Source organism: Camelus dromedarius, chromosome 36, assembly GCF_036321535.1.
Source record: "Camelus dromedarius isolate mCamDro1 chromosome 36, mCamDro1.pat, whole genome shotgun sequence".
Lineage (NCBI taxonomy): Eukaryota > Metazoa > Chordata > Mammalia > Artiodactyla > Camelidae > Camelus > Camelus dromedarius.
In genome coordinates, this window is record NC_087471.1 from 6786666 (window position 1) to 6858754 (window position 72089).

General features: G+C 38.5%; 1 long non-coding RNA gene and 1 other non-coding gene across 2 annotated transcripts; one reads left to right on the top strand and one right to left on the bottom strand.

Annotated features, from left to right (window-relative positions):
• Positions 1-9483: 9483 nt before the first annotated feature.
• LOC135320073 (uncharacterized) lies at positions 9484-54860 on the bottom strand. Its single transcript, XR_010379229.1, has 3 exons — positions 54702-54860; positions 20271-20349; positions 9484-9581 (listed from the first exon to the last, which is right to left on the bottom strand). It is a non-coding gene; the product is annotated as an uncharacterized LOC135320073 (long non-coding RNA).
• Positions 22701-22807, top strand: LOC116149920 (U6 spliceosomal RNA). Its single transcript, XR_004133540.1, has one exon. It is a non-coding gene; the product is annotated as a U6 spliceosomal RNA (small nuclear RNA).
• Positions 54861-72089: the final 17229 nt, after the last annotated feature.

Genomic DNA, 72089 nt, shown 5'->3' on the forward strand with positions numbered 1-72089 from the left:
CTCGATCAAAGAACTGGTTTAACAACTTCGGAAGTTACTGGGATGAAAGGGTTTGTTCAGCTATATTTTGAGTCCACTTTAAACCTCTGTGTCCTATCACAGAGGCACGGCAATGCCTGTGAGTGTAAATTCAAAGGGCAAAAGTCTTGGGAGACCGAAAATAAAGTGACTGTTGGCATGCATAGTACAGATGAAGTCGTCCTGGCTAAGAGACCAGAGCGCTGCAAAGGGAGGAGGGCCAGAAAGGCAATTATCACAGCAGTGGATATGAATTTCTTGCACAGAGCAACTGTGATCAAAACCAAAGGCAGATGAATCCCAAAGCCCATTATCCATTTGTTATTCAGTGTTTGCAGGTAGGAGTGGCCCCTTTGGCTGTAGCCCATCGACTACATCTCTGGGCAAATCAGAGGAATTTCCCAGGGTTGCAGAGAGTGATGGCCATCCTGGAACAGATCCTGGGTATCACCCTTATTCTGACAGGTCAGGTAAATAAGGTGACTATTTTCAAACATGTGATTTTATGTAGAGGGCAAACGAGGGTGAATTGATTTTATTATTGTTCCAAATATTTCCTCCCCTCTGGGAGAATTATACTTCCCCGTCATTTTGGTATCAGATTTGGCCACATGACTTGTTTGGGCCAATACAATATGAGTATAGGTAATGTATGCCACTTTTGAGTAGAACCTTCAACAGTTATCCTCTGACTTTGCTATTTTTAACTTGCCTCAGCCACAGGACAGGAAATGTTCCAGATAGGAGCTGCTCTTTCAAACTTGTCCCAGAATGAAGATAAGACAGAGGTATACCAGAACCAACCCCCTGATGAACAGGAATGTGAATGGGGGTTACAACTTTGTTGTTTAAAGCCAATAAAATTTGGGGAGTTGTTTGTTACACAGCTTAAAGAAATCCATTTTTCCTACCAGGTATAGAATTCACACTTAAGTAGTAACTATTTGCATCAGAATCAAGAATTTCAAAATCTCTCTATGAACACATTGGTAGAATCATCTTTTTAGATTAAAGAAAAAAAAAAAAAAAAGATATACAGCTAGACACCCTGAGTTGGAAAAGGTGCTTCAGTCCTAAGAACTGCCAAACATTTAAGTTCAATAAATCCAATAACTGCCTACTTCCAGCTTAAAGATATTCTATAAAACTGCTGAATCCTGCCAGGGTAGATGTACAAATGTTGGGATTATATCTCAAAATAGAAGAAGAAAACCAGGCCTGGAACAAGTTACATATTAATAGCAGTGACAGTGTTCCTACTCTCAACACCAACTGTAGTAAAGGTTTACATTGCATATAAGTATTTTGGCCTTAGTTGTTTGTAAAACTATTTTTAACGAACATATTTGGCAAAATAAATGTTGTATTTCCTAGATTATGACAGGACATCCAAAACTAAACTATCCCCTCTGATGACCCCAAAGCACAGGGACAGGCAGTTCTCTATTTCTTCTTTTAGCAGGCAGCACAATCACATTAAAAAAAAAAAAAACTCTACAAAATTAATTTAGTTTGTGTCTTTCTCACTTTCAGAGAACAAACGGCAGACTGGGTTTACTTAAAGCCATCATCACTGTGGTTTTAACTTTTTAAAAAAATCACTTGGGGATGGGAAACAATAAATAAATTAATATACACAGTATAATCAACTAGATTCAGACTTAGCTTCACTTAGGAAAATATTAACACAATAATTACTTGTGCTTGCTAAATACGAGCCTGTAGGTAATATTCTCCACAAGACATTAATGGGAAAAATTATTCACATAATGATTATCTGAAATATAATATTTAATAGCTGATCCAACTTAAGCATAATACATCCATAGACACTCTCTGTAAAGGATGCTGTGATGAACAGTGCAGAGTTGGACTAGCTTGTCATTATTAACTTTTTTTTATTATTTACCTATAGAGAAATTTACTGGGATAATAATAAATCAAGGCATAAATAACAAATCTACTTTAAAGAAATACCATTGAGCAAATATGTTAAATAACACTCAAAGGTTATGTTTTATTGTTAGAATTATACAGCTTGAGAGACATAAAATTCCTAGAAATAAATTTAAAGATCTTGGCTTACCAATTACATTTAAATTTGACCTGGTGGTATGATAAAGCTTTTATACTTTCCTGAAAATAGAATGGGTTGGTGAACAGCTTTAGGTGATGTTTTATAAACATAGGTATATAGTTCGATACATCTAGTCATTGGTTCTTTTTTTTTTTTTTTGCATTTCTCTATTATATGTATTTATTTTTTTATTGACGTGAACTTGATTTACAATGTTGTGTTAGTTTCTGGTGTACAGAATAGTGATTCAGCTATACATATGTATTCTTTTTCATATTCTTTTTCATTATAGGTTATTACAAGATATTGAATATGGTTCCCTGGGCTATATAGTAACACCTGCTATTAATCTATTTTATACATAGTAGTTTGTATCTGCTCATCCTGAACTCCTAATTTCTATTATATTTAGAATTAGCCTGTCAAGTTCTACCCAGAAAATCATGTTGTAATTTTAAAAGAAGTTGCATTGCATCTATAGATCAATTGTAAGAGAACTGACCTCTTAAAAATATTAATTCTTCCAATGTATGAACACTGAATGTCTCCACTTTAGATCGTCAAGTTTTATGAGCAACTTTTTGTAGAGTCCCTGCTCATCGCTTCTTGAATGCTTCTGCACAGACCTGAGACAGCTGAGCTTAAGAAGATCCATCAGTGTACACCCTTCCAGTACGTGCTCTGCAAACCTGCTTGCCTCAGCTGCCCAGGACAGTGCAGGCAGCTTCCGATCGCAGGCACTGCTGTTGGGGGCTTTATAGCAAGCCCTGACCTTTGGCAGCTGTTAACCCAGTGCCCCAATAACTCATAAGCTTTCCTGTCATTTGAAACGAATGAGCAGACAACAACAAACAACAAAGAAACAAAAATGTCTTGGGTTTTTTTTTTTTTTTTCCTGCTATACTATAAAATACGCCCTCTTCGCCTTGCGTCTGACAAAGCGGAGCACCCTGGCATGACTTCCTGTTTCATCATCCCTTGAGCATCAACGCCCAGACACATGAAAGAGTAGCAGTGCACGCTGTGGTCAGGAAAGGACGAGACATTCATGACGTGTGGTTAAAGTGAGAAACGTTCTTAGTGGCAGGAAAGTGGGTACAAGGCAGTAAAGACAAGGCGTAGCTAGACTGTAAAGAATACTGCCGTTAGGCTAAGAAGGTTGGACTTCATTTTGCAGTAGATGACGGATTTTAAGTGAGGAGTAAATGGATCAGATGTGTACTTTTATTTATAAAGATCACTCTTAATGACAGAGTCATCTGTAGATACACACGCCTTTAGGAGGATTTTTGCAGTAATCCAAGTGAAAGTTGACAAAAATCTGTTCTAAAGCAATGGCCATGGAAAAATGGAGACATGAATGAAATGGGAAATATTAGGGAGGTAGAAGAAATGGCATTTGTTCATCGACTGGGATCCTGGAAGAGGATGCTTTAGAGAGTCAGGCAGACATGGGTGGAGATACTGGCTCCACCATCTATGAGTGACCTGTGACTACTTGGCACTTAAACTCTGTGGGTTCAGTTCCCTCATTTGTAAAATAGAGAAAATAACAATGCATAGCTCATAAGGTTGTTATGAAGACAAAATTAATAACATACAAAAACACAATGCGCTGGCAAGTACAGAATTAAAAATCCATACATTTAGCTTCAAATAGGATGGGTCCAAAATTTAAGGATGCCTCTGCAATTTCTGGCTGGGAATTCAGATGAGGAATACCGCAGAGGAGATTAGCACACTGGGCTTGATGAGAATCTGTGATTCAATGAGTGGAAGAAAATATAATTCCTATGACACAGATCAAACGTATTTCACAAAGCACAGTCTTTATTGCCTGTAGAATCAATTAACTGTAGCAGAATCTCTGGTTGCTGATCTCACCCTGGGCGACCTGTCCTGCTTCCTTTGATTAATCGATCCTTGCAGAATTCTAGGAGACAGCATTTGACTCCGCAGCTTTATAGGCAATCCCTTATTTGGGGACAAGCTGATCCCTTTAGGCTCCGTTTCCAGCCACAGGTCATGCCCTTGTCAGAGCATCCCAGCTGCTCCACAGCAGGAGGTCCTCGGCTTTCCATTAAATGCATCATATGAAGCCCCAGTAACCATGGCAATAATCCTCAGAAGACACAGCGCCATCACCATCCTGACCTTTTGACCAACCAGAGTGCAAACCACAGTTCCTCTCTGAATATTTTAAAATGGACACTCATCCGGTCTGCTTTCGGTCAGCGGAAAATACCACGTGCCCCTGTTGACAGCCTTAATATCAATCAAAGCCAGATGCCAATGATAAAACGCCGCTCTAACATAATCTGAGGCAAAATGTAATCAGTCATTTATCTCTGAAGGGCAGCCAACGTTTTTCAATTCTTGGTTACTCTGAAGTTTGAGATGTCTGCTTACTGTTTTAAATCCTTTTCTGCATAAAAAAATTATTTTCAGTGTTTCTCTAGGAGGAATATTGGGAGCGAAGAAAATGTTAAGAGTGTTATAATTAAAATGAAACCTAGTGGAGCTTCTGGTTCTCTACCTAGTTCTGAAAAGAAGGAAACTGAAGCATAAAAATAAGATAAAAGGGCTTGTCCAAAAAGCAAGCCATGAGGGAGTCACTGAGACGTTAAATCTCTCTTTTTCCTATTGCATTCTGCTTCTTGCTGGGTTCCAGGACAGAGATAAAGCTGATTATGCTGTCATTTTTACAACTAGGTTTTGATATTTTAAAGATTAACAGCAGCAAATACACCACTGTCATGGGAAGAATAGTCTTTAAAGAGAGACATACTTGAGCTCAAATCCAGCTTCTCCCACTGTCTTGGAGCCACCTCATTTACAAAAGGTGACAATAGTTACCTGCCCACAGGGTAAATGTGAGAATTAACTCAGGCCACCTAAATAAAATGTTTGGCATTAACATCAATACACAATAAATATTCATTTCTCTCTTTCTTAGAGTCTATGCTCAAATTACATAAATAAATGAAGAGCCGATTTCTAAGGTTAATACGGATGAAAAGAGCACAGAGATGGGTTCCCTTTGTTTTCTTTCTTCCCTTCAAAGAATAAAAAGATCTTGTCATCACACATACATGGGTGGCATAAGAAGCTAAAAGATACTTAAAACAGGCCTTTTAATTCGCTGAGTAGATAGCAGACAGCATCCTCTGAGCATGAGATCATCAAAGTTCACTGAGAACTGGGACCCGCAAGAAGTTGACCCAACAATGGCTGTGAATGGACAAGTCAGATGGCTCATGGGGAAACCACTGAGGTGAGGGAGAGTAGAGAACAACTGATTTTCCTTGGAAACAACTGTTGCCAATAAGAGAGTGCTTACGGACACTTCTCACATGCAAAAGGGAACGACACTTACAATTCAAAACTGTAAGTAAAACAGATAAATATTAACAAGACCAAAAGCCAGGATTAAGATATAAGTTCATACCAGGGTCAAGATGAAATTCCAATTATTAACCAACAGAACAGATCAAATTAGATTTAGAAGAACTCCAACTTAGGACTGATTTAAAACCAATACATAAAAAGGAGATATAATGGGAAAAAAGTAATATGTAAGAAGGCACTTGTCTCCACAGTCAGAGCACCAACACTGCAGGTGCATGAGGCAGAGTACCACTGTGAGGGCCTGCCCTTCCCCACAACCCTCACTCCCTGTCATTCCAACATCTCTCCATTCTTAGTAGAGATACGTTCTCTATGAAGACCGGAGACATGCCGAAGAGTAAGTCAGCGACATAGTCTTTCATAAATTTGCTGAGTTTCTCCTGTGAGCAGTGATACGTTGATAAATATTTCACCATCAACTCTATGAAAGTAAGGTATGGATCTATGTATACAAATACCAGTTTTTAAATCAATTTAACGAATTTGAAGGCACGAGACCAATTTACAAATGATAATATAATATGTACTGTTCTTTATTACAGAGTCCATATTGCCAATAAATCATCACAGAATGTATTTCCTTGACTTTGGCTGAACTTTCATATCCATAGTCAACCTCCATTTGCAACTGACAAATAGGTGTTGTTGTGACATAAATATTGGTGTGTGGTTTTGTTTGTGTTAACAAATAAGAGGGAAAATGACGCCATGAAGATGCATTTCATCCATTCATCATGAATGAAACATGAGCAACATTTTCGCTGAGTCAGTCCATCATTTCCAAGTGTTAGAGGAACATTCCCTCCAGTTCTGGTCTTAGTGATGATAAAATGGCTACAGACAATAAGTTTAACATTTTCCTCATCACTTTCCTAAGTCTAGACAATCAACAAAACAAAAAATGGTAATGGTTTCTGATTTCCATGGTGCAAATACTCCCGTCATGACTAATTTTACGTCACCTACACAGATCACTGAATGCAAAGAGAGAAGAGGTGCATGGTAGCCCACCATTACATAATATTCCAGCCACGCAGATGCAATATTCGTAAGTCATCTCAAGAGCAAAGGATATAAGAAAATGTAGTAAAATAATTAGGAAGTCATGGAAAGTGAGTTTTTATTACCTCTGTTTTTAATATGGTATCTAATTAAAAGTTTATATAGTTTAATTTTAACAATAGTTCTGTTTAACAACTGGCTCATAAAATTTCTAAAAATTTAATAACCTGTACTTGCAGACCAGAACGAGCTGGCTTGGAGACAGCACTGAATGTGCAAAACACTATGTTCCATGCTGGCATGGCCACTGTTTATAAGAAACAGACATTCTTGTAGGAAAGACAAATATAAGAACTATATTATTTATTATTTAATTATACTTCATTCATTCAATCAATAAGTATTTATTGAACTTACTATATACCAGACACTACGAACAGTACTAGGAAGTAGAAATATAAGGTACAATGGAGAATTTGACAGTGTTCCTAAAGAAAATAGCATTTTGTTTGTGAGAGGAGTAGGGAGTTACACTAGAGAAAGTAGGATTTACAGGTGTTAGAAGGAGTATGTTCCAGGTAGAAAAAAAAAAAAACAGCTGTACAAAATCTCTGAGATGAGAAAAAGTATGATATGTTATGGAATTTGAAAGAACGTTTCTGATGCACAGTGGATGAAGAGGAGTACAGCATGAAACATTGGTAAGAAACTGAATAACGTACAACATTACAGGAAGGATGTCCGTGCATCCTGGCGTGCCTCAGATTCTCCCAGTTTACTCTCATTGCCCTAACTATTGGTGTTATTGTAAATAGCACCCCTCTTTCAAATGTTTGCTGCTTTAGATGACAAATTATATAACCACCGTATCTATAAACCATATTAGGGACTCCAGGATGTACCACAAAATCTTTAAGCAGGAAAAAAACAAGAAGGATTTTAGCTATATATATTTCCTACTGAGTAAGAACAAACTGCAGTGTGGGGGTGGGGAGAGGGGAGGAGGAAGAGAATGCTGCATAGACAAATCATGAAAATAAAGCCCCCCAAAATAATTATAATGAGTACAACTTACTAAAGACTGAAAACACCTCATTTAATCTTCACATGAAACTATGGTTACCAAAGGGGAAAGGGTAGGGAGGAACAAATTTGGGGTTGGGGATTAACAGACACACATTACTATATATAAAATAGACAAACAACAAGGACCTACTGTATAACACAGGGAACTGTATTCAATTTCTTGTAATAACATAAATGTAAAAGAATCTGAAAAGAAAAAATATATATGTATATATATGCATATATATATGCAGTGATACAGAAAAGAATCACTTGGCCATACACCTGAAACTAACATTGTAAATCAACTACACTTCAATAAAAAAATTTAAAAATAAGCAATTAGATTTGACAATAAAAGGCTAAAGAGAAAATAAATCTCCTAAGGTAGATGTTCCTATCTGAAAGATTAAAGTCTGATCCTCAGGGAAGGTAAATATACAGTAAACCAGTGTTTAAGTAGCAGAGTCAAGACTTGATCCCAGGTTTCCATGACTCCAAGGCAAACTTCTCTATTTGCAATTACTGGTCCCAAGGAGAATTCTAACTAATTGATTCTTCATGGCAAAAACTCTACTCCTGAGCAGTGTGGCCCAGTATTTTTTTTTTTTAAGTGCTAGTTGAGTGAGAGAGAATAAACACAAGTTCACCCAGAGGAAGAGAGCATGCACTCCACTCACAGCGCGTGATGCAATGGAAGCTCATGCAGGCAAAGCGACTGGTGGATTAGAGACTCCGTCAACTACACGGGGAGCGGCTTCCCACGTGGTGTTGTCTACGCTCCTCCAAAGGGGAGCCTGTCCCTTTAATTGTGACACTGTGTGAGATGGCGTTTCACCCGTAGGATAAACACAGCTCATCTCCGGTGACTGTCCATCTTATTTAAATATATCTGAGGGACAGTTCTTTAAAACTGCCATGGATTTGATTTGGATTGCAAAGCAAAAGTCACATGAAAGAGAAAAACTGGGAATTCAAAAAAATTATCTGTTTTTGGTGGACCTGGTTAGGCTTCTATATCAAGATCCCCAAGGTTTGTTACTGCCTCTTGTTTACTATTCGGAACAGAAATTTGAGAAGAAAAACCTCCATGACAAGAAAGAAAAAACATCATGCAATAGCGTTTATACAATATAATCTCTGATTCCATAAAAATATAAAATTTTACATAACACGTATAGAGAGATATAGACATATTTAAAAACCCCGATTGGGGAAGAAAGATAACCTAATGGCAATACACCAAAATGTCAACAGTTGTTATCTTTTGCATGATTACAAGTGTTTATTTTCTTCTTTATGCTTTTCTATGTTTTATATAATTTTTCTTAAGTACATGTATATGGCATTTAAAAAGAATCTTTGCTCTTTTTCGCAGAAGAAAATCTATAGGAACCCACTTCTATTATTAATCACCATAGAAAGCCTAATTTCAAATTTAATAAAGTAAGAGCATGGCTATATTAAATGACTAAAAATTAACAGTAGATTAGATGAACTTTCTTACGTTACCAACAGTCTTCTGGAATAAATTATTTAACTTTCTGAAATGATTGAAGTGTTGAGAGTGGAAGTTTATTATTCTCTTTTTCAATTGTATGGATATAAAAAATCCTGCCGGTGGAAATTACATCTTTCCTCAGGTGGCAAATATATGGGAAATAATACTCTAGTCTCTCTGTACTCAAACGTAGGTGCCAAATGTTTCACAGCTTTATTCATTATTAACTCTGCAAAGTCTTGTAACATGTGCTACATACTCCTTCTCTTGAGAAGCAACTTTAGTTTTATTTTCATGGACCACTCATAAATATTAAACAAGAAAGAATATTTTAGTAAATACCAAATTACCATGTCTTCAGTCTCCATTGTGCATTCAGAGTGCTTTAGTGCATTACAGAAAGTAGGGCTGGCTCTTTTCAGCCTTTGCTTCTGAATCTTTGGTCCAGGAAGGTTGTGGATTGCTTAAATTTTCTTCTGTGTATTGCATATTGCTCTGGAGATGAATGACCTGGTTGTGTAGAGAGTCCAGGAGGCAAGCAGTGTTAGGAACGGATTGCAATTCAAGCTTGTGAACTATCAGAATGGCCTCTTCGCAAAACCTCTCTCAACCAGCCTGAAAATGGAAGGCATTCTCTTAATGCTACATCTTCAAGTATAAAAGTTCTATACATCATCTTTATAAAATGTCTTAGAAGTATGTTTGAGGATAATAGAAATAAAACAATTTAAGGCTGAAAACTCAAGAGAACTGGGTCCTGAGCCCAGTTCCATCACCTCATACGGCTTTGAAGAAAGTTGTTGGCCTTTGGAAGTCTCATTATCAGCAAAATGAGATTAATAACACTGCTTCTGCTACCTCACCAGGCTGTTGAAAGACTCAGGTGACCAGAAATCTACTCTGAGAAGTAGAAGAGAAAAATGCAAATACAGGTAATGTGATTTTTAAAACTTCAGAGGTCACTTATTTATAGACCTTTTTTTTATGTTTGGAAAATGAAAGTACTTTTTAAAAAAAAAGTGTGATCTGAGGCATTATGTCTCTTAAGGACAACATGGAGAAAAAAAAGACTTACCCATAATCACACTATTTACTGCTGTCCACAATATGATAGATTTTTTTTTCTACATATGATATGCATGTGTGTGTATAACTACATAACCATACGTACAGCAGTGTCAGACCACACAAAGCATACACACTAGGTGAATTCTGGTTTTTAACTTAATATGTCTTGAACTTCTTTCCATTACATAAAACTGTTCATGCAAATGATCATGCAAGGGGCTACATAATAATGCTTTGTATAAACACATCATGTTATTTAAGCAATCTTCTATTATTAAATAGTTTATTTTCAGTTGGAAACACAATGCTGCAAAGATTATCACTGTAGTTGAGTATTTATCCATATCATTAACTATTTCCTTAAAATTACTTCCAGATTTTTGTCTTTTTCAAATTTACAGCTTTACAAAAGGGAGTTTGCTTTTTAATCTGTGGTTAAGTGAATATACAAAGGTCACATAGCTAATGTACAGAGTGGCTTGTCGTCTCACCTCCAATATATATGATTTAAATGTCCCTATACTTTCCACTGTACCATATGGTCTCCTGTCACAGGATACTAGTCAGAAAACTGTGTACAATCCTCGTGCCCAAAATGCAAAAGGGAATTTTCGAAAAGAGAAATAGGAATGCTTAATCCAGGGAAATTGTAATTTTGACAGTGTGGTCATATTTTGGAATCATCCTTGCATTTAAATTTGTAATTTGCAAAATGCTAGAGGGAGCCTGACACAGTCTCCAAGTTCCAGAGGTCTAACCATGAAGTATATTGGTCTTTTTAATGAGCTCAGCAATTTTAAGGGGAAGAAAAATGCATTTATTGATCTGGCTCAGCTGTCTCGAGTTGGGAGTTGTCCCAGTAATCTTGTTACTACGGTATGTATGCTTTTATTCCCTCAGCATCAGAATTAAGTCTATATTTAGAGCCAGCAGCTGCATTCTCAGCAAGACTTCAAGATATCAGATGCACCCAGGAGCTCTCAAGTACCCATTTTCATTAACACAGGCACTGATGGCAAATATCTTTTTTTTTTTTGACCAGCTTATTATTTCCAGTCCATAGATTTTTTTTCCCTCCTTGATAACTCTTTGTCTAAACTAACACATAATTTTGATCATTTCTGGATTCAGGCCTTACAGGCTTAGATTTTAGCAGAGATTTGAATATATTCAAGAAAAACATTTTTTTTTTTTTGTAATCTGACTCATGAAATCACCAGATTGGCCCTCGGAATATTTCACGAATCTAATACAAAAAAAAAAAAAAAAAAAACCTATAATAACTAAAGAAAGATATTATATATCTTCATTATTGTTCTTTTCCTCACAAAAATTAATTTAAAAATATATATAATTTTTTTCTCACCTAGAGAAAAACTATCTTTGATGTCATTCCTTTATATTTTTCTCTCTTCTGCAATGAAAAATATGCTCATGTGCAGAAAGCCTGGCTTGCCAGAGGCTCCAATTCACCCTCATTTACCATATGCAATGCATAAATTTATATGTGTTAAGCTTCGAGAACAGCTGATGACAAATTTCAGCTTTCTGATCTAGTTTTAATTCCACCTAGACTCTCTGTCCCCTTATATCAGCTCTGTGTGTTGTGAAATGCTTTTATGACTAATCAAATATCTTCTGCTGCAAAGATTCTAAGGGCTCTTAGGGAAAATGAAAACCTGTATTAACAAGAACTTGAGAAGTGCTAATGAATTGTGTTTATCGGAATGCCACTTTTTTTTTTCTCCCTTATCCTTGAAGGGTCATGGGATTTCAGAACAGAGGTGTCCTCTACAGCCAGATTCTATGACTGTGAAATGTTGGCTTATAAAGTTTCCCTCTTAAATGGTCAGATTAGTTCTTACAATATTATCATTTACTTTCTAGTATCCCAAGTAGAAACTATGTTCAACTTCTGGTCATTTACTTGAGGCAAAATCCTGCATATTGCATCTCTCGCTACTGAAATTTAGGTAGTTTTAAAGGAGGAAGAGATTATTTGTTTCAACAACCTTTGGGTTTTTTTTTTACAGAAAAAACAAATGAAAGTTAATGTCAACCAGGTAACAACAGAGCTGTGGCTTAAGTGCAGGTCTCCAAAATACCTTTCAAAATAGCCCAAAGAGATACATTTGATCTTTCTTAAATGCTTAAGTGTAAGCAGAAAACCTATTTGCCCATTTAAATTATTGTGGTGTCTTAAAACATAATAAAGGCAGATTGAGTGGATCATAATTCGTAGCTGAACAAAGAAAGTGTTTTGCTTACTTGATTAAAAATCTTTCGTGAATGTGTCAAGTCAAATGAAAACTGAGTACCTGCTAACCAAAATAAAGCTGAAATGAATAAGCAGGCTAATGAAGTAAATTATGACACAGAAAGAAAGGAGCCAAATGATTCTAAACAATAGATCATTGTGAATTCGACAGTTTGAAGTAAATGACGAAGATGGTGACCAGTTTATTATCTAAAAAGAAAATTTAAAAAAAATTTCCTAGAATGATGGCATCTTGAATAAAAACAGCTAAGCCAATTTCTTTCTTAAAGTATACTGAAATGACCAAAGGAATACAAAATTGGAAGAAAATAGCTATCAGCACTGGAAACTAGAAAATAATGGCTGTCCACATCTCATAAAACATGAAGGCACATTCCGCTAAAATACAGAACACATTGGAATATACTGAGAAACACAGCAAGGACCAACTCATAATCGCTCCCTCTGGAAAGCAATATAATTTCAAATGTAACTAACAAAAGATATACTGGCAGAACACTGCTAACAAAACCTAATTTGCAAAGGCACAAAAAAGATACCGATGCAAAGCGAAGCATTCTGAACCAACTGTGCTGGAAAACCCTAGAGAGAGTTTTGCTGCAGCAAACTGAAAATGAAGTCTCTGTCCCAGCCTTATTTTGTCCTCTCCATGTGACCTCAGGTTAGTTAATTACTCCTCCTGTGACTTTCGTTTTTCTAAAATGTCAAAGAGTGATAATAATAGTACTTACTTCATAGGTTTATGGAAAGAAGGAGATGAACAATACGTGCAAAGCTTCAATCATGGTGATCAGCTCAAAACAAGCACTCAATATGTGGGAGCCACTATTGTCATAATCCTCATCGTTTGCATTACTATCACCATCATCATCATCGCAACCTTCACCACCTGAAGAGCTATGGACCCTCCCTCTTTATAGAAAAGCAAGGAAAAGAGATGGACAAGCTCTCCCATGTGAAGCCAGAACAGAACAGAAGATCAGCTCCAGAAAGCTTGCTCCTGGTGGTAGATTTATGCAACAAAGTAGCATGGAAACCAAGTCCCCTGCACTATAACTGCCCTTCAGGGGCTCACCATTTTTCCCAGAATGTTGGCATCAAAGAGCTGGCGTTATAAATATATATCAACAAGTTCTTAAACTTAAGATTGAAAAAGGATTTTAAAAGCACTCAAGTAAGGAGTCTATTTTAGGATATAATACCAGACTAACATTCTCATGTAAATATCAAAGAACAAAAATACAAAACCAAGGCTAAATAATGCCCTCCCCCACCAGATGTCCACATCATAATCCTCAGAACCTTTGAATATGCTACCTAACATGGTAAAAGGGAATTTGGAGGTGTGATTAAATTAAGGACCTCAAGATGGGGAGATTATCCTGGATAATCCAGATGAGAACAATGGAATCACAAAGGGCCTTTTAAGAGAGAGGTAAGACCCTCAGAGTTAGGTCAGAGTAGGAGATGTGACTATGGAATGAAAAGGCTGGAGTCATGCATGGAAAGGGTCACTCACTAACCAAGGAATGCAGGTGCCCTCTAGAAGCTGAAAAAGACAAGGAAATGGATTTTCCCCTCATACTATCCAGAAGACACCAGCCCTACCCAACAACTTAATTTTAGGCCAGTGAGACTAATTTTGGACTTCTGAACTCCAGAATAGCAAGATAACAAATTTGTGTTGCTTTAAACTACTAATTTTGTAGTAATTTGTCACAACTAGAATAGGAAACTAAGACAAGGCCTTTGAAATTACTCTTTATGAAGAAGGAGGGTTATGATGTAGCACTCAAAAAATTATGTATCAAAGGACATTCTTGCAAAAAAGATAAATGCAAAAAAAGATGCAAATAAAGAGAATCCTCTTTGTGGTATAAGCAAAATTCAGGACTATCAGGACCTCATGAAAAAGAAGCAGAAATGAATATGAAACTGCAAAGAAAAGGGAAGAAAGAGATCCAGCAGAATTAAGGGAAAAAAAAAAAAAAACAAAGGTAATTTATGTGGTCTGAATGTTTGTGTCCCCACCCCACAAATTCATATGTTGAAACTCGAACCCTCAAAGGTGATATTATTGAAAGGTGGGGCCTTTGAGAGGTGCTTAAGTTTTCACCCTCATGAATGAGATTAGTTCCTTATAAAAGATGCTCCAGAGAGGCCCCCAGCCCCTTCAGCTGTGTGAGGACACAGTGAGAAGTCTGCAGTCCAGAAGAGGGCCCTCAGCTGACCATGCTGACTCCCTGATCATAGGCTTTGAGGCTCCAGTCCTGTTTGTTGTTTGCAAGACACCCAGACTACGATCTTTTGTTATAGCATGATGAACAGACTAAGAGGAATTGATCATTGTAAAGCAGAACTTAAAATGACATTAGGAATAGTCAGAGGCAAAAGGGACGCTGCAGAAAAGGGATCCGTTATACAAGAGGAAAACATAACCAATGTTCTCAGGAGGCAAATTAAAAAGATAAATAGATGAATATGAAAATGCTAGGTTGAAAAAGATGACAGAGATATAAAACACATGTTCTCCTTCCAAAAGAAAACAACACATCAAAAATAAGTGATAAGAAAAAACACAATAGGAGAAAATTTCTTGAGCAAAATCTTGGTCACTTTAGAGTAAGATAACATGCTTAAAGAATCTTAGACAAAAACATTTTTTAAAAGATTACCGCTATCATTAAGTAATCCAACTTAGCAGCACTAATTGTGTGACAGCATAAAATTATGTGCTTCTTGATGAAGTGCAATATAAAGAACATAATACCAGCTAAGAATAATTTACAAAAAAAATATTAAACTTGAATCGAATCAAGACTTTGGACTTAACTTCCAGATTACCTGGCAATATTGGTGAAAGAGAAACAAGATAAAAGATACCACAATTAGACAAATAAATGCAGAATGTAGGCCATTCTATAATACAACATTTACATCAAAAGTAAATGTCACTAAATTAAGATGAAGAAAACTGTTCTAAGGTAATGAGCCATAAAAATGAACTATAATATATAAATCTTAATTGGATTTGGGTAGAAAAATACAATCATAGAAATTCTTTCAGTGACAAATGGAGAACTTTGAAGATGGATTAGGTATCAGATGAAATTATGTAAATATTGATTTTTCTGGCGATAGTTGCATCACAATAATGTACAAAAAAGTCCTTTTCTTAAAAATATGACTGAAGGCGATCTAGGTGGTAAAGTGTGCACCTTCTTTGAAATGGTTCAGCATATATACACATACACAAGTATTTGCAAATACATATGACAAAATGTTAATATAATTATTTCTGAGAAGTGAGTTTATGAATGTTTATTGTACTACTCTTCAACTATCTTGCATGCTCAAGAATGAGTGACAAGCACTGGAAAGGGTAAATGTAAATAAAAATCAAATTTACAAAAAAAATGCCTTTGAGTTAAAATATGTCTAATTAAAATGCATGGCATTGTTAACACATGGGTAAATACTTCTGTGTATCTTAGTATTATCAGAGAAGTGTTAAAAGTAAGAATTTGCATTGGATAATAATGTCATGACTCATGGCTGTCATATTTAGGGTAGCCATTGAAAGAATAAATAAATAATTACAGGCTAATAAAGGAAAAAAGGCATATAAAAAATAGTCAGCTAACCCAAAAGAAGGCAATTAATTTTTAAAAAGGAAACATAAAACAGAAGGATAAAGAGGAAATTGAAAGTGAATGGAAAATAAAACATAACCATATCAATAATTTCACTAAATGCTAATGGCCTAAATACTCCAAGGGGATGAGTAAGAGTGACAGAATAGATCAAACAAACAAAAATACCACAAAACAACACAAGCAATTATATTCTCATGAAAATTCTCACTTCTTACCTTTAAAATCAAAGAAAAATGGAAATAGATGGATATATACCTGGATTTTATATTATATATAAAGCTATATAGAATTTATATAGAGAATTAAATTCTATATATACATTATATATTACATTCTAAACATATATACATTCTATGTATGTCTATATGTAATCTATAGTACAGATTGGCATATATGTTGATATATATTATAATGCATGTAATATATGTATGCCAATTGATATACATGTGTATAAATGAAAAGAGATTTGCTGTACCTACACACATATCAGACAATATAGACTTCAAGGAAAGAAGATTAATTCAATTAATAACAGGATTAAACTACCAGAAGATATCACAATCTAAATTATGCACCAAATAACTTAGGTTTAAAATACATAAAACAAAAATTGACTGATACATGGGAAAAGAGACAAATCCAAAATCATATTAGCACAACTCTCTTAAAAACTGACAGATCAATCAGTCCAAACCCCAGCAAAGAGGGAATGTATTAAAGATTCAAACAAATACATTTAAAACTTGACCTAATCAAAAGACATGAAAACACTGTACCCAATAATTAAATAATTAATATTCTTTGGAAAAAACGGAGCAGTTACTAAAATGGAATAAAAGTTGGCCATTAACCAAGAATCACTTTAAAGAGTAAAAAGCGGTCATCATGGCACAACTGATTAATGCACCAAGCAGCCAATAGGAGCAGCATATTGAATTATCCTCCCACCACCCAGACCAGAAAGAGTCAGTTGTCCCTAGTTCCTCCAATCCAAGCTCACTTGGATCAGTGAATTCTCTGTATCCTCTTTGACAGGACGATGTCAGTTTCATTAGCGCTGTAAAGGGTAAGGACGAGAGGAAAGTACTATGCCTGCTGGCCTTTCTCATTTATTTATATGTTGAAGCAAAAATTCTCATTACTGCATTTTTCTCTCACACCCTAGTAGACAAGGTTGGTAGAAGATAAAAGCACAGTTCACATGCTTATTACGCTTCTGTTGGTAACAGCACTTCAGTAAAAATGAAAAAATCCAATCAGGAGTATGGGATTAACAGATGCAAGCTACTATACGTAAAATAGATAAGAATTTACTGTATAGCACAGGGAATTATATTCAATATCTTGTAATAATCTATAATGGAAAATAATCTGAAAAAAATATATATATATATAATTGAATCACTTTGCTATACACCTGAAACTATATTGTAAATCATAAATATTGTAAATCAACTATACTTCAATAAAAATTTTTTTTAAAGAAAAAAATCCAGGACAAATAGGAAACCAGATGAGATATTAGGGCAACAGTGGTAAACTGGGACTTTCCCAGACTGACCAGAACATATGGTCACACTAATTTTGTCTCACTCTGAAAAACAGTGGGATTTTTTTTCAGCATTCTTATTTAACAATAGATAGGATGGGATGGATTGATTGCCTTTTTTCTAGTTCTCTGCCCACATGCTTAAGGGACAAACTTTTTTCAGTTCAACAGCTGAAGGGCAGGGTGACCGGCACAACTCCCAGGTGATTTCCTCTTCTGATTCTTGCTTCTCATTATTTGAATCTGGGGGAGTAGGCACATGTAGAGCCAAGTTCTTAAATATACCACTAGTAGAGAGCATTAGTGATTTACTTGTGGGAACTACATCCTCTAAGATGCGATCAGCCTTTACTACCATCCTCCGTGCAAGTTGTTCTGTAGCAAGTTGTTCCTAGGTGCCCCAAATAAATATATTCATTTAATGAGGAAAGGACAAAAATAAATAACCTGGATGCTCAAAAAAACATCAACCCTACTGCAGAGGGGAAATTATCTAGCAGGTAGGAACAGACTTTGAGTGTTTCAGTGTGTCTGGCGGGGGGAGAGGCGAGCAGAGACTGGGAAGTCTTTATAAATAGTGTTAATGCTTTTTCTTGTGCATAAACATTTGCATTTCCTTGGTTCAGCTTGCTCCCAGTTAAATTTTTTACAGATTCTGATAGATATCTGTCAATCTTAATTTTATATTTTCCTAAGGTGTCATGTATTTCTGCCTTCTTAGGTATTTAGTGGGAAATTGGAGAAGATTCACCAGAGGCTTGTAGCCAGATCCCCTTTTAAATTGAAAGTCTGAATCAATGATTTTTAATCAGGGGATATGAGCAGTGTGCAGTGGAGCTGATTAAAACTCATTAAAGTACAATTTCCTTAAATATGCTGTTTCTGTTTTACTCTGTATCTGTCATTGTATTATCACAGGCCGTCAGATATGCTGTAAGATAATCCTTGCTTCCAGAATTAAAACTGACACCACTTAGCGATGACTCTCCAATACAGGGGTTGACAGATTCCCTTGGCACTCCCCTTTATGGGTCCCTTACCACCCCCAAGAAAGACAGTCTTATGTTTCTCAGTGTATTTGGTGAACTGCAAAAAACAGTGTTTTTAAATTGCAGATTTCCCAGGCCAAAGGCCCTGGGAAATGTAATGCATGGTAGTTTAACTGGTTTTTTCCAGATGGAAGACAGAGGTAGAGTTAGTTCTATTTTTTTCTTTATTTTTCCATTTCTTCTGAGAATTTTCCTACATCAGATGAACTCTATCAACACTGAATAGGCCCCGTTTTAACCACGCGAAATACAAAGATTCATGTATAATATATTGATTCTCTTTAGTAAACGATAAAAATGGAAATACTTTTGACACTTTTTGTAACAACTAATTCTATCTTATGACTCTGCCAGTGTAGAGAAGTACTTAAGTCTGCCTTATCCATGTTGTAAAAGGTGACTCATAAACTGTCCCTCTGATACTCAATATATCACTAGACATATGACATCTTCTGTTCTCATGTGTGCTAGAATATAAGAAATTCCATTTTATAGGTGAGGAATTGGCTGACAGTTTTTTCTCTTTTATTCATCAATTCAATTTTCTCAAAACATTTTTGAAGATACATTCAATTCATTTAAATAGGTCTTTAAGAGGGTAATTTCAGGTACCTTGATCTGATAGGAGGGAAAATGCAAAAGCAATAACCAAGGGTTACACTTTGATTCTATTGCCCTTTCCCCAAAGATTGCAGGTAGAGATTCTTACTTGGACCCAAATTTTAATCAAACAAACAGATACATTTTTAAGTGATATCACAGGAGTCACCACCAACCTAGTAAATTTGTATTTCATATGTTTTTCTGAATGGAAGATAATTTTTGACTTTGTTGTTTTTATGCACATGTCATTATTTGACCCACATTTGTTGAGTACTTAGTATTTTTCGCAAATAGTGCTGCAAATTAACATTATGTTGTCTCATTTTTGGCCTCACAATCCCTCTATAAAATAGAAATCTTACTTCACTTAACAGAAAGAAACCGAGACTCAGAGAACCTCATTAACTTGCAAAGGGTCATTTAGCTATCGAACAACAGAGCTGGATTCTATTCTTCCAACAGAGATCTGATGCTATTAATGTCAGAAACTCATGAATTTTCAACTAGTTAAAAAATAAAGAAGTCTACAAATATCATACTTCTTGGCAAGATGCTGGAAGCTTTCCCACTAAGATCAGAAACATGGCAAGGAGTCCTAGACAAAATGGACCAATTCCTTGAAAGACACAAGCTGCCAAAACTCACACAAGAAGAAGCGGACAACTTTAATAGGTCATATCTATAAAGAAGTTGACCGATAATTAATTATCCTCCAAAACAGAAAGCACTAAGTCCACGTGAGTTCATTAGTGACTTCTATCAAACATTTACAGAGAAAGTGTATTGATTCCCTATAATCTCTTTCAGTAAACAAAAGCAGAAGGAATACTTCCTAACTCGTTCTATAAGGTCAACATTTCCCTAATACTAACATCAGACAAAAACATTTCAAGAAAAGAAATCTACAGACCAATAACTCTCATGAACACAGATGCAAAAATCCTCAACAAAATATTAAGAAATCTAATCCAACAATGCATAAAAAGAATTACATACCATGACCAGGTGGGATTAATCTCAGGCATCCAAGGCTACTTCAGCATCTAAAAATCAATTAATGTACTCCATCAGCTGGCTGAAAAAGAAAAATTGCGTGATCATATCAATAGATGCAGAAAAAGCATTTGACAGAATTCAACACCCATTCATGATAAAAACTCTCAGTAAACTAGAAGTAGGGACAAACTTCCTCAATTTGACAGAGAATAACTACCAAAAAAATCTAAAACTAACATGACACTAATGGTGAGAAACTTGAAGGTTTCCCACTAAAATCAGGTACAAGGCAAGAATATCAGCTCTCATCACTCCTCTTCAAAATTATATTGGAAGCTATAGCTAATGAAATAAGAGAAGAAAGGAAATTTAAAAAGTAAACATATTGGTTAGGAAGAAATAAAACTGTCTTTGTTTGCAGATTACATTATTGTCTATCTAGAAAATCCAAAAGAACCTACAAAAAAAAACACAAAAAAACAAAAAAACAAAAAAACCTGGAACTAATAAGCAAGTATAACAAGACTGCAAGATACAAGCTTAATATACAAAATTCAATGATTTCCTATATACAAACAATGAACCATGGAACTTGGAATTAGAAACACAGTGCCATGTATATTAGCACCAAAAAATTAATACTTAGATATAAACCTAACAAAACATGTGTAAAGATCTATATGAGAAAAACTGCAGAACTATGATCAATGAAATCAAAGGAGAAAGAAATAAAGAGATATTCCATGTTCATGGATAGGAAGACTCAATATTGTCAAGATGTCAGTTTTTCCGAACTTGATCTGTAAATTCAATGGAAGCCCAGTCAAAATTCCAGCAAGTCATTTTGAGGATATAGACAAACTGATTCTAAGACTTATATGGAGAAACAAAATACCCAGAATTCCAACAAAATATTGAGGAAAAAGAACAAAGTTGGAAGACAAATGCTACTCAACTTAAGACTTACTAGAAAGCTATAGTAATCAAGACAGTATGGTGTTGCTAAAAGAACAGACAAATAGATCAATAGAACAGAATAAATGCACATAAATATACTCAACTGATCTCTGACAAAGGAGCAAAGGCAATGCAATGTGGCAATGATAATCTTTTCAACAAATGGGGCTAGAACAACTGGACATCTACAGGAAAAAAATTAATTTAGATACAGCCTTATACCTTTCAGAAAAAGTAACTCAAAATGGATTACAAAGTTACATGTAAAACACAAAACTATAAAACTCCTAGAAGGTAACACAAGAGAAATCTAGATACCATGGGTAAGGCAATGACTTTTTAGATACAATACCAAAAGCACAATCTCTGAAAGAAGTAACCATAAGTTAAACTTCACTAAAATTAAAAATTGATGCTCTGTGAAAGATGATGTCAAAAGAATGAGAAGATAAGCCACAGACTGGAGGGAAATGTTTGCAAAGGCATACCTGATAAAGGACTGTTTTCTAGAATACACAAAGAATGCGTAAAACTTAACAATAAGAAAACCAAGAATCCAGGTTAAAAATGGGCTAAAGACCTTAACAGATACCTCGCCAAAGAAGATATGCATATGGCAAACAAGCCCATGAAAAGGGCATTCACATCATATTTCATCAGGGAAATGAAAATTAAAATGAGATACAACTACATACCTATTAGAATGGCCAAAATCCAAAACACTGACAGCACCAAATGGTGGCAAGAACGTGAAGAACAGGAACTCTCATTACTAGTGGGAATGTAAAATGATACAGCCACTTTGGAAAACAGTTTGGAACTTTTTTACAAAATTAAACATACTTTTACCATATGATCCAGCAATTGCACTCCTTGGTATCTACTCAAAGAAGTTGAAAGCTTATATACACACAATATTACAGCCACACAAAAAATTTGCACATGGATACTTATAGCAGCTTTATTTATAACTGCAAAAACTTGGAAGCAACCAAGATGTCCTTTAGTAGGTGAATGGATAAGTAAACTGTGGTACAGCCAGACAATGGAGTATTATTCAGTTCTAAGAATAAATGACTATCAAGCATTAAAAGACATAAAGGAAACTTAAATGCATATTGTTATGTGAAAGAAGGTAATCTGAAAAGGCTACATACTATATGATTCTAACTATATGACATTCCAGAAAAGGCAAAATTATGGAGACAATGAAAAGATCGATGTTTGCCAGCGGCTCGGCGGGGGGGATGAAGAGGTGGAACGCAGCATGAACTTGATGGGGTCACTGTGGGCAGCTCTCTGCTTGTGTGGAAGCAGGGCTACATGGGAAAATCTCTGTACCTTCCTCTCAATTTTGGTCTGAACCCAAAACTGCTCTAAAGAAATTGAAGCCAAGTTATATCAAGCTACATAGGATGGAAACATGATTTTTTTTTTTTTAAAAAAAGAGGGACATTTAAAAGGACAAGCTTAGTGCTTGCTTCGGCAGCGTATATACTAAAATTGGAACGAGACAGAGAAGATTAGCATGGACCCTGCGCAAGGATGACACGCAAATTCGTGAAGCGTTCCATATTTTTGCACAGGGAAATATATTCAAGATCTTGTAGTAGCTCACGGAGAAAAAGAATATGAAAATGAATGTATGTATATTCATGTATGACTGAAAAAAATCAATAAAAGGACAAGCTTAAAATAATTCTTCCACGATCAAATATATAAAATGTTAGCGTGAAATGTATTAAAATTACCATTAAATATCAAAAATACAAAGATTTTTAAGTCTCCTACTGCTCCTACTGAGTCTAGATAATCTGTTTCTTCAGCTGAAAATGTTGTAATTATAAGGCTTTATTGTACATGATTTTTTTCTACCTTATTGATTTTACTTACATTGTTTTTTCCCCCTTGTCTTCAGCATTTTCACAGATGCATGCAAATGCCTGGAATTCAGGAGGCATGCATTTTGCTATGATTTCTTTTCTCCAGTGATCCTTTTGTTTTTAAACCTTGCTGATACTCTCTGCAAATATGCCTTTATAAAGACATAGTCTCTGACTGGCATGAAACAGGATTTTATAGACCTCTTCAACTTTGAAAAAGAAAATCTCACTGCTGGCAGACACATCCATTACTTAGAAGCCATTTACTCTTTAACAGCTTTCTGTCTCCAGTTATAAAATCATCCTCTGCATGCTCCTTGGTTAAAGTGTTGGTAACCGCCTGATTCATATCCATTTTTACATGATTATTTGTTCAACAAGTCTGTTACGTATCGGTGACTAATCAAAGCAATAGGGAAATATTAGTAAACAAACAGATAAAACTTCTTGTTTTCCAAAAGCTTACATTCCAGATGGGGAAGCAGACAATAAAAATAGTAACTCAGTTATACAGTGGTAAGTACCAAGTGGTATTTGAAAGTGATAAATGCTAAGAATACTTTAAAAGAAAGTAGGCTTCCAAAAATGGTCAAGTCTAGGGAGGATATCTGGGGAAGATCTAACTTAGGTGACTTAAGATCTGAAAGAAGGTATCTGAGGTTTGACATGGATTCGAGCAGATCCAGTTACATGTCCGCACCATCTAACAACCAACAACCGAAGACTGAAAATGGAAGTGTGAACATAAGTGCCCCAGTGGGGATCAAACTCACAATCTTGGCCTCACCTGTTCCCTATGTTAATAGAACTTACCAGCCAGTAATGGCCAAGGGACCAGCTCCACAGTGACCTCATTAATATGTTAAGGCTATTTTATCTGTGACTTGGGTAGGACCAATGAGTGTATATTTGAGGAAGCTCAAAAGTTTATTTTGTATTATCTGTTTAGCTGTTCATCAACTGGCCCCAATGTATCCAATTCTCCCATAAACACTATAGCTGAAAATGTAATGGCTCCAATAAACGTGTCAATTAATTCACTTTAAACACGTTATCTTATATAATCCTCATAATTACTTGAGGTTGATACGATTTTCTTTTTACTCATGAGGACGTTAAGGCTCAGGAAGATTAATGAACCTCCCTAAGTTAACATGGCAAGAAAGTGATCAAACTAGAAGTCATACACGGACTAGCTTGATCCTAGAGCACCGCCCTTAAGTATCATGCTTTGTTCAACAAAGTTGATGGCATCAGAGATGAAAGAACCTTAGTATTAATCCTGTCTACATGAGGCTCAGAGAGCTGGAAATATTTTTCCAATGACTTGAAGAAAGTCAGGGGCAGAGTTTGAGCTAGAAATCGAATGTACTCTTCCTAGCCTAGAAATCTTTCTACCACAATATGCGGAGGTTATTTATTGCTATAATATAAAGCTCCAAGAAGAATAACACCTGTCCCAGGACCCATTATTTCTTGGCAGGAATGACCATGACCCTCTGGGGAATGTCCCATTCTTTCTTTAAAATCCAATAAGATGCTATATCTGGGAAGTCGTCCTTGATACTTCAGGATACTGCTATCCTCTTCTTCCTTTATACCTCTATCATTGCCCTACCATGTCATCTAAATCGTATCATAATATATAAATTGCATGCCTTTATCTCTGTTAAGACTGAGTTTCTTGAGAGCAATCACTACATCATTCATCTCAGTTCCCTTCATGTATAAAAATAGGTATATAGCAAGCAATAAATATTTCTGAAATTTATTTTTTATTTCCATTTCCTTGAGAAAATCATGATTAATAGTCTTTTAAGTTTTATCCAAAGAGAACTTTAAAGAAATCATATTGTCCATTGTCTTTAAGTCAAGTACGTATTAAATAGATAATTTTCCATGTTTCTTTGAGCCATGAAAACTGAAATACAGGAATTATCCTTAATGAAATGCAAGTTTTTCTTTCATTATTCTTATAGGAGCCAACAGTATTCGAAGTTTCTCAGGAAGAGATACCTTTTTGATAGTGAGCCGGACTCACCAGCCCTAGTAGTGCATGTGCGATTGGGAACATCCTTCCAGGCAAAAATCCTCACCCAACCCCATGTACAGAGGTTCTCCTGCATTGTTATCTGCCCACATAGCTTTCCATTCCCCACCCGATGCATTGCTAAATACTGGAAAAAGAAAATCCAGAGCCAAAAACTTCGTTTCAAGTTCCAAATCTTTCATTTGCTTTCGAAATGAATGGGTGTAAGTCTCTCCAACATTTTGAGCCCAGCAAAATGGGAATAAGAATATGGGCTGAGTCTTCTTCCTGGCAGAGTGGTACAAATCAACTCCGTAACACTTGCAGAGGTCTTAGTCACCTGTTAAGTTTAGTCCCAGTGACTATTATTTGTTCATATTTTGTTTACATGCGTAGCATTTACCACCCTAATATCAGCATCTCTATTTTTTGCATTTTTATTTATTTATTTATTTTTATTGAAATATAGTCAGTTTACAATGTTGTGTCAATTTCTGGTGGACAGCATGATAGTTCAGTCATACATATACATACATATATTCCTTTTCATGTTCTTTTTCATTATACGTTACTACACAATATTGAGTATAGTTTGCTGTGCTATACAGTAGGACCTTGTTGTTTATCTATTTTATACACAGTAGTGTCTGCAAATCTCAGACTCCCAATTTATCCCTTCACACCTCCTTACCCCCGGGTAAATATAAGTTTGTTTTCTATGTCTGTGAGTCTGTTTCTGTTTTGTAAATAAGTTCTTCTTTTTCTTTTTCTTTTTTTTTTTTAGATTCCACATATAAATGATATCATATGATATTTTTCTTTTTCTTTCTGGCTTATTTCACTGAGAATGACAATCTCCAGGTCCATCCATGTAGCTGCAAATGGCATTATTTTATTCTTTTTTGTCAGTGAGTAGTATTCCATTGTATAAATATAAACTTCTTTATCCACACATATGTCAATGGACATTTAGGTTGTTTCCATGTCTTGGCTACTGTATTTGGAGGTGCTGTGAACACTGGGGTGCATGCATCTTTTTGAATTAAAATTCTCTCTGAATATATGCCCAGGCATGGGATTGCTGGATTGTATGGTAAGTCTATTTTTAGTTTCTTTGAAGAGTCTCCATACTGTTTTCCATAATGGCTGCACCAGGCTACAGTGTAGGAGGGTTCCCTTTTCTCCACAGCCTCTCCAGCATCTATCATTCATGGGCTTTTGAAAGATGGCCATTCTGACTAGTGTGAGGTGATACCTCACTGTAGTTTTGATTTGCATTTCTCTGATAACTAGTGATATTGAGCATTTTTTCATAAGCGTATTGGCCATTTGTATGTCTCCATTGGAGAAATGCTTGTTTAGGTCTTCTGCTCATTTTTAGATTGGATTTTTTTTTATTATTAAGTTGTATGAGCTGTTCATACATTCTGGAAATTAAGCCCTTGTCAGTCTCATCTTTTGCAAATATTTTCTCCCATTTCATAGGCTGTCATTTAATTTTGCTTATGGTTTCCTTTGCTGTGCAAAAGCCTATAAGTTTAATTAGGTCCCATTTGTTTATTTTTGCTTTTATTTCTATTGCCTGGGTAAACTGCCCTAGGAGAGCATTGCTAAGATTTATGTCAGATAATGTTTTGCCTACGTTTTCTTCTAAGAGATTTATAGTGTCTTGTCTTTTGTTTAAGTCTTTAAGCCATTCTGAGTTTATTTTTGTGTATGCTATTAGGGAGTTTTCTAACTTCATTGATTTACACACAGCTGCCCAGTTTTTCCAACAGCATTTTATCAGCACCTGTCTTTTTGCTTCAAAGGATAATAAAAACATAAAAATGTGAAAAATCATTTTTTCTCAAACTTTAGATGAAATTCCACAATTATTTACCTTTTTATAGAATTTTATCTAGATTGATGATACAGAGAGAAATTGTTCTTCATGGACAGATATTGAATGAAACAAGAAGCTTGAGAATGACTTACTTATAAATAAAAATAAATAGTTTGAGTTGGTAGGGTCCTAGGTCTGGGCCTGTTTTCTGTTATTTTGGTGAGCGCCATTGGATGTTTTCTGATAAGGGTGTTTGGGGTGCTTAGTTTGAAGGAAGATAATGAGCATCAATTTGATGTTCCTTGATGTCAGGAAAGACCAGCAGCTCTACTCGTGTTCCCCTGCTGATCCCTTTCCTGCCTCTAACACAATGGCTCTGTCCCTGCTGGTCTTTGTGCAGTGTCTATGGAAATAGTCTTGTGGACACTCAGTGTCTGGGAGTATTGGAAATTCCATGATGCATCACTGTCAGCAAAACAAAGAGAAGAAACTTACCTGGAGAAACAATTAGAAGAAAGAGAATCAAGGTTGACTTGCATATTTGAAGCTAATTGAGGGATATAAACAAGAACAGAGTTGGAGCTCAGGCAAGAAGATCAGCATCTTAACAGAGATCAAACTATCCATATGTCACTCCTAGAAACCCAGCGTCAGAACTACCTGGTCAATTTAGTGTAATTATACTTAAACCCATAGATAGATAGATAGATAGATAGAGATACTGATATATAAATGAAGTAAAACCAGCTCTCAATTATGAAGCATCATGTAGTTTGTTAGTTCCAGTTTAGATCAAAGACCACGAGGGACTCTGCACGGTGGATAATAAAATGTCTTTCCCGGTGGGGTGGATTGTATGAAATTGTTGTGGGTACTGATGGCTGCATGCCTCTCCTCCCATCCGGCTATCTCCAAGGACAGCCAACCTTATCAAGGAGGGGTTACTAGTAAAAGGGAACTTGACTTTTATCATTATCAACTCACGCTCACTGAGAGCCTGCTGGTACCTGCCATCGTGTGTATTATTCATCGTGTGTATCATTCATCACAAGACCCTTGGGAGGCAGGGATTGGTACCTCTTTCCTCTGCCTTATGAATGAGTGAACAGCTCAGACACGGTAAATAATTCACTCCAAAGAAAGCGTTAGAACTTCAGTGTGAACTAAAATCTAACTGCTAAACCTTATGTGTCTTTTCAGCAGCCCATACAGACTTTTTTTTTTTTAATCCATTTAACTGGCATATATTAAATTAGGCATTGTAGAGAAAATGATATAGTTCTAGTTAATTGCACAGGCTTCAGAGTCAGACAAGGCTAAAATTCTAGCTTTGTCATTTAGAAGCTATTTGGCCTTGGGGAAGTTATTTACCTTCTCGAAGCATTAATTGCCTCACCTAGAAAATAGGTTTAAAAATATGCCTATTTCAGAGGCTTGTTTTGATCATTAAAGAAAATACTGCCTACAAAATCATTTAACTCGGTGCCCAGGTCATAGTAAATATTCAGGAAATGGTAGCTTCTCTAATTGTGATAAATATGCCGTGGTCTCTGCCCTCAAGGGCCATAGATTTAAGGAGGGAAGATTAGATATGTATCAGGTGACTGTAATAAATAATGTAATTAATAACTGAAAAAGACGTTGTGAGAGTTGAGAGTAACGAGTGATAAATTCAGTCTAGTGAGATCATGGGTGGCACTGTGAAGGACACATTTTATTAGGGCCTTGAGGAATTGGCTTATGTAGATTCAGTGACAGAGCATCTCAAGAAGAGGCATGGACTGATTTGGAGGCAGGAAAATACTAAGCTTGGTTCATAAACAAAGAGAATTGAGATTCACTCAAACATAAGCTTGATATAGGAATGCAGTGGAGACCAGACTAGGAAACTGTATTAGAGACTTGAATGTACAGCTAAGGAACCCGTTCTTTACCTACATGATAATACAGAACCTTTGAAGATTTTTAAGAGAGGAGTCACAGGAATGTGATTGAACTACTAAGCAAAATGTAAATGCAAAATGTTAGGAAAATGAAAAGGAAAAAATGCAATAATTAGATAAGCCAATTAAAGAGAATGTATGGAAGTTAAGTTGAGCAATAAGGGTGCTTAGCAAAGTAGAGCCATGGGAAGATAATGCAGAGAAAAGGACTATTTCTGAGGGTGAAACGTACATAAAATGGACAGGAGTTGGCAAACGTTAGGCAGAAGAGACAAGGAAGAATAAAGAATAAAAAAAATCACTGAGATTTCCAGTTTGAGTTGAGAGGATGGTAGAGGAATTAAAAAAAGAAAGCGATCAGAAAAGAGACCAGCTTTGCAGAGCAGATGAATTCTCTTGACACAGGGCATGTGAAACCAGACAGCTACGCAGAGGTGCTCAGAGAACTATCAGAACAGTGTGACTGCATCTCAGGAAAGACTAAATCACGATGGTAGCTAATTTGAATCACCACAAGGCAGAGAACCGAAGAGTCCTTTGCTGAATGAAATGACTAAGGTGGAAAGAAAGAAGAACCAGGAAGGGGAAAAGAGCCACAGAGAAAAATGAGGAGAATGACCAGAATGTTAAAGCATCAGAAACCCAAAGAAGAAGTTACAAGATAAATGGGAGTCAGCACTGCTCGATGGTCCGGTTCCAACAGTGATAAAAACTAAGGCCAACATTCACATTGAAAAATAAGAATTCACTGACGCATCACTTTGAAAATTACTTTCATAGTTTCTTATGATGTTAAACATAGAGATAACATATGAACCAGCAACTCTACCCTTAGGTATCCACCCAGAGAGAAATGAAAACATACGTCCACACAGAGACTTGTACACAAATATTCATAGTAGTATTAATTCATGACAGGCAAAGATGGAAACAACCCAAATGTCCATCAGTTGATGAATGGATAAATGAAGTATGGATATCCATGCAATGAAATATTAGTTGGCAATAAAAAGGAATAAAATACAAATATCTGTTACAATAAGGATGAGCCTTGAAAACATTATGGTAAATAAAAGAAGTCAGCCACAAAAGCCTTCATATTGCATTCTTCCACTTATTTGAAATATCCAGAATAGGCAAATCTATAGAAATAGAAAATGGATTAATATTTGCCAAAAGATATAGTGAAGATTGATCAGAATGGGAAGTGACTGCTAGTGGATATGAGATTTTTTTTCCCCCAGGGTAATGAAAATATTCTAAAATTATATTTTGATGACTAGAGAACTATGTAGATATACTTAAACCATTGAATTGTATACTTAAATTGGCTGAATTTTATAGTGTATAAATCAAATCTCAATAAATCTGTTTTAAAAAAGAAGAATTTATTGGTTAAGTTTTTTAAAAAATGCTACTTCTGCAAAGTGGTAGGATTCGAAGGCATAAAAGCTTCCGATATGAATCACATTTAAGAAGTTTGTCAGAGAGGTATGGCCATAATGTAAATCAAATGAAATCTTAAGTATGACTCCAAGACATCGCCGGGTGTCTCTGCAAATGAAATTCTGGCAACCCATTCACTTTTGCCTGGAGGAGAGCAAAGAGAAAGATGGGAGTGTGACTCCAATTGCTGATACCTGATTTCAACTTATTTAAAGGCCCTCAAGATAACCACCCACAGATTTCTGAAAGAAGTCTAAGGTTTAGCTATGAGAACTCAAATCACTGTGAGAATCTTTCATCCCATCACCACATGCAGTCAAACACTCGGAAGGACCCAGTGGTCCCTTCATCAGACATCAGAGGGTCCACGGTATGCAGTGAAGCCACTGAGAGGACAGCCTGCACAACGGTTGTCCCTGGCCCACCTGGCAGTCTTACTGTGACGGGGACACCAGGGGCACCAACCAGAGGTGATGTCCCCTTTGTGCGGGATGTGGGAATATTATCAGATGTGGTACAGCTGATCAGCCCCCTGGGACATTTGGTTGGGTCTGGGAGGTCTTGGCACTGAAAGCATTCAATCATCATAAGACAGGGATGACTATGCCTTAGTGCAAAAAGGACTATGAATATTAATTGAATTCTCTGTGTATTAATATTAATTAGATGACTGAAAAATTTCAGGAAAAGAATATTGAGATCAAACAGAAGAAGTGATACTGTGATACACATATGTACTTCAAGGAATAAAAATCCTAAATATTAGCAAAATGCTTCAAAGCAATAGTGTAGGTTCTATTAGAGAAATCATTTCTCTTTCAGATATCATGCTTTCAGTTCTCAAAATAGGGCAGAGTGAACAACAGCAGTAAACGGTAATTATTCTTATGTGCAAATAAGTGAATAGGTAGTGTATCTATGTTAAATTCCCTGACTCCAAGTCATTCTGACTTATTCAAGAACAAGTGGTTTAGGCTAGTGTTTGTTTCAAAACTGGTTAGTGGCCCAAACTGATTAACGCCCATGGAAAACTCGACCCCAAGCAGCTTTTACAAAATGAACAGATACTTCTGAAATTATAGGACGTATACCTCAACACCTCAGAAAGCTTTTGATGGCCAATCAATGGTTAAATACCATTCTATTTCCAGTTCTCGGAGCTATCTCATTAATATAATGGAATTGAGACGCCACAGCTTCAGGGCCTACGTTCTCTATGATTCTAAGATTAATGTGTTGAACAGAACCCTTTAGAACAAGGCACACAGAGCAGGAACATACAGCAATTTATCAGCTCAATGGATAGATAATTAATTCAATTTAACATTTTTTTTTTGGAATGCCTACTATGTGCAAGACACAGGGCTCATTGATCTAAACGATATAGAGAAATGTAAAACATAGTTATTCTATTCAAGATGCTATTTATATAGCAGAGTGGGTTAGACCAAAAAGACAAATAAATTTATCTTTGGGTAACAAATACTAAAAGAACAGTAAAATAAAATGTATTATAAATTTTTAAAGTAAGAAGTATGTTTGGAAGGTCAAGAAAAGTTTCAATCAGAAACTTACCTTTAGACAGATTAGGATGTTTTTAAGTATTTGCATGAGAAGCATATGACATCTATTTTCTCATTTAATCCCAGAAATAACATTCTGAGTTATGTATGAAAATCTCCGTTTTACAAATGAGAAAACTAAAGTTCCAAGACTTTACTGAATTTCTCAAGTCCATGCATAGTCAATAAATAGAATCTGGGTTCAAATCCAAATGTGTCTAGTTCCCAAGGTTTAACCAGGTCAACAAAAATGGCTTTAAAAACACAGAAAGTTGAGACAAGCAGAACTGGGGTCAGATTTCCTCAGATGTGAAGGATTAAAGCCCAAAGATCATAGGGATGTTGATAGACTATAAGTAACACATACAAGCATAGTAGGAAAGAATATTAGAGAGCTCAAGAAGGAAAGAGAGTTTGAAAGCCATTTTGCACCTTTTCAGTGAAAAAATGCAAAACCACTGAAGACTTTTCAAAAAGGGAGTCAAATAACCAGAGCTATTATTCTAAAAGATTGTCCAGACATCCATCTATAGAAGAGATTACATATTGAACAACGATGATGAACATCCATTAAGAACACACACCCCCAAAGAGAGGCTAGTTGTTAGTCCATTTGAGCCATTCACGTACAAATGTTCATTTCTAAAGTTCAAAATAAATATCTGGGCATGAGGCAGAGGTTTGGAAATCATCAGAAAGTCATTTAAAACAAGGCATGGGGTGGGATCATCTAGGCAGATGGTAGATGAGGACGGAGGACAGTGCTCTGGGGAGCCTCCCATTGAGAGGTTTTTCTTGGGATATCCTACCTCTGTTCATCAGACACCTGCTACTGTGTGGGCTCCCTCACCTTACCTTAGACCTGAGCCAAAGTTAGCAATGAAAGCTAAATTTTAAAACATTAGATAACCCTGTACTGCAATATCTACTCTACAAGGTGTTGGAATGGATCAGTCAGGAAGTGACCCTGCAAAGCCATCACAGCTATGCAACATCTTTTTCATTTACCAATTCTACCTGGATTTCAGCAAGAGAGACACAGAGAAAAGGGGCTAGTATCTCATTTGGTTTACACCTCCTGCACATGTAACTCAGTCTTTAAAGCCTCCGCTTTTTTATTTCTTGCTTATTTTATCCTTTCAATCCACGTTCAAACAAAAATATAGTGATATGTTCTTATTTTAACTCCCTTCCAAAGTGACCTTCAAAGGCTGGAGATCTGACAGTAAAGTTTCTTTTCTTGGGGTCTTGGTAAAGGAGGATGAAAATGCTGACTTGTCAACTAAAGAGCACTGGATGGTTACAAATGAATGCAGCCCCTCTCCGGGGGAGGAGGCTGTATCCAGGCAGAGGCTGGCTGCGCTACAGCGTTGCACAGAAGTGAGTGATGCACTGCAGATAAAATGCAAATCAACCTGTGTTCTGGGCAGCGAGCCCATTCAAGGAAGAAACCATGTTCTTTACTGGAAGCACACCAGCCTCCTTGTCCGCATTCCTCAACTGCCTGTCATTTCTTCAAAAAAAAATTACCAAATAAAGGACTAGCCTCAGGGAAGAAGCTGCTGTCCTAAAGAGGAGGACTTCGACCTTTCCAAGCAGCTATCACATTCCATTTTCTGAAGACAGAATCAGCAACAAGGATTTAGACATGAAGGGGAATTTTTGTTTCTTACTGATTCATTTCAAAGGATGTTTATAAAACATTGCAAGTAAATCTGCCTGGGAACATTCATGTCTATTTTCTAGCATTTGGAATGTTGATTGTAGCTTTAAAAGTGACAATTTTGTAAGAACGAAGACCTCAAAGACAGAAAAGATTTTAGAGCACATTTTGTCTAGGGACATAATCTATCCCCTAGCAGGAAATTTCCTACACAACATTCCGGTAGGAATTTTCCTCTGCAGTGTTCCTGGAAAATTCTGCTTTGTCTGGGGACAGGAAGCCCACCCACACCCAGTGTAAGATAGCTCATCTACCTGATTCAAAGTTCTAAGTAACAGAGCTTTCCTTCTGATAGGAAACCAAAATGTACATTACCTATCTTTCCCCTACCTGCCCCTCTGTTGACTCCTACCTGCTCTTCTATGTGAGTTTTCACATATTCCAAGAATTCCAAGACTATTCCATGGCATCCATAGCTGCACATGTGTCATATGAAGGATAGGCCTGCAGTGAAACTGACCAGTCCAGTGCCCCGCCCCAGTATTGCAAGTGTGCAATAAACATTAGCCTCTCTTTGATAATAACCTCTGAAATTTGGGTAGAACTTTACAATTTCAATGGACTTTTACATACTTTACATACCCTCTTAATTATCTCCACAAAGTGAGGAGGAGGGTGTTAGGGTCTACACTCCTCAATTGAGCATATTTTGTCCATTCGATAAATATCTGTCAATCACATGCCTGACATGTGCCCTGCTCTGTTCTAGGCATTCAAATTGACACTAAAAGAACAAGACATCTGCTCCAGTACATGCAGCTTCTAAGGGGGAGATTCAGGACCCTCCCATGCAGACCTTCAAATCCCAAACCTCATGATCTTTCTATCATATGTTACCATGTCTCTCCAGAGATAGAGATAGACAGGGCTTCATGGTCCTGGGCAGTGGGAATTTAGTGGGAGACAAGCAACTCCACTTATTGGTGCAAACCATCCAGTCTGCTTTTTAGTGGCTCACTCTTAAATAGGCATTTACAATCAATAATGACTGTATTACAGAAATGACAAAAAGCAACAGGAAAGACACAGAAATAATACAGGGAGAAGAAAGTTTTAAAATCCACATTAATACCCTCAAAGAGATAAAAGATATTACATCCATAAAGCAAAAAGAAGCTGCTCCAAGAAAGATTAAGAGAATAGCCAGAAAGAGATGTTAAGAATTAAAAATGAAAAAAAAAAGTAAACTTGTATGGATCAGAAAGTAGAACCAAAATACAAAGAGATAGAAAATGGAGAGAAAAGATAAAAATTGGACCACTTTTCCAGAATGTCCAATGTACATACATAGGAGTCACAGAAAAAGAGGACACAGAAAATAGAAGGTAAGAAATTATCCATGAGATAGCTTGACGAAGTTTCTCAGAATTGTAGGACGTGAGTTTCCAGATTGTCAGAGAATACTTCGTACTTGGTACAATGGACGAAAATAGACCCACAGCAGCATTCTTGAAAAATTTTAGGAGACTAGAGATTAAGAAAAGAGTCTGAAACTTCCAGAGGGAAAACTAGTTTCCTGCCAAGGATCAAGAATCACATGATGTCCGATTACCCAAACGCAGCAATGGAAGTCGGAAGACCAGGGAACGATGCTTTCAAAGAGAAATCAGTTTAATACAGAAATTTATTCAATCAACTTTCAATCAAGTAAAAGGGCAGGAGAAAAAGACATTCTCAAATAATCATCATATCAAACAAAAATGTTTTTAAAAGATACAAGATCTAGAAAGTAGAGTGTTCAACACGGCAGCTGTGCGTGTCAGTGGAAAAGGGGAGCTAGTCCACATCGGAGCATGTCAAAAATAAATAAATAAATAAAAACCTCTGGGATGTATTTTTTTAAATATTGAAAAATACCTAATGAGTCTGGACATACTGAGAGAGTTGTACCATTGAAAGAGAATTTGGATACAACTTAACGATCAGTATATAGAAACTAAATCAAATGGGGAAAGGACAACTGTTAACTCCAGAGAGAACAAAAAAAAATATATGTTGATGAGAAAGGGAAAGCAACTATGGGATACACAGAGGGAGGACTCGGCTATAACGTATCTTTACAATGGAATCTGTATGTAAACAAACTGTCAAGGTGATTCTGAGGTCATCTAAATTGAGACGCACGGATCTAACCAAAGTTACAGTACCAATAGCAGAGAGGGTGATGGGTTGTTTGCAGGTGCGTGAGGAGGATGAGCGGGGAGAAATTCACTAACTAATGCTTAAACCAGGCATTACTAAAATTCAAGAAATGCAGTCTAAGCATGATATTTAGAGACATGGAAGCAGAGATGGGTGAGCGAGCAGGGGATGGCTGCTGTAAGTTTTATCTGTGAGTCTGTATCAGACAACTGAGCCTTAAACAATGATCATATTTCAACTGACAAAACTAAAAACAAAATGATAAAAGGAGCACTGAGTTGCTTAGTCCGACTGCCCTGATGTACTCAGGCCCACTGAAATTAAGGATGTTTTCTCTCTGTGAATTATATAAAGAGTACCTGATCCTTAAAAGAGACCTTGCTTATAGACATCAAAGATGTGTAAGTTACTTGTACACATCTTATGTCAAAAATCACTCATAATACATCATAAACCATGGACCTTTTTTTTAAACATTTTTTATTGAGTTATAGTCATTTTACAATGTTGTGTCAAATTCCAGGGTAGAGCACAATTTTTCAGTTATACATGAACATACATATATTCATTGTCACATTTTTTTTTCGCTGTGAGCCACCACAAGGTCTTGTATGTATTTCCCTGTGCTACACAGTATAATCTTGTTTATCTATTCTATATATGCCTGTCAGTATCTACAAATTTTGAAATCCCAGTCTTTCCCTTCCCACCCCCCACCCCCTTGGCAACCACAAGTTTATATTTTATGTCTATATGTCTGTTTCTGTTTTGTATTTATGTTCTTTTTTTTTTTTTAAATTCCACATATGAGCAATCTCATATGGTATCTTTCTTTCTCTTTCTGGCTTTCTTCACTTAAAATGACATTCTCCAGGAACATCCATGTTGCTGCAAATGGCGTTATGTTGTTGGTCTTTATGGCTGAGTAGTATTCCATTGTATAAATATACCACAGATTCTTTATCCAGTCACCTGTTGATGGACATTTAGGGTGTTTCCATGTCTTGGCTGTTGTAAATAGTACTGCTATGAACATTGGGGTGCAGGTGTCATCCTGAAGTAGGGTTCCTTCTGGATACATGCCCAGGAGTGGGATTCCTGGGTCATATGGTAAGTCTATTCCTAGTCTTTTGAGGAATCTCCATACTGTTTTCCACAGTGGCTGCACCAAATTGCATCCCCACCAGCAGTGAAGGAGGGTTCCTTTTTATCCACAGCCTCTCTAGCATTTGTCATTTGTGGAGTTTTGAATGATGGCCATTCTGGCTGGTGTGAGGTGATACCTCATTGTAGTTTTGATTTGCATTTCTCTGATAATTAGTGATATTGAGCATTTTTTCACGTGCCTATTGATCATCTGTATTTCTTCCTAGGAGAATTGCTTGTTTATGTCTTCTGCCCATTTTTGGATTGGGTTGTTTCTTTCTTATTAAGTCATATGAGCTGCTTATATATTCTGGAGATCAAGCCTTTGTCAGTTTCATCATTTGCAAAAATTTTCTCCCATTCCATAGGTTGTCTTTTTGTTTTACTTATGGTTTCCTTTGCTGTGCAGAAGCTTGTAAGTTTTGTTAGGTCCTGTTTGTTTATTCTTGCTTTTATTTCTATTGCTTGTGTAGACTGCCCTAGGAGAAAATTTTTGAGATGTATGTCAGGTAATGTTTTGCCTATGTTTTCTTCTAGGAGGTTTATTCTCTCTTGTCTTATATTTAAGTCTTTGATCCATTTTGAGTTTATTTTTGTGTATGGTGTAAGGGAGTGTTCTAGCTTCATTGTTTTACATGCTGCTGTCCAGTTTTCCCAACACCATTTGCTGAAGAGACTGTCTTTATTCCATTGTATATTTTTGCCTCCTTTGTCAAAGATTCATTGACCAAAAGTTTGTGGGTTCATTTCTGGACTTTCTATTCTGTTCCATTGGTCTATATGTCTGTTTTTGTACCAAGACCATGCTGTCTTGATGACTGTAGCTCTATAGTATTGTCTGAAGTCTGGGAGAGTTATTCCTCCAGCCTCTTTCTTTTTCTTCAGTAATGCTCTGGCAATTCTAGGTCTTTTGTGGTTCCATATAAATTTTATTATGATTTTTTCTAGTTCTGTGAAATATGTCCTGGGTAGTTTGATAGGGATTGCTTTAAATCTGTAGATTGCCTTGGGCAGTGTGACCATTTTAACAATATTGATTCTTCCAATCCAAGAGCATGGGATATCTTTCCATTTTTTAAAGTCTTCTTTAATTTCCTTCACCAATGGTTTACAGTTTTTTGTGTATAAGTCTTTCACTTCCTTTGTTAGATTTATTCCTAGGTATTTTATTACCTTGGGTGCTATTTTAAAGGGGATTGTTTCTTTACTTTCTTTTTCTGTTGATTCATTGTTAGTGTAAAGAAATGCCACTAATTTTTGAACGTTAATCTTGTAACCTGCTACCTTGCTGAATTCTTCGATTAGCTCTAATAGTTTTTGTGTGGACCTTTTAGGGTTTTCTATATATAGTAACATGTCGTCAGCATATAGTGACACTTACAGCTTATACCTCTATAAACCATGGATCTTACATTGCAAAATATTGAATTAAAAATTGGCATTACACTTTGTTATCCTACAGATGAAGTTTGTAATTGAACTCCAACATATAGGGAAAATCATGACCCAATGACTTGTCTCTGAGCATGGTATGAGGTGGCATATTATATATATGTGGGATTAAATGAAATTAAAGAGATTATGTGTGTATGTATATATATATATACACACACACACACAGTGTGTTTTATATAAATATGTATTTTTTTCTAATTTAGTCCTTATAACAATCTTAGAAAAAAAGTGGTTATCTCTGGTTTAGAAATGAGGAAATCCTGGCATCACGAAGCAGTGAAAATGTTTAACATCACACAGCTGGTGGCTGCAACTTTCACGGCCCTCTGTTAAACTAGATTTAGTTTGTAATTATTTGTAGTCAGATTGTAGTCAGCTAGTCAGATTGTGCGGCATCTGCGGACAATTACAAAAGGCAGGGGACACATTCTTTCTGTTTTGATGCAAGGAGCTCAGTAAGTTAAAACAAGCAAGCGGCTCTGTAATTTTCTCTGTAAGCTTTAACAAAACAAAATAATTTACTAAGCACCAAAATGTCACAGGCAGTTTACTAGCCAGTGGAGATATCTTCTTTCTCTAAAAAATCAGGCCGAACGCTAGACAAACGAATGAGTGAAAATCTAATTCCTCGACTTTATTGTCTTAGAATTGTTTCAGGTTGCTCCTGGCAGTGCGAACACAGGCTTCCCCACACTCAGTAGGAAGGCCCTCCAGGGCCCAGCTTGGTTCTGTTAACGTGCAGGCTTGACTCTAAATAATGCACCAGGGTCAGGAAGCAGCCTCGGTTACAATAATTGACTTCAGGGGACCGAGGAGATTGTGCAGATTTTCACACCAACAACATGAGTTTTTTTTTTCAATAAAATGAGTATCACTTGCATCCTTACATGGCTCTCACACGCCATCCTCATTCTGGATCTCAATACAAATGTCCTGTTTTCCCAAGACAAGGGGCCCAGGCCCTGACTTTTGGGACCATCTTACATCCCAAGCAAACATGGCTTCCCAGCCTTTGCTTCTGTGCACACTCCGCCCTGTAGCTCCAGGGGCAGCTTCCGCTCAGGCCATTCCTGTCTATGTGCTGTGTTTCTTCTGTTCAGCACACTCCACCCTCCAGCTGACTTGGTTCCACGGCACGTCCGCCCTGAAACCCTTCCACTCAGGGAATCAGGGGCAGACACACTTAATTTCACAGATGAGCGGGCCCCTCAAATGGGCTGAGCTACTGTGCAAAGTGATGACTAATGATGAGGCAATGGGTTTCGGGTTTCCGGGTGAGGCTGTCTTGATGTCCGGGGGCCGGCTGAAGAGAAGGATGTTTTCTCTCGATGGTACTTTCTACAGATATGAGAGAGCAATTGCAGAATCCCCAAAGATACACCCACCAAATGATCCGTAAAATAGTGACAAACATTTTCCAAATCATTTTCAGCTCCTCTCTCATCTTCTGCATGAAGAAGAGATCCAGGCGTTTCCCCAGTGGCCCAGGCCCCATAACTGTCCCAGATTGCTAGTGACCGGGCAGCCAGCCAGCCCTGTTCACCTGACCTGGCGTCCATCCCAACAGGGGACAAGGCACAACCTGAGGACGGGAGTCAAGTCTTCCAACCCCTTCTATTACTTCTCTCATCAAAGAAATGTGTCTCCTCAATAGGACAATTTTCTGTTCTTTTCTAAACCTTTTTTACCCAGGAATGTAAAATACAGCACACCTACAAAAAATGCATAAAATATAAATGTGCAGTTCAATAAATGATTGTAAAGTAAACATCCCTAAAACTACCTCCAAGGACAATTAAAGAACATTCTTGCTTTCCAACAGCACTCCACATAATGTTGTTTTTGGGGAGTGGGGGTGGGAAGAGGGGCGGGGAGAAGGTAATTTAATTTATTATTATTATTATTTTTTTAATGGAGGTACTGGGGATTGGACCCAGGACCTCCTGCATGCCAAGCACACACTCTACCACTGAGCGATACCCTCTCCCTCTACGTACTGCTGTTAATCAAAACTCTCCCCTCTAACCGGGAATAACCCTGGCCTGACTTTGAACAGCAATCATCTCCCTGCTCTTCGTTATAGTTTTAATACTTACGTATGAACTTCCAAACAGTGTAGTTTACTTTTGCTTATTTCTGAGCTTTTCTATACATGGAACTGCGCAGTATGTATTTTTGGTCTTCTTTTGTACATTATTATGCACATTTTTTCATTATTATATATTCGAGACTCTTCACCTGCTTGGCTAATGAATGCATCGTAGACATTCATTCATTTTCATTGCTGTATAGAGTTTCCTCACATAAAATATTAAAATGGATTCATTCCCATTGATCAACATGTGTTTTTTTTTTTCTAACTGGGCCCATTATGAATAACACTGCTGAGAATATTTTTGTACATATCCCAGTTCACTCTAAGAGTCACTAAGAGACATAAAAACATGAGCAGGTCTGAATTTAAAGCCAAAAGAGACTCTTTTAAAAGGGAATTTTCAGATCTTTTTTTTAAAACTTTTTTTATTGATTTATAGTCATTTTACAATGTTGTGTCAAACTCCAGTGTAGAGCACAATTTTTCAGTTATACATGAACATACATGTATTCATTGCCACTTTTTTTCACTGTGAGCTACCACAAGATCTTGTATATACTGGAATTTTGAGATCTTAATGCATTTTTTTCCTCTTGTTTCTACAAATATATAGTCAATCCCGAAGAGGAATGCACAGATCCCATTAATTTACTAGTCTGTTTACTAGTTCTTTCTGCGAAATGGAAGAAAATCTTTTCATGATAAGATCAGGGGAATTGGGGGTCCTAAAAGCCTTTTTTTCCAAGGGAATCCCATAACGCCAAGCTTTTAGAACTGCAATGCTACTATTTGCCAGTGACAAGACCTAGGGAAAGCAACTTGACTCCACTAAGCTTCAATTTCCTTTTATGCCAAATTCAAAAGGGAATCAATTATTATTATGCAAAAATTATGTCATGCAGAAGGCAAAGTTTTGCCATCCGTGTAGCTAGCTTATTAAAGCACTACAAAAATGCTGTAAAATAGCTATTATCCACATTTTCTGCTTTCCTGTTTCCATCTCCCAGAGTTGTTTGGAGGAGTAAACAAAATAATATAAGCTAAGTGCTGAGTACAGAGTTGAAATTCAGCACATGTTCGTTATAACTGATCTTGTCTCATCACAGTTGGTGCATTTTTTATGTGTCCAGACTCAATGCATTTTATGCCTATCCGGCCAAATCTGATTTGTCATCATATTTACTTATGTCTGATCCTTTTATTTTGATTTCTTTCAGCCTAGAGTTAAGTGTGGGAACAAGAAGCCAATAAGAAGCATAATTAATATAAAATCTAAACTGAGTTTTCACCCAAACTTGTAACTTACTTTAAAATACCTTCAGTCCCCTGATGAAAACACAGTGAAAAACGGGAATTCAGATTTTACAAGTAGCTCTTATTTGAATAAACCCCACGTCCCTGGAAAGTACCGCCTAGAGTTACGTATTGCATTGAATCTCCATTCAGGTTACTAAGGAAAATAAAGAGAACAATGTGAGGATTTTTTTGTGGCTACATTTAAGATCTATTTTTTCTCCATGTTTCAGGTTTGGAGCTTTAGCTCATGGTTTCCCTGTGACAGGAAAATAAGGCTGCTTCTGCGACCCCAGTTTACAAGAGACCGAGGATGAGGGAGGGAGGGACTCAGGCACTTTGAATCCATGCTTAGAAGAGGAGGAAGCTGTCAAAGAAGAGAAATGAAATAATTACAGAGCAGTTTTTGTCCCCCATCCCCATCCATCCCTGCTGGTTCCCAGCTGTTCCTCTGCTTCAGTCTTTTGACGGCCAACAAGACCATGCATCTTGCTAACAAGATGAAGACTCCTTGGGTACCATGGCTGCTGACTCAAAAGTCAGAAAGGAAAGAGGTGTATGAGAGCCATTATGCAGGGAAAATGGTTATTGGGTACAAACTGTGTATAATGTGCTGTGTGAAACAATACTACCAAGCAGGATTAAAAAAGAAAATGAAGAATATCTATCCTCCAGGTGCCCATCCACCCTCTGCAGCTTCTAAATCTGATTTACTTTGCTTTTTTTTTTTTGCAGTACAAATTTAGTGTCTTGAAGCCAATCCCTTGGGCAGTTATGTCAGAAACTTTAGCTCATGTCTGTCTGAAAGACCGATTCTGGAGTGTTCTTCAGCATCATGTGAGAGCTTGCAGGAGAGACAAGAGCCAAGAGGAGCTGTGGGAATGCTGTTCCAGGATCTGGGCAGAAAGAGCTCATCAGCAGAATCAGACACTAAGTTTCAACCGTTTGCACCTGGCCACGTACCAAGCCAGTCCTGTAATCACCAGTGCAACTCCATCTCCCAACCCTGGAATTAGATGCAGTACTATGTAGTCCCTGACGAAGGACCTGTCTGTGGCAGCGGTGAATTTAAAGTAAGGGAGCTGGGTGGATGGTACTGTGTGTAATCTCTCTTATTTCCTTCTGGCTGCATTGTGATTAAGTCATCCACAGTGCAGTTTCAGACTGGCTAAAGAATTTTACCAAATTCCCAACAGTTCACTAAGAAAACTGAATGTGAGTTTCAAGGGGAAGTTAACTCTGACACCAACGAAACCTCGATTTCTAATCTGAAGGCTCAGAATAATGTCCTTAGCAGCAAGCTACCTTCAGATTATCAATACATCTCTATCTTTTTTGAAATTCCTAATGGACTCAGGAACCAAAATGCACTGTCTTTGCAGGGGAAAGACAATAAACAAGGGAAAATAGCACCTGGGAACTAGATGAGCCATTTTAGGAAAAGCCAGTCTTCTGTACAGTCGGCCGCTAAGTAATTTCAGTAGTGCAGCTCTGAGTCCAGAGCCCAAATACATCACTGTCTTCTAAGGGACAAGGCTTTGCAGAGTTTTAACCTAGCTGGGGGTAAGAAGTAACCTCCATAGGAATACTGCAACTATTTAAGTATTTCCTTTTTGCCAGTCACTGTATCAGGGGATTCGCATGCCAAACAGCCAAGCTTCTCCATAACTTTGCAAGTAAAATTCTATGATGTCCATTTCATGTCCTCCAAACTGAGGTCCAGAGAGGCTGAATAATTGACCAAGATCACACAGTTGACAAGGGACTGAATGGTGCTGAAAATCAAATGCTGCCTCATGCCCAGTCCTGTTTCATTTATGTTCATTATGCTACTTCAACTTCTCTTCCTCTGGAGGATCATTCATTCCTTCCCTCCTCCATTCAGAAATTAGTCACTGCCTAAGATGTACCAGACCCTAATGGAATAAAGACAGTCTCTTCAGCAAATGTTGTTGGGAAAACTGGACAGCAGCATGTAAAACAATGAAGCTAGAACACTCCCTTACACCATATACAAAAATCAACTCAAAACGGATCAAAGACTTAAACATAAGACAAGATACAATAAACCTCCTAGAGGAAAACATAGGCAAAACATTATCTGACATACATTTAAAAATTTTTCTCCTAGAAGAAATAAAAGCAAGAATAAACAAATGGGACCTAATGAAACTTACAAGCTTCTGCACAGCAAAGGAAACCAGAAGTAAAACAAGAAGACAACCTACGGAATGGGAGAAAATTTTTGCAAGTGAAACCGACAAAGGCTTGATCTCCAGAATATATAAGCAGCTCATACGACTCAATAAGAAAAAAATAAACAACCCAATCCAAAAATGGGCAGAAGACCTAAACAAGCAATTCTCCAAGGAAGACATACAAATGATCAAAAAGCACATGAAAAAATGCTCAATATCACTAATTATCAGAGAAATGCAAATCAAAACTACAATGAGGTATCACCTCACACCAGTCAGAATGGCCGTCATTCAAAAATCTACAAATGACAAATGCTGGAGAGGCTGTGGAGAAAGGGGAACCCTCCTACACTGCTGGTGGGAATGCAGTTTGGTGCAGCCACTATGGAAAACAGTGTGGAGGTTCCTCAAAAGACTAGGAATAGACTTACCATATGACCCAGGAATCCCACTCCTGGGCTTGTATCCAGAAGGAAATCTACTTCAGGATGACACCTGCACCCCAATGTTCATAGCAGCACTATTTACAATAGCCAAAACATGGAAACAGCCTAAATGTCCATCAACAGGTGACTGGATAAAGACGACGTGGTATATTTATACAATGGAATACTACTCAGCCATAAAAACCAACAACATAATGCCATTTGCAGCAACATGGATGCTCCTAGAGAATGTCATTCTAAGTGAAGTAAGCCAGAAAGAGAAAAAAAATACCATATGAGATCGCTCATATGTGGAATCTAAAAAACAAAAACAAAAACAAACAAACAAAAACAAAGCGTAAATACAGGACAGAAATAGACTCACAGACAGAGAATACAGACTTGTGGTTACCGGGGGGTGGAGGGTGGGAAGGGATAGACTGGGATTTCAAAATTGTAGAATAGATAAACAAGATTATACTGTATAGCACAGGGAAATATACACAAAATGTTATGATAACTCACAGAGAAAAAAAATGTGACAATGAGTGTGTATATGTCCATGAATGACTGAAAAATTGTGCTGAACACTGGAATTTGACACAACATTGTAAAATGATTATAAATCAATAAAAAATGTTTAAAAAAAAAAAAAAGATGTACCAGACTCTGTTCTAAATGCTAGAATGACAGCAGTGAGTGAAACAGAGTCCCCATTCACCTGAATCTCACATTCTACTCATCAGTCTATAAAGACATATAAAGTAGGATATGGGGTGAGATTAATGGAATGCCACTATTGATAAGTTTAGTTAGGAAAGGCCAATCCAAAGACATAACATTCAGCTGAGGACGAATACGGAGAGGGAGCAAGATGAGTAAATACCAGGGGGAGGAGCTTTCCAGGCAAAGGAGAAAAGACGTGCAAATGTCTTGAGACTGAAGTGTGCTTCCTACAGTGAAGGGAGGGGAAGGCTGCAATTGCTGGAGCCAAGTAAGCAAGGAAAGAGTGGTGGAAAGTGAGAACAAAGCGGGCAGTAAGGACCAACCTTGCAGGTTCTCACTGGCCTTTCTTGATTGTTCCAATGCTGGTTGACCACCCCTCCCTTCCTTTAACCACAGCAGCAGTTACAGTCCATATTCTGCATTTCCACAAATAGTGGGACTTTCGTCTCAGAAGCACGCACAACCATGTTTTTTTGTGCACTGTTCCATCTCTTGAGTGGTTCTTATCTCTAACGCCCTGACCTACAAAATCTCTACTTTGCAGAATACCGTCAAAATGGAAGATAATAAAGTGTTTTTAAATAAATAGCGCATCTAAATAAAAGAAAGAGAAAGTGCTAAATAACTCATCCCTCTTCCCTCCCTCTCTTTAGTATCTCCAGTGGCCTTCAGAGCTCTTGGGTAAATAGTGAATGTGTCAATAAATAGGATAAAGAGGTGATGATTGATCCTCCCCATTTCATACGCTGATCTTTTCTATCCCCGTTGGCATTATAGAATTTTTCAAAGCTATGGTGAGAGAACCCAATGCTCTTTATGCTCCACCTCTCAATTAATCCCCCCTCCCCACTGTCCTGCCTAATCACATATGGCCTCTTTAGGCTCATCTCCAGTTATCAGCTGATTCAAAGGGTTGTTGATGGATTTCATTTAAATTTCGACTTTATGGGCTAATTGATAATGTCATTAAAATACCCAGTTCAGGAAAGCTGCCAATGTGTGTACTATGAATTCATCACTGGTGAACGCCCTTATTCTGCCAAGCATGCACAGAATGTATAAAATATTCAGAATGGAAGCCGAGTTGCTCACGTAGCAGAAAATATCCCAGCAGATCTGCAGCTCAGTACAGAGCAGCAGGCAGAGACACGGGCCCAGAAAGCTCTAACAGCCAGGCCTAGTATTTCTACTTATGGTAAAAGAGGAGAAGAAACTCTTGGCTGGGCTTAAATCATGACCTGAAATCTAGGGACGGTGAGAGGCTCAGTGAGTGGATGTGCGTATCTTACCCACGAATGTGGCAAGAGCCTTAACAACTGCTCTGCAGTCCCTGTGTCCCTGTTGGGACCTGATGACTCTGTTCTCAGAGGGAAGGCTGTCAGTTACCCTATTTCACCCCCAATCGTAGCCCCTCACAACAACTAGCCATTCTAACGGTCTCCACATCCTGTGGCCAAGCCTTATAGATCACGATCTTCACACGACAAGCATTAGGCTAGTGAGCTGCCCTTCTGTCTTTGTGCCTTGTGGCCTTTCTCTCCAGACGCGCCATATGGCCGCTGAGAGACCCGTGCTTTCAAACACTAAGAGCTATTCTCACGGTGACGTACAAGCGGGTGGTGGACATGCTGGAAATCCCGCTGCACAGAAGCAGCCAGGGTAGTAAAAGCACCTGTGAGTTACGGTTTCTCCCAAACATGCCAGAAACCCTTCCATCCTTCCTTCTACATTGGAATTCCTTCCTGTCGGAACCTCCTCGGAAGTGAACAAGTGAGGTTTACTCTTAATTAAAAATAAGGATCGGCACTGCAGGTGCACCTGGGGTAGGTGTTCCAGCAACTCACATTTGCACCAGGAAAAAAAAAGTCACAGTCCCCTCTCCCCAGGCGGTGAGCCTCTCTGTGCAATCAACAATCTGCGATGGCAGATGGTTTGCGCTGGTTCTTCAGCTACTGCTAGTCGAAGACGACACCCATTAACTGCAGCAGAGCATGGCTTAGAAATGCAATCTTTAAAAACGGGCAGAGAGAAACAGAGGCAGCTGTGGCTTCTAGAAACAACGATTTCTATTCAAGTGTTTTAATACCCACTCTTTTAAACTCTCTAAATTATAAGATGCGCAGGAGAACCAACAAACAGAACTGACGTTGAAGGTAAAAATGGAGCCCACGTGTTTAACACTTCCTGCCTCTCAAATCTCATTCATATGATAAAAGGAATGTAAAAATGTATCAAAATCCACACCTGAATTTCAAACCAGGAGAAGTGTTCACACGTGCACTTTCAAGAGATTTCTGCAAGAAACAGTGCTGGCAAGACCATGGTAAGGTGTCACCTGACCGGCACCTGCAGGCAGGGAGTCTGGGAAGACCCCACGGGCCATTAGGGCTAAACCAGGAGCCAATCCATGATCCACGGACTTATGTATCCTTGTTTCGGCTGGCCGCTCATCTGGTAGAAAGCCAGGTCACGTGTGAAAATAAGATTATCACAGAATGACAACTATCCCCTCTTCCTCTGTTGCCATTATCACCGCCCAGCTCCGCATTTCAAAGATTTTGCAGCAAATCTTGAAAAAGATGACCATCTGGCCATTTTTTATTCAACCCTTGACAGGCTTCTGAGAAATCAATAAAAAGTAAAAAGCATTTCTTAATTCATGCATAGGCTATACTGACATTTATAAAAAGTGCTTGGGCAATTGCATTTATATTCATGCGTGTGTGTGAATGTGTATGTATCAGCCTTTTTGGAAACAGGCATCTAACAAGTTCGTACAGCATGTTTTGCCTTTAATATCCCAGGGCTGGGATGGTATTAGTCTTGGGGAAGGATATTTAGAGGTACAGGGTGCACGGAGGCAGTGCTGACTCTGGATCCTGAGTGACAAAGGAGACCAGGTGTTGTGTCGTTTGAGGATTTACTGTGTCCTTATGATATGGGGGCTCCTCAAGGCCAGAGCCCAGTGCAGGGTTGCTTCCTGCCCAGGGTTACAGGCAGTACTTCCCACGTGACTGAAATGGGAAACTGAAATATTGTCAGCATCTTCACTTAATCAATTAGGAAAATGAGCCATGGAGAGAGGAAGCTTCGTGCCCTGGTCACAGATCTACCAGGGGACAGATCTGAGATGCGGGGAAGCATGCAGGCCGGCTCTCCCATGTTTACATGACCTCCCAAAATATCTCTGTGTTTCAGGCCAATACATCCAACATGACTTGTACTTAGTGCAATCCAACATTCAGCTTTTCTGAGTTAAAATTCTGAAAATTCAGAAAAGAATTTATTGCACAGCACAGTAAATTTGGGTGGCTATTACACCCACTCTACTCTGCAAATCAGTAATAAAGGGGAAAGAATTGTGCATCTATCTTGTCATTCCCACTAGGAACCCTATTACCAGTCCCAACTGCCCTAATCAATGAAGGAAAATGGAAACAAATCAAGAGTTTTCTTCCTTGCCGTCTGTTTGCAAATACCTAGTCAAAAGGAGAGACTGCGGCTTCAGACGCAGACAATTTTTTCTTTTCTTTGTCCTTTCTCTTCCTTTTTTCTTTCTCTTTCTTTAAATTAAAAAAAAAAATTGCCATTCCAAAGTATGTCTTTTGCAGATGCTGCACGATATCATAGCAGAGAAATCACTCTAGAGGGAGTCACTTACCCATTTTCCTCAGGACCAAAAACAAAAGTAAGCAAGTTGCAAGCAGAAATTAATTTATGCTAATATCTTAAAACCCTGCCAAACTGTTTCTTGCTAGCTCCATTAACATTTAGGATCCGGTCCATAAATCAGAGTAATATATTCTAGCTGTATAAATATAAATTTTGGTATTGATAGAGTCATTGAAATTCTCCAAGATATTTTAAAGATTGCTTTCATATTAATCTGCTAATGAAAAGCAAGGTGACCGGAGTATCGTTAGATTGATCAATGTCTGCTACGCACAAAGAATGTTCAAAAGGAGAAGATTCCACGGGAGTAGAAATGCTTTCTATGACCTTGGTCAGGCTTTCAGCTCTTAATGGATATTATTGTTCTAATGCCAAGAAAATTCCCGACAGGAGGCGAGGGTATAGCTCAGTGGTAGAGCGCATGCTTAGCATGCACAAGGTCCTGGGTTCAATCCCCAGCACCTCTGTAAATAAATAAATAAATAAATAACCTAACCCCCCCCCAAAAAAAATTGTTTTTAATTTCCAAGAGAGAGAAACTGTGAGATATTTGTAAATTATTGTCACAGGCAAGGTTTGGGTATCACGCCAACCTCCCCATCAGTCTCCTTGTACATTCCTGGCACACTGGCACATCATTTCCTCGATTCTGTTTCTGTTTCACGCCCACTAGTATTCGTAGCTTACCTAACTCATTTCCCGAGTTAGCAAACTTATGTTAGTGACTAAAAGCGATGGAAGAATATTCTGCCGCTGCTGTGTTTGTAATTCAGCGTGGGATTCCTAAATGCACTGAAAGCCATAGGTTTCAAACAGTGAAAGTTCAGATGTAGCAAGTTAAAAACAGGAGGCCAAGAAGAAGGGAAGAAGGTAAGGAGCCTTCAGTTTCCTTCAGATCACCCGAGGTGGGGCCCCGTCCCACTAATATGTCAGGCAAGCCCACTCAGTACAGGCATTAAGAACCGTGGAAACCACAAGTGTTAACATTCTTGCCTTCGTATCTCGTTATCTCCTGTTCCCCTGGTTACTGCAGTGCGTGACATCACCAACTGTACGGAAACCTACAGCGCTCCTGAAGATACTGTTGTGTGAATAGCGCAGATTGAATTTCTGTTTTAAAGCCACTTTCATGGACATGAAGATGTTTAAGACAAACTCATCCTGTATTTAAGGTTTATGATAGCAGTATCATCCCCTTCTCGTGAGAAATGACATTCACAGATTGCTGAATGCTGCATTGGGAAGAGACTTCTTAAGAGTTGGTCCAGTTCACCACACTTTCCCACCTCCCACCTTGATTTTTATGATGAGGAAACTGAGAGGGAAAAAAATTGTAAAGAAGTAACAGCATCCTGATAATTCTGATCAACCACAAGAAAATGAAAGGGAGAAACTGTCTCCTTGCTGAGGAGAGGAGTCAGAGATGACTTACTTCAGATGTTCTTCCTAACATCACAGAGCAACCAAAGGACTCAGGAGACCAACCAGGGAAACTGAAAGAGAGACAAGGCAGAGCATGCCAAGCTTAAGTGCCAAAGGTTCCCAGAGGATCGGTAAGAAGGGGACTCTGGGAATGGGAGAGGGTACAGAACAGAGATTAGGCAGAGGGACAGAGGGAGCCCAGCATCTGTCACCTGAGTCCCTGTTCCATGCTTCCAGGTCTGAATGTTCTGTCCAGGGTGTCCCAGTGACAGGACAAGTTTTTCTCTCAATACAACTAGTGAAATAGACAAGCATCTTACCGGCCAGGGCTCCAGGATACATCCCAGAAGGGATGTGAGGAAGGTTCCCAAACTTGCCTGGTCTTTGGAATTACCAGGGATCCCATCTAAAACACGTATTTCTCAGCCTGTGTCTTGGAAATGGTGAACCAAAAGGCAAAGAGGCACCAGGGAACCGGTGATACCAACGATCAGACGGCTGGGGACACATGGGGGTAATGAAGCCGAAGGGCTTTCTGCTCAGAGGGGATACTAGCAGGCAGGGATGCTATCTCTATGAAACTCATCTGTCAGTTAGAGAGGATAATGAGAGCAGTGCGTGTTAAATTGGATCCTATAAGTAGCTTGTGGTTGTGCGCATAGGTGTGACCTGCACCCAGTAATTATCAGCATCGTCCGTATCTGTTCATTTCCCTAGCAATACTTCCAGATTTAAGGTTCCGTGCACCATGGGAAACTCTCATTTACAGTACCAGCCTACAGTAAAAATAACAGTGCTGAAACATCTACTGGATGATAAACCAGAATCATTGAGATATGACTGCAAAAGTGAGACTGTATTTGCTAAGCACAGAAGATGGACAAGAAGTGACTATTAGACTAAAATATAATTAGCCATCTTCGCCTCTGGACTGGGATCTATGCACTTGGGTGCCTGCTTCTGCCTCATTTCATCCTTGACTTTGCTGATGCCTCTTGGTGTGACATCCACCTGTCAGAATTCCTTGTCGGCTGACTTTGGTTTGGTGTCGGGGAGTAATACACATATTAAACACTGCTTCATCCTTAATCCAGGAGTCCCTCCAACACTCCTACTTTCTACCGCCATTTGTGACTCCAGCTTTTCAATTCCAAGCTTTCATCCTAAAATAAACTTTGCTGAGGGTGATAGCGGAGTAACAGATACTAAACATAAATTGAGCTTTAAAATGGTAGCTACCTGTGTGAACAAGATTTCAGCTTCTTCCCCTCAAAAGACCTTACATGGGATTACTCTAGGTCCAAAATGATAACTCAAATGAATGTGTCTCAGTGAATGTGTCTTAGCTGAATTCACCTCCTATAAGAAGAGCCTGGGGGATGAATCATAGAGATGTTTCCATGCCTTGGGATTATGCTGCCAAGATTTCCAGGAATACTCCTTTCTGCAGCTGCCCAGGGACTGAGAAGTGTGTGCAACAGAAAACAAGGGGAGTCGTTTAAGGATTTCTGTCTACATTCATGTCTAAATAGGTTACCATCCCCTTCACAAAGACTGGGTAGGGTATCTGCAACTCTGCTCAGTTTCGTTCTACCGTTACCGCATCGTAGGCAATATCTCCTTTTGAAGCATTTGTTTCTAAAAAATTCTTCTCGATCATGATGTCCATTTTTTGCAAGTTAGTAAATAAAACATAAGGAGCCCTGATAAGAATCTGAAAGGCAAAGAAGTCCCACACACCCTTTAAAAAGTTAAAAACAAAACTACCTGACAGGTGAAAACGCCCAAGGAAAGAGAGAGAAGGTTTTGAGAAGAGGTTTCTATCAGGTGGCCCTAAGCTACCATGTATGATACCTTTATAATTTTCTTCTCACCTACTTTGTCTCCTTATTTCTCTCTATTCCTTTTCCAACCAGTTTTTTCCTGCTACCTATGGGGTGCCATTTAACTTGGAGTTGACAATGACAGTTGGACTGAAAAGTATCAGGAAGGGGGTAAAGAAGGAAGGAAGGACAGGAGGGTTTCAACATATATCGTGTACCTAGCATGTTTCAGGAACTGTCTGATGGTTTCTGGGCACATCCAGGCATTTCATCCTCACAGCCATCCTGTAATACAGGCAAAATGGTCTCCATTTGGCAGGTGGGAAAGCTGAGGCTCAGAGAACTGTGACTTATCTGATGTCACAAAAATTGTGAGGGAGGTTGCAGAGTCTTGTCTTCTAAATCCAAGTTCAGCTGCTTACATTTCATCAGACACAACTGGCTTCTTAAATGACCCCTGCCTTTTTCTTTCTGGGCAACAGAACCCCAGTTTTGTTCAGGAGCCAGTTCTCAGAGAAAATTATTCTATCCCAGATGAGGCATTACTTTGGATGAGTCTATGCCAGGTAGGCAAATCCCAGCTTTCCTGTCATGGTTGGTTTTCAAGGGTGTGTGGTTGACCCAGTTCTGGCCAATGAGGTATTTGAAAAAGTTTGCTTTTCAAAAGAGATTTCTGAAAAAAAGTTTCTTGCTCTTAAAAAGTGAACCAAGATGATAGTATTGTTTCATCAGATATTATTGTAATGCCTGGAACAGTGGCAGCTATAGTTTGACCATGAGGCTCAAATCTAAGAACAAAGGCAACACATGAAGGAAGACAAATCAGAAAGTGAAAAGAACCCGGGTCCTTACTAACCTTGGTCATCGAACTACTGAGTTGACCAGACATGAAGCTGCCCTGCTCTGGGAGTCTTGTGATGTAGAATAATGAATACTTCTTATTATTTAAGACATTTAGAGCTGGGTTATCTGTTGCTTACAAATGAAAGCATCATAACAGATAAAAGCTGCATTGTGAGAGAGAGAACAGATGAAGTACCACCCCAACCTGGCAGAGAACCCCATGTCAGATTATAAATAATTAAAATGGTACGGAAATAAAAAGCCACCTGCAGGAGAAAGCATGGGTATGCACACACGTACGATGCCAAAGAAACATCTGAATGACACTCCAGAGCAAAATGCTCTACAAATGTTAACAGACCATCTCTCTCCTCAAGTCTCAAAGTCTTATGAGTCTTCATCACACTGGCTGCACATTGGGACCAGAGGCAAGCTTTAAAAATACCAAGTTCTGGGACACCCCCAAAGATTCTGATTCAATTGGTTCTGGGTACAGCTTGGTCATTGTAAGTTTTAAAAGCTCCCAAGGTGGTTCTAATACACAGGCAAGGTTGAGGATCACTGTTCGATAAGCTTTGGCAGTAAACAAGCAAATGGTATTGTTTCAAAATGCTTGGTTACCCCAGGAGACAACCCAGGCTCGGCCACACCATACTGTATAGATCTGTATTCCCTCTTCCCAAAAATATGTCAGTTTTTCAAGGAGCAGAGGTGGGGACAGAAGCAGACTGGAGCAGAAGGCAGAGCACAGAAGGCCAGGGCACTCGGAGTTCTGAGAAATGAGCCTCTAGGCAGTAAATGAGAAGGAACACTGGCTTACCAGCCAAAACATCCAGGCTTGACTGCTGGGCTGTTCAGTTACCTGGGATCTCAGGAAATCACCTGCTGACTCCAGGCAGCCACGTCCTTATGGGTAAGACAGGCTTAATTATTCCTCTACTTTGGCTCCTGGGTGTTGTGAGGGTCAAATTAGATTACGATGAGATGTTTTGTAAATGGCAAAGCATCATACAGTGTGAGGTTTTGTGCTTTGTGAATAAACAGGAATTAACTTTAATAGTTTCCAGACTATCACCCACTAATTACTCTAGGTTTGAATCTCTTTTCAATAGCTCAGGTGTTCTGGGTCTTTCCCACTCTTGCAGAATCTCTTGCCAAGCTTTCAGGAGTCACAAAGACCCACGTCCGACTCCCAGCACCAACTGTCCAGGGCAGGGAACAGCCATCAGTACTTTTTAAAACTCCTCTTTTGTTTCTAATGGGCAGCCGATGGTCTCCAAATCCAAATGCATCTAAATAGCAGTTTTCTGTTGATTTGTTTGCCTTCTTAACGTTCAGTGAGCCCTCAGCCCTGACCTGCCTGTTGGAGATGAATGAGTCAGAGGCTGGGGCAGCCGCAGTCCCCACCGTCCTGCAAAGAACGGCTCTAGGAAGCCGCCTCCGGTGCCTTGCTTGCTCTCGGCCTGCCTTGCTCTCCTCTGACTCATCACCCCCCCACAACAGCCCTGCAGTCAGGTTGCGGCACATCCTGGCCCAGCCACAGATGCCTCCTGCTTGGTTTATTCCATTCACAAGCTCTGCTGAGACAGCTCTCACCTGAGCCCAACACGACGTGTAAATCCTATCCGGTTACCACCTGCAGGTCGCTTAGTGGCCACTCAGCAGCAGTAGAGGGAGGGAGAGAGAAGAAATCTTTCTTTCCCGATGCCCCGTAGTCCTACATGCTGTTGCATCTGCTTCCTTAAGAAACCATTTCAGACTCACGGTAAATTCAGAGCATTAGAGGATTAAACCATCTTAAGGGCGAACAGATCAATTCTTACCCACACAGGCGTCTCCTGCAGAGCGCACCTGTGAAAACTCCCACATCCTTGGGTGCCATTTTTCACTTGAATTCTGGATAGGTGGGCAGGTCTTGAAAGGAACTCGTGCAGCACTCACGCACGGAAGATGCACCCTGGAGGACCCTGTGGATGGACAGGGAAGACAGGGACCCTTAGCCCTGCAGGACTGAGAGGGGACTTCCCGATGCCCCGCATCACTGTGGCCCAGCTATTCTTGCCAATACTCGGGCACTCTGTCTCTTCCTCCTCCCTGGGCTCATCAGTAGGTTTCATTTTAGTGTAATTATCAATATTCAATCATTATCTCCCTCCCTAGACTGTGAGCTCCTAGAAGGTAGAACATATATTTGATTCATATTAGAGTCTTCAAAAGGTCTATTGCAGTCATTGGCTCTCAGTTAAAAAAAAAAAAGTGTGAATGGGTGGATGGTGCTTAAATAAATACAACAGTGAACAATTGGGGCCAGTCAAGTTGTTTTCTCATACTACCATAAAAGCAATAGCTACTCGTAAGAGTTCAGTGTTCCCTGATGAGTAGAGGAGTGGGAAGGGAGAGGATCTGAATGAGTAAATGAGGAAGTTATGGCTGTCTTTAGATGAGCAGTTTCTCTGACTGCCACTCTGACCACATCACACCATCTCATCAACCAGCCAGTCCTCTGCCTTTTTACTTATCCTTCCCATGTGATGGATTTTGCTTCACAAGGAGTTTCTCTCGTGGGCTTCACTCAGTTCCCTACCAGTGTCCACTGGGATCCAGTGCAGGCTTCCACCACAATCAAAAATGCCAGCCCCATCCTCAGAGAAGAGACTGTTCTGGGTTATGTTGTGTTTTCTTTGCTGTCTTCTATTTTCCCCCTGTTGAGTTGCAGCATGATTAGGTGAGAGCTGACAAAATCTCTCTGAGACACAGCGAGGTCGAGGCTGAACCTGGGAGCGGGTGCTCTGATCTCCACTGTCCTTGCACAGAGGCTGGGGACCCAGTTCCCAGGGGAAGGAGATAAGTTGTGCCCGGACATAAGTTCTCATCCAGAGTTTTAAACGTTGTAGGATTTCCTAGGTAAGGAGCCCATAATACTACATGTCAAACAGTAGCCTTCTCCTATTTCCGATCCGCAGTTCCTTTTGCAGAAGAATAGAACTGTGCCATTTTGTTTGGACATCACTTTACTTGAAAGGTTTGCTTTTTCTGGTGAGTTGCTGAAACAGCAATGTTAAGTCTGAAGGAAATCTGGTACTGTCCTGATTTTTTTCACTCACATCGGTCTAATCAGGAAGCAGTTTCTGGGTGTTCTTACCCCAAGATGGCCCCAGCATGGACATTTATTTCAATTCACTTACATCACGACTTTAGTGGAAATGGGGTCATTAACAGAGCAAGGCAGAAAGATGCAATTCCAAGGCCAGAGACTGATTCAATTCAAAATTAATTAACACTTATTCAGCATTTACTAAGCTTCAGGATGTTTCTAGCCACATATTTTATTTAATCCTTAGAAAAGTTCTGTGGTAGACCCTAGTATATCCAGCTGACAGATGAAAACACTGAGGATCATATGATATAATATGACACACTTATTTCTCATAAAGTGCAAACGAGGCAAAATGATATTTGCCGTAAAATCACAAACATGTACAGTGAGAAAGAAACAGGACAATTGTGGTTATTTCTGCCTGACAGAATTGTGAATTCTAGTCGTTTTATCATTTGTAATAGCATGCTTAGCATGCATGAGGTTCTGGGTTCAATTCCCAGTACCTCCCCTAAAAGTAAATAAACCTAATTACCTCCCACCAAAATAAAATAATTAAATAACACAATAATAAATTATTTATAGTTTCTGCCCCCACTTAAATAACCTCAGTAATATATATTATTTTTTAAATGAGTAAAGAATATGTATTCTTAAAAGGAAAAAAAAAAAAAAAACTCAGAGGCAACAATTGCCCCTGATGCGTTGCTAGTTAGCTGCTGAGGCAGGATCTTAAATTTTCAGATAGAAATCTTTCCCCTCTATTCCCCTAGGTCTCCAGGCATGAGGCTGTGCTGAGCCCAGACACAGGAACACACCACCTTGGACACGGCCTGCCCTGACACCGCTGTTCTTTAAGCTCTGGGATCCTGAAGCAGATGCAAACAAACAAAACAAAAAGAACAGGGGAGTAAGAAATGAGCAGGAGAACAGAGCATGTCTGGGCAGGACCCAGTGGGGGGGGGGTTTGGACTCACAGGAAATGGACTAGAGCCATCACCATGGTCTCAGAGAGCTTCTGAGACTGTCACCTGCCGTGTGTTTCCCTTTTGTTTCCTTAAGCTCTCACCACCAGATTCCCTGTCATCGTGGCAGAATTTCAAATCTAAACACTCTTCCCTTTCATCCAGGGTCACTGAGTCATGATGTTGGTATGCGCCATTCCGAGCACAAACTCGCTTCCAAAGTACACTCTGGAATGAATTCTGAGCTCAGAAATGAGGGTGGAGCTGAAGAGCGTTTGAGAGGCGCTAACGTCATGTCGGTGGCTGCTGGTCTGTTATGGCTGGACAGGGCTGACTTTGACAGAGTGTCTGGTTTTCTAAAACTCCATGCTAGACTACATTACCTTATTTTGTCAGCCTTCCAAAATAAGCATTTTTGTCAGATGAAGCCATAGAGACCTCGAGAGTCTCAGGGACATTTTTGACTTCATTCAGATCATTCCTCTGTCCAAAACGATTCAAGAGGGCTTCAAAGGAGACATTTAAACAACGTTGGTAGTCAAACCGAAATTTAAAAGTCATAGCCACACAAAAAATAGAAGGAAGTAGATAATCCAACCTGGCAAGATGAGGTACTGGCTTCAAGATACAAATATTATCCTGATCTTCTCTGCAGTTGGGACAAAAAGGTAACTATGGGCAATTAGCTCATTCTTATTACTGGAGCGCAGTGGCAGGTGGGGATAAATGCCATTTTCTCGGAGAAGCAGAGTTCTGTCACCCTTGGTAGTAAAGCCTAAATGCAATTCTTTATCAGAGACATTAAAAATTGGCAATGACCTTGACAACAGATTTCACAGTAGATTTTACAGCAAATACACCAAAATGAATTTCATATGGCTTTTTTTTTTTTAAGCTACAAATGACTTTTAAGCCACAAATTATTTTAAAGTTATAGGGACTTATATTTTTCTTACAGGGGCTACATCATTAAGGTCTCACAAAAACTCTATGAAGTAGTATTTATCATCCCATTTTGCAGATTAAGAAATGGAGGCTCGTTAAAAAAAAAAAAAAAAAGAAATGGAGGCTCAAGGAGGTTACATAGCTCTCCCAACATCACACGGCCAGTAATTGACAGAGCCGGGCTTGAGCTCAGCTTTGACATCTTAAGTCCTGAGGATAAGATGCTACAAGACAATCACATGATTTGGCAAATTTTCCAAAATGTGGTCTTCCAGTGGTCTGACCTGAGCCAACAATAAAACTTAGATCCCAGAAGTGAACAGACAGCATACCACAATTTTTTTAAGTTACTTCTCTTCGCTAGATTTTTGATAAAATCTAAATAGCCAAGGCTTAGAGATCATACTCTCGGAAAAGCCTCTGGTTGAGGATACCCTAAAAGATTGACAGGTAGACCTCACTTCCTTATGCTCCGCTTTATTGCACTCCACAGATATTGCAACTTTTTTTTTTTTTTTACAAATTGAAGGTTGTGGCAACCCTGCACCCAGCAAGTCTATTCGTGCCATTTTCCCAACAGCATTGGCTCACTTCTTGTCTCTGGATCACATTTTGGTATTTCTCTCAAGATTTCAAACTTTTTTTTTTTTATTACTGTTCTATTTGTTGTGGTGATTTGTGACCAGTGAGCCCTGATGTGACTACTGCAAAAATAATATGACTCGCTGAAGGCTCAGATGATGGTTAGCATTTCCAGCAATAAACCCTTTTTAATTAAAGTATATATGTTGTTTTTTAGACATAATGCGGTTGCACACTTAATAGATTACAGTATAGCATAAACATAACTTTTATACGCCCTGGGAAGCCAGAAAATTCATATGACTCACTTTATTGCAAAATTCATTTTATTGCAGCAGTCTGGAACTGAATCTGCAGTATCTCGGAGGTCTGCTTGTACCTAAGGTCATAGAGTTGGGTTGTGGACCAGCCAGGTTAAAACCCGGCCCCTTGACTATTGCAAGTCACAGATCGTTCCCTGGAATCAAATCAGTCTCTCCCCATCTATCGTCATAGTTCTGGAGGTTGAGGGATGTGTCCTAGATATTTACATAGAAGTTTAATCTGATATAAAGTAGTCCTCATGTGCCTGGGGCTTCCCAGGGTGCTGAGATGATTAAATCCAGAGAGAAGCAGCAGCCAACAGGAGAGGATTATGTAACCAATCCTGGATCAGGTGTTGTGCTGCAAGTGAACTGAGGACACTCTCCTCACGAGAAAACTGGAAGGGAAGCTTTGCAGGGAGATAAATTTCCATAGCTTCAGTATTCTCTGTCTTCTTTTCCCCACAGTGGTTTACACCCCTTAACACCTGCGTCGCAGTCTCAGCGGCACTCCTGAAGCACTAACAAATGCTTAATGAGCTCAGCCACGACTCATTCCAATGGCTCCCAGAGTAAACGGTTCGCTGGAAAATGTTCCACAAAGGTAATACTTTCCGAAAAATGAAGAAGATTAGAGCATAGTCCACCGAATCACACTTAGTTACCATAGGCAAAAATGTGTATAATGCCAATAGGTACAATTTCGTGTAGCAAAGTAGCTTATCATAGGGATTAAAAGCACACACTTTCGAGCTGGATAACTCTTATGCAGATGCCTACCCTGCCAGTGACTGGATTTGTGAAGGTGGGAGGTAATTCTTCCTGGACTTTAGTTTTCTCATTTATGCAGTGTAGTTAATAGAACTACATTGTTGACTTTTTCCGAGTATTCAGTTTATTATTACATATAAAGCCATTAGTAAGCATGTGGCATGAAATAAGCATATAATAAAGGTTAAGTATAATGATTATAATGTGTAAGGAACTGAGGAAAGAGCTGAAAGAGTCCAAGATTTATATAAGAGTTACTTCTCATTCTCAAGGAATGAATTTAAACAAAATTCAAGTGAAAAAGTAATTAGTTTTCATGAGGGTGTATCAGCTAGTTTTTGCTGTGTAACAAATCATTCCCCAAATGTAGTGACTTAAAAACAGTAACCTCCTTTTAGCACAGATTTGCAGTTCTGCTTGGCTGGGCTGGGACTGACAGATTTCAGCTAGACTTGCCCATGGTTTATAGACAGCTGGTGGGTTACCTTTGGCTAGCTAGCTTACTATTGTCTCTTCTTGGATAGTCAGGTCTATTGAGTCCTTTCTCCCCATGGTCTCTAATCTTCCAGCAGGCAAGGCCAGGCTTGCTTTCACATAATAGTTGGAACATTTAATAAGCAGGATAAAGGACAAATCTCAAGACACAAGCAACTTTCAAGTCACTAGTTATATCAAGTTTGCTCTTGTCCCACTGGCCAAAGCAAGTCACATGGCTGAGTCCATAGCCCATGTGGGATAAACACCCCCCACCAAGAGTCTGGACAGAAGGAGGTGTTAACAAATCAAACATTACTGCAACCAGCACACTACAGTGAGGAGCAGACAATATTTCATGGAGGAAGTTGCACTGAGCTCTAGTTAGGAATTAGCAAAACTTCAACAAACAAAAATAAAGAGGGTGGTACTCTTTGTACAAAAAGTGTATGAACTGAGATAAACTGGGATAAGAATGTATAGTGCGATGTTGACTGAAAATTTTCAAGGGGAAGGAGGCGAGATGTGAGTTCTAATGGTCACCTCTAGCTCCAAGCTCCTCTTTCTGTCAAGTAATTTCCACTTATGGAGTGTCTCCCACCTACTCACTCCATCCCTGTTGTACCGTGCATCATTCGAGAAATAGCACCCAGCCCCCTCTGTGATCTACAGAAACACACAAAGAAGAGTCCTGTACACCAAAGGTAGAATAGACTTTAATGAAGAATTATGAAGCAGAGGTGAGGGGTCTACCTTGCAGAAATGCAGATAACTTCCAAATGAAAGTTAAACACCCTTCTCTTAAATATCCCTTAGCTCGTTCACCATTGGACAAAGTTCCCTCACAAAGTCATCCCACGCTGCACCCCGGTATCAGGCTCCTCATTTCCTCTCCCTTCCTCTTCTTCTCTCACCCCAAATACATCTCAATGTGGCCTTTTCCATCTCTAATTCCAAATGTAGCTCTGTCCTTAACATTTTCTTGGATTAAAAACCATCAGAATTCTCAACACAAAAGATCTATAGTTTAACAGTTTCCACTCTTCTGAGAGAGCAGTTGTGTGTTTTTATTCTTGTTCTTAGATATAGCTTTTTATTATTTTATGAGCACTGTGTTCTCTTTTTATCAAAGGAAAATTGGTGCTGGCACCACCACCACCAACAACAAAAAAGCATCATAACTGGATTTAATGTGCTGATATATTCAAAACCATATAAAAGGCATTTCCTGAAACATCTCCCAAAAGGTCTTCCTCTCTGATCTAAGTAAATTACAAAAAAAAAAAAAAAGTACTGTTCCTAAATGCTCCTGGAAAAGTCTAGAATAGCAGAATGAGAGGTTGGTGACACCTTCCATGTTATCTGCTCAGAACTGGACTACTGTGGGTAACAGCCTAAAAAGATGACCTCTGGGGACTCAGAGGACCCACAAATACACACATTCATGCTTACAAAATTTCTAGGAAAATCTCGATGTTGAGAGTATAAAAATTGGAGTTTATCCCCATGATATTTTTTCCAGCTTTTCTGAGATATACCTAGTATACCAAAAGTTGCACATAATTAATGTATATAATTTGATGAGTTTGGATGTAAGTATACACGCCTATTAACAACACTACAATCCAAGTAATAAACATATATATCCACCACCTCCAAATATTTCCTTGTTGTTTTTGTTTGTTTGTTTTATTTGGGTTTTGTGTGTGATAAGAACACAATATGACATCTACCTGCTTAATGCATTTTTAAGAACACAATACTTTATTGCAAACTATAGTCACTACATATGGAAAATGGTATGGAGGTTCCTCAAAAAATTAAAAATAGGACGGCCATATGATCCAGCAATCCCACTTCTGGGTAAAGATCCAAAAGAATTGAAATCAGGAATCTCTAAGAGATATCTGCACTCCTGTGTTCCCTGCAGAATTATTCACAATAGCCAAGACATGAAAACAAGCCAAATGCCTATCAACAGACAAATAGATAAAGAAAATGTGGTACATACAGACAATGAAATATTATTCAGCCTCAGAAAAGAAGCAAATGCTGCCGTCTGTGACAACATGAATGGACCTGGAAGATCTAAGGCTAAGTGAAACACTTCAGTAACAGAAGGACAAACACTGCATGATTCCTCTTAATGGGGCCTCTTAAATAATCAAAGATATAGAAGTAGACAATAGAGTAGTGGTTACAAGGAGAAGGGAAGAATGGGGAGTTGCTGTTCAATGGGTATAAAATCACAGTTACCCGAGATGAGTACATTTGAGAGATCTGCTCCGCAGCACAGTCCCATGACACCTTTCATGATCAAATCTTCAACACCGGCTTGGACATATTAATTGGCTTCTAGAAGGATAATCCAACATTCAAATATTTCCAAATACTTTCTTGCAGTATCAGGCAGGTAACAGCTATATTTCTCAAACAAGCTTGAAATAAAACTGCAACTCATTGGGGTGCCCGGAAGGTCCTACCTACCATCTTTATTAGATGATCTTTTGTTCGCCTTAGTTGTGTTTTTTAAATCTTAACATATTGAAATTTAACTCCTCATAACTTCAGCTGATCAGGTAGAATTTACTAGGCATTGAAGCATGCATTCGTCTTTTCTAAATTTTTATTTTTTTAAAAAAAACTCTGAGACATTCAGCAATCAATAAAAGTAGAATCAATTATCTTTTTATCTCCTTGCATGTTCAGGAAATGAGTGGGCAAGCACAGAAGTGGAAGGCTCTTCTGTTTTATTCTGAGTCACCTATGCAAGCAGTAGAAGGTCTCAGAGGGTTTGGGGATCTCAGCTGCCTGACTCTCATTTTACATGGAGCAGATAAACATATTCATGACAATTAATATTTGTGTAATATCTTAACTTTTACCAGGCATTTTCACATGCATTGCCATGTTTAAATCATCACAGAACACAGAGACAGGTATCTCTGTCTTGAATAATTCGAGGTACAAAAAGATGAAATGGCTTTGTAAAAGACACACAGAGACCCCAGGCAGTCTCCTGGTTCCACGCCTAAATCTCTTCCCCATATTACTGTTTCATGGCAGAATCCATAAAGTTGCTATTGAATTCTGTCTCCTCCTAGTGAAATACGTTCCAAAATGGTTATCATAAACGCCATTTCCTTGCAAACTTTATCTTTCTTGATGGTTTTTAGTTCTTAGTCATGCCATTTGGGGTAGTCATATATGGCCAGATATAATTAATTCCCTAAGCAAATTAAGAAGAATTTGATTTTATAAATGCTGTTGGGCACTTTAGAATCATAAACTTTAAGCAGTTATAACTAAGATGAATTAATTCTCTGCGGTATCACTTATCACAAATGCATGAAACCGGTTCTCAATTACTCACTCAGATCATCATGGTTAATTTTTTAAATCCAAAGTTGTTTCTTGCTTTCCCTGAACACACTTCAGATTACATCGCCTTAATCACGGAATACAAATGAATATGAATATTGAGTTGAAAGAAAATATAATTAAGATAAAAGACATAATTTATATGTCATATATACAAATACCTTTTGTTACTTTCTTCCAACCAATCAAAGGTTGATGGATAGAAATAAATAAGTTATTAAAATAATATGTACAAACATACATATATACATAAAAAATATACATGGTGAATACACATATGTATACATACATACATGAAAGTGAGTTAATAATTTATCATTCAGTGTTGAAATCTCTCTTCCTGAGGGTTGTTGTGTCTGAATTTCATCTAAATCCATCTCCTTCCTCTCTGCTTTTTGTTGGAATCTCTAAAGCCTCCATTTCCCGATTTCTACACCCAAAGGCTCAAAGTCCCAGAACAGCCCTGTTGCAATTTGGAGTTTATTTCTCTCAGAGGTTACTTGAAGTTCATGCTATTCTCTGTCTTCTGCTAATGAAATGCTGGAATCATGAGTCATGTATGGTTTTATTCTTCTTCTTGTGGAATTTCATGTTTTGGAGGCATTATGCATAAGAGATTTGGATTTACTTAGCTGCAAAGTTGCAGATTTTATGACAGTTAATGGATGAAGGATATTTCAAAAGCTTCTCTCAGGGCTTTGATACTGTTAGTACAAATGTATTTTGAACATAAGAAAGCCATCTATTGCCTCTGATCACCAAAGATGTCAGTGGAGAATAAAATTCAGAAGCATTTTGAAAAATGGAGGAGATAAACTATTATTGCAGTCAGACAATGAGAACTAGTAACTACAATGTGCTACTGGCTAAAAACCAAATACCCCACGGGAAGACAAGGCCTTCTAATTAATTATGTTTGTCATTTAACACCTACTTCCTACAAGCTAGCTTTTATCTGCAGCTGCTATAATCAATAGCGCTGTGTTGCTGGCAAAAACTACTCTTTTACAGCGAGTAAAACAGCAACATAAGGCTTTAAAGTCTCTCAGTGTCCATGTCTGAATGTCTCGCTGCCTATGCTCAGCTCTCTGCATTTGCAAACACGGGTCATGTTCTCTCTGATCACTTTACAGAAGCCTTCTCCTTTCTAGAAAGAAGGTTTCCTTATTTTATCTCCAGAAATGGTCAGTGTGCCAAGCTTTTTTAACCAAGTGGACACACCGTATACAAATTTAAGGAAATATTGGGCAAGTTGGTTTCTGTAGTTTTTTTCAACTGTATTTTTCAAAGCAATGTGTTAATGTCCAATTGACACAAAAGGATACACCATGAAAAGCAGGTCTCTATCCAAATTTAAACCCTTGGTTCCTCAAAAACAACTCCTTTCACTCTTATTTGTTCTTTCAGACAAAGTGCCTTACACTACAATGACATATGCACACAGTGTCCTTTATAATGCACAAATAGGAGCAAATTATACTACCAAATTTTCATTTTTAAAAATTTAACTATGAACTTTGTGATCTTTCCTTATTATCTTATCAACATACAAATCCATCTCATATTTTTTTCACAGCTGCATGGTATTACTCTGTATGAATAATACATGATTTATTTAAACACGCCTATTAATGGATTTATGTAATTAAAGTTTTCATTTTAATTCCTATTGTTATGCACATTTATTTGCCAAACCCAGCATCGTTCGTCCATCCACAGGTGCTGATCCCAAGAACACTCCTTAACAAACAGACTACATCCTAATTCTGGGAAAACCAACCGTAGTCAGAGAGGAAATGGAAAGAGGTCTAGGGCTGAGCCTTAATAATTCCAAAATGTTGGCCACGTAAGGGAAGAAGAACCATAAAGAAGACAGAGACAACATGACCAGGTAGAAGTAGGCAAGGGTGAATGCCACAGATGCATCACCACAGATGCAAAGAAGTTAAAGAATCCATTAAAACGCGAACTAAAAAATAGTATTTATCTAGATTAGAGATGTTGGTGAGAATTTTTTTGTAACAGAGTGGAAAGCCAAACTGCAGTGGACTGAGGAGGGAATGGAACGTGCAGAAAAGGAGACGGTGAAGGTAGGCAATCCCCCTGAGAAGTTTATCTTGCAGTAGAAGGCGAGAAATAAGGCTGGCGGTGGGTGGCAGAGGGCTGGAAGATCGTTTCGGTACTTCAGAGGAGGGAGATTTATGTTTGTTCATTCATTCTTGGAAAGGAGCCAGGTGAAAAGAAGTTAAACGTTTGGAAGTGGTCTAGGGAGGGCAAGATAATAAGTTGTTGTATCTGGGAAGCTTGAAATATCACAAAACATAAAACAAAGAAGATAAATACAACACCAGGGCCGATGGCCGGTTTCAGTGTCACGAGGAATGAGACAAGAGCAAAACAGGACTCTCCGAAGTCCAGATGCTTGTCTTTTGTTTGTTTTTTTAAATCAAATTTCAGTGTCTACAATAATCATCGGGGGCATGTTTAAAGTGGAAAAGCCTAGGATCATTTCCAGGGACTTGGGTTCAGCTGGTACCGCAGTGGATCCCAGGGATCTGTGTTAATAAAGCTCTCAAGTGAGTCTGCACAAAATAGTCCCGGATGGTGTGCCCTTGGGCAGGAGGTGCAACTCTGGACAGTAGAGTTTTCTTAGGAAGTGATCTCCCTAGGAAGCAGAAGGCAATGTCCAGAGACCTTGAGGACTGGAAATAGAATGAAATAAAAAAACAAAAGAAACAATCAAACAAAAAAAAATACAAAAGAAAGAAAGAAAGAAACAGGTACACTGATATACCAGAGAAATAAAAAAGAAAGAAAGGGAGTGGATGGGGAGACACAGGGCAAATTTTCAAAAGGTTAGCACTTAGGGAAAAGGAGGGGTCCCTGAAAAATTAAGGAATAAGGAATAATGATGGAAAGACCTTTAAGGACTGAGTTGCTAGCTGATTTTAATTTGCTTGTGTTGCTGCTGTTATGAAAATAACCTCTGACCCTCCCGACCGTCTCTAAAACCTGACTTGTCTACAAGAGATGGAACAGTGATGAAAGGAATAGTGATTAAAGCTGAAGGGAAGTGTCCTCTCACGGGATGCTCCATCATGTCCGGGCGGTCAGACCATGATTTGATGGTCAGCGGTCTATATGACAAAGAGGGGCAGTCAAGGAGCCGTTACTCCCAGGAACCAACCCAAATGTGACTGAGAAATAACCTCCCTTTTTCCGCACTACTAGAAAACTGATGAATTGATTACAATTTATTCATCCATTCAACAAACATGGACTTTAAGTCAGATGTGTCCTGTATGTCATGGATTATAAAACGGAGCAAAAACAACCCCAGTCCCTTCCCTTGTGGACTGGGCAGGATGGGAAGGAACATAAAAGTAAATTGAATAATTCTGCAAACATAATTGCAACTTTTTGAGGTCCTAGGGTGATGAGACACACGCCACTGTAAGGGTCATTAATAAGGGAAAATGATTTAATGGGGGAGACGAGATCAATTTTCCAGATAATTAAACTGAGTGTTGAAGGATGAGTAAGAGTTAAATGGGGTTAATAATATCTTATCATAATGTCACTGAGAGGATTAACTAAAGGATTAACCTCAGGCCACAGCATATTTCCTTGCTTCCGAGGTGGTATAAATGAAAAGACGTGTTTATTTAACCACAGCTTTGAGGAGGATACAGAATCATGACCATTTTCATGCACATTTAGTGTAAGGTGCCGCTTCACTTGTGAAATATTAAACGATCAACACTCTGGGGACTGAAGCACCGTGATCTTTATATTCCAAGCCCAGCGCAGTGCCTGCCACATTGTAGACACTCAGCAAACAAAAGTAAAATAAATGACTACCTGCCCCTCTTCTGTCTCTCTTTGATCCTTCTTTTCTCTCAGGTACTATTATCCCATTTCTCTTGTCAGGTACACTGATACCAACAGATGTGTGTATTTCTCATTCACAGAGTATTTTTGTTTCAGAAGATGCTATGAAGAAGATAATGATTTCACTTAAGAAATGAATGCAGAATGATGGAGTTTTAGCCATTTTTACTCAAGTGTTTTCAGGTGAAGTCCTTCCCAGAGATCTTTGAATCAGAATATGTAAAAAGAAACTTGTATTAAGGCATGATGACAGAAGGTTGTTTAAAAAATAATTTACATAACACTGTAATAGTTCATCTTTTGATCAGGTCACTGTCCAATGCAGGTGGACAGAGTCCAATGCTCTGTTCCACACAATCATTCAGGGATCTCTTTCCATCAGTTGTGGCTCTGCCCTCTTCTGGGTTCTTGCTATCCTCTCTGTTCAGGAATAGGATGTAAGAAGACAGTGTGGAGTTGATAGTGGAGATACTTAAGAGCCAGGCTGGGAAGAGATAAACATCAATTCTGCTCACATTCTATAAGCCAGAACTTGGTTTTATGGCCACACATAATTGCACATTTATACCAGGACTGCCTTTGAACCAAAGCCTAATTTCTGTCCATAAACAAAGCAAAGCTAATTGGCCCATGTGATAGTGGATTTTGCAACAGGGGATGTGGAGACAGACTCTGGGGTGGCCCATGATCCCTACTTCCTGGTGCTCACCCCTTAGTGTGGGCAAGATTTCCATCAGGTCAACAAAATATGGCAAAGATCGCTCCCATGATTACGTTACATTATATGAGACTCTGTGTTATTAGCCGACTCAGTCTTTCTCCCTTTCTGGCTTTGAAGAAGGAAGCAGCTGTATTACGAGAGAACCCATGGAGAAGACTGTGTGACAAGGAACTGCTGGGGACCCCCGGGGCTGAGAGAAGTCTCTGACTGCCAGCCAGTGAGCAACTGAGGCCCTGAGTCTTACAGCTAGAAAGAAATAAATTCTGCAACATGAGTGAGCTTAGAAATAGCTGCCTCCCCAGTTGAGCCTTCAGATGAAAACACAGTCCAGGTCACAATTTAATATCAGCCTGGTAAGCCAAGCCTGGATTCCTAAGCCACAGAGACCATGAGGATAAATGTGCATAGTTGAAGCAGCCAAGTTTATGGTAGTTTGTTTCGTGCTGATAGAAAATTCAGACAGGAACCTCATTTGCTCCTCTGGCTGAGTTATATAGCTAGAACATGGATTGATCATCCAAATCCTTAACACTTGACTGTTTAAGACAGGTTTTGAAATGGACAGCACACACATCAGCCTAAGTGTCCATTCTTGTTTCCCAGTCCTCCAGAAAGGGGTCTTCCTGGATCTGCTTCCCCCCAACAGTGTTCTCTTTTATCAGATTTACTAGATAAACACTCAGCTTTCTTATCTGTGTCCTTACTGAAATGCCACCTTCCATTAACTTCATGCCTCCTTGGAGAGGAAATATATAAACTTCATTCCAAACTTCATACAGATGAATCATGGAAAAGGAAGATGATAAGAGGAACAGAAATAAGCACAAGAATTCTGATTTAATTCATAAGGAGCAGGAAGCACAGGGTCTGCCAACCCCACAGTCCCTGGGCTGCTGGGCTGAGGAGCCCTTGGCTCCAATCCCCTCTCCCTGGCCAGAACAGCAGGTCCTTGGAGGATAAAGAAATGCTCCGAAGCAGCCCAGAGTAGAGCTTTGAACTGCTGGACTCATCAGCCGCCCGGAACAACTGACAGATGGAGGAGTTACGGAGCCAGGTGGCCAGGACGAACCGCAATCGAGCTGCCCGCCCATCAGCCCAGTCCCCTGCTGCTCAGGGATGTCCCACAGGAACCCAGGCGGCAGCAGGGGACTGAAGGGATGGGAAACACCTTAGCAATAGTTTCTAAGCAGTTCACAAAGCACAGCCAGCTTTTGGGAATATAATCAACTATTTCCCTTGCTTTGCAAAGAAAAGATTGGGTACCTCCCCATTACAGGGAGAAGGAGCTGCCCTGAACGGTGCAGGCAGAGCTGGCCATATGTTGGCTTCATCTTATGGGCAGGTTCAAATAAGCCCCCCGCAGAGGCCCATGAAGTCTCCATCCCATCCAAACAAAAGGACCTGAAACATCTATAATGCATCTCCTTGCTCAGAAAGCAAAGAATTTGGGTAGCTAGTCAACAGTATCTAATCCATCTTCTATCAGCACAATCCCAGCCCTATTTTTCCCTCCCTTTTATAGCTTCTTCCTCATGAAAACATGAATCCAACCTTGGGTTGTTTTTTTTTCTCATTCTTATACCTCATTTTTTAATTTTCCCTCTAAGTCACATTTTCAACTTTGCCGAAAGTAGAAATTCACACACACACACACCTGCTATTTGAAAACACATATTCCTAGACTGGAAAGGCGAGTGCAAAGAATGGAAACACACATTAGAAAGTTCAACTTGAGAAAAAAAAATTCCTGACAATGCAGATAAACTGGGTATAAAGAACTGAAAGTAGTTTCTGGGGGGAAAAAATATCACTCTCATCTGCAACTCAAACTGGCAAATGTTTATTGAGTACCCACTGTGTTCAAGACACTATGCTTGATGTTAAAGAAAATGTAAATACATTAAAAATGACAATTTCCTTCCTTAAAAGGTTACCATTTGTTTTGGGAGCTAAGAGAAAAGAGACTAGAATGATGCCATAGCGTGTGTTGTAAAGTGCACTACAATTTATAAACCATTTTTACATTTGTAATCCCAATTAATCCTTAGATAAAGCTTGTTTCTTAAATGGATAAATCTTTATGCTTATTAAAAGTGGCAAGAAAAAGAGTATCTCAGAGATGTGATCTGCTGAAGGTTACCCAGCAAATAAGTCTTTGAGCCGAATCTTAAACACAGTTATTCCAACTCCAAACTGAACGCCCCTTTTCACTATCCATCTGTCTCTCAATGAAACAAACTGTAAGTAGCAAAGATGTCCGTGAATGGGAGAAACCACACAGAACCACATAAACAAGTTTGGCATAAGGGATACAGAATTTGAGCCCAGCCCCAAAGCTTTTGTAATGAGAGAATCAGGAAGAGGGAACTCTGGACTGGGGAAAAGTTGAGAGCAAAGCCTTAGAAGCATGAATAAGAAGTAATATATTTAGGGCCCTGGGAGTATTTTAAAGTTACTGAATGTCACCTTTATTTCACATTTGTAATTATTTTCCACGTCTATAAAACGAAAAAAAAAAAAAAACTTTTTCCATGGGCTGATGCAGTGCAGGTATACCTCAGAGATACTGTAGGTTCAGATCCAATCCCACCGCAATAAAGCAAATATCACAATAAAGAGAGTCACATGAATTTTTTGGTTTCCCAGTGCATATAGAAGATATGCTTACTCTGTAATGTAGTCTAATAAGTTGCAATAGCACTACATCTAAAAAATGTAAATAATTTAATTAAAAAATGCTTTATTGCTAAAAAATAAAAAGCTAACCCTCATCTGAGCCTTCAGCAAGCTGTAATCTTCTTGCAAGAGCAACCTCAAAGATTACTGATGGCAGATCACCATAACAAACAGAACGATAAAGGAAAAGTTGGAAATATTACAAGTTTCCCAAATGTGAAACAGAGATATGAAATGAGCAAACGTTGCTGGGAAAAAATGACGCTGACAGACTTGCTCCATTCAAGGTTGCCACCAATCTTCAGTTTGTGAAAAATGCAATATCTGTGAAGCACAATAAAACGGAGCAAAATAAAACAAGACGTGCCTGTACAGGAATATTTCTTCTCCTTGGAGGCAGGGGAGGAGGGTGTTAGGCAGAAACGCCTCCTGAGGCACGAGGAAATAGTTATCTATATGGACCTGCTCCGAACTGCCTGAGTTCATTGCCATCACTAACCAGCTGTGTAATCTTGCAAAAACTGCCCTGATTTCCTTATCCACCCAAATGGAGTTCCTAACTCAAATGACTTTTGTGAGCGTTATCTCCTCTAAAACACTCATCAAGTAAGTGGTAAATAAATACTGAATCTGAATGCCTCTGAGCACCCTATATTTTTCTGCAACAATTGTTGAATAATGCAACCTAGAACCCTCAAAGCAAGAAAGATTGAGAATACGCCCTGGGGTATGGTTTAAGCTGTCAGGCTAGTCGCTCTAACAGTAGTACAGAGTGCTGGAAAACTCCCAGCTGCTACAGATCAGTTGCTTTAGAACCAGAATGGATTCTGAGCAAGCCGAGTTTTATAGATCTAATTAGAAAGCATGGCTTTATGGTCCCAAAGAGTGTGGAAGATTCATATGTGTGTGTGTGTATGTTTTTACAGCAGTCATAAAAATTAACTGAAAAATCTTTCTTCATCTTCCAAAGTAGCCCTTTGTGTCTTATTTCACCCCAACATTTTCTATCTATTCCTAAAGAATTTGATTCTCAACATTTTACTTTTTTGTACATTAAACACTTCTACTTTCTATGTGACCCAGTGTTCTGTTTTGTTTTGGGTTGGGTTTTGTGGGTAAGTTTTTGGATTATGAATAATTCAGTCCTTGACTTTCATAGTTACTCTTTTTTTAATGATTCCTACTAACTCTAGTAGCAATCGTAAGTGAAAATCTTAAAGAATTAAGTAACACAGACCACTGAGACATAGATTAGATATAAGAAGGCACTTGATGCATTGTGCACATTAAAAACACTGAGCTACATCACAAATAATTAGCAGAAGGAAGAAAGAGAGGATGGAGAATAGATACAATGAACGTATTATCTCAACAAAAAGTGAAAATAATGAATTTTCTGGTTTGTT